The sequence below is a fragment of the Dreissena polymorpha genome, chromosome 7 (genome assembly GCF_020536995.1).
Source record: "Dreissena polymorpha isolate Duluth1 chromosome 7, UMN_Dpol_1.0, whole genome shotgun sequence".
In the NCBI taxonomy this organism is placed as follows: Eukaryota; Metazoa; Mollusca; class Bivalvia; order Myida; family Dreissenidae; genus Dreissena; species Dreissena polymorpha.
Window position 1 is genome coordinate 81784960 of NC_068361.1, and position 72089 is coordinate 81857048.

The 72089-nt window shown below is 35.5% G+C and overlaps 1 protein-coding gene across 1 annotated transcript; it reads right to left on the reverse strand.

The window, feature by feature from the left end:
• Positions 1-14121: 14121 nt before the first annotated feature.
• LOC127836896 (tetratricopeptide repeat protein 28-like) lies at positions 14122-53486 on the reverse strand. Its single transcript, XM_052363540.1, has 24 exons — positions 53436-53486; positions 52935-53157; positions 52471-52680; positions 51540-51717; positions 45488-45789; positions 43763-44838; positions 41506-41629; positions 39774-40156; positions 39061-39422; positions 37682-37898; positions 35584-35753; positions 33755-33976; positions 31643-31790; positions 28349-28521; positions 26540-26643; positions 25903-26028; positions 25546-25645; positions 24855-24940; positions 24384-24541; positions 21898-22009; positions 20456-20524; positions 18686-18762; positions 16976-17054; positions 14122-14597 (listed from the first exon to the last, which is right to left on the reverse strand). The coding sequence occupies exons 2-24, from the start codon at positions 53034-53036 to the stop codon at positions 14352-14354; spliced, it is 4824 nt and encodes a 1607-aa protein (XP_052219500.1). The 5' UTR covers positions 53037-53157; positions 53436-53486; the 3' UTR covers positions 14122-14351.
• Between the last annotated feature and the right edge of the window lie 18603 nt (positions 53487-72089).

Consider the following 72089-nt stretch of genomic DNA (forward strand, 5'->3'; position numbering starts at 1 on the left):
TTGATAATCGCCACGTTACTTACAATATATTTTATTAGTATATTTATTTTATTTTAAATTTATAATATATTGCATTGTGTAACAGAGTCAACTTTTAACCCATTCATTCCTAGCGTCCTGAAAAAAGGACATTGCAAACAGTGTAGACCCAGATGAGACGCCGCATTAAACAAAATTCTGTTAGAAATATTCTAAAAATAGAAATAAATATACCAGATATCCCTAATTTTGGAAATAACTTGATCCAATTTAGAAGGATGGGAGAGTCCACTGGGCATAAATGGGTTAAATGCGAATAATGCGTCAGCGTCCTTCCAGCGTTTCGACGACTATTCTTCTTCAGTGTGCAGGATCACGTTACTGTATGGGGTTCGCAAATGGATGTTAATGGATGTAAACACACCGGTTAGAGGTGCTTGTTTAAAATAAATTTTTAAAACAATTATTCGGAAGAATTTCAATTCGTGCATAAAGGACAGTTTTATACGGCTTATTGCAATGTAAAAACCATCAGAATTACCTAATTTTATAAGCCTGTGCTCTTGGTCAAAATGTTGATGTCTACAAAATTCATTTACATGGTTATACTGCACACAACGCACAATTTTGCATCGATTTTAGACGTATTCTTAAATCTTAAGATATTGGCACAAACTGCAAGAAAAACTGTCTTTTATGCACTTAAAATTTTTCAAACATATTTCAATAACTTGAGATATTTGCAAAAATAAAGTTATACACGGTGTGTTTTCATTCTATCCAGCCCGTGTGTAATCATCTGTGAACCCTGTTGATCCTGCACATTGTTTTTAACCCTTTCATTGCTGGAACCGAATTTTAAAGGCCTTTGCAAACAGTTTGGATCCAAACTGTTTGCTATTCTGATAGTATTCTTTGAAAAAAAAAGAAGTAAATGCTAATCTTAGAAATTCCGCAGACGACATTTTAGCAGACGACAAATTTCCCAGCATGCAAAGGGTTAATGGGACGAGAAGTGCCGAGCGACTTAAATGTCGACCACAGCTGTTGCGTCGAGTGTAATGCTCGCTAAAGCGGAGGCTGTTCTCCGCCATTCTAAATGAAAGCTGTTGTTGCCTATGTTTCGTCGTTTCGTCTATGCTTTCGAAGCTCCTCAACAGGAGTCAATAGCAACGCGTGGTTATGTCCGACAAGGCTGGCGGATCTGCAGTTCCATGTCTCATAAATTGTGTTGGTTCGGTCAATGTCTATCAGCGCCTGAGCTAGAATCGATTGTGTCCGGATGGGATAATGTCCGGGGGTATTGCTCGGGTATGAAATTATATCATACTTTCCTCAATTTACAAAACAAAGATCGGTTTTGATCTGGTTTTATAACCAAAGAAAATTTTCAAACATAAGCGCAGTATCGTACAATATAATTATAATGTAATCACAAAACGTATTGGTGACATGCTTGAATAAAAATACAGACGGATTTTCATAGTATGCAAACAATCACATATTTTTTGAAGCGTGTCTAAAAACAAAATTCTCAATTCCTTAAGTGTATATGTATAAATTAACTTTGGATAGCTAGCTCTTTTATCTTTTGAAAAACATTCTAAATTTATTTGCTTGCATAGTTTCACCCCCTTTAAATGAATGTATTTCGACATAACGCAATTACATTGCGAACATGTTAGCCATGTTTGCTGTATTTTAACGGCGACAGCTCTTGTTTGCTCTCTGAGTGCTCTCAAAATTACCTATAACGACCGCCACAAAACATGTTTTTGACCAAATCATGCTTTGAGACAAACACATTGGCGTTATATGAGAGTTTACCATTACAACTGTGTTTATCCGTCTCCAATGAAAATCCAGGCATACATGAACACACATAGGACCCGTTGGAGTTGGTACAATTGTGTTCACAGCCAGACCTGCCATCGGCGCATTTGTCAATTTCTGAAATATTTAAAAACATGTTTTTCATTTATTTATAACATAATTTTACGTATTATCTCACTGTTATAGGAACAAGTATCTCTTTATTATATCAACAAAAGTCTCGCTATTATAGTAAACGTATCTCTCTATTATAGCAACACGTATCTCACTGTTATAGCAACAAGTATCACACTTTCATATCAACCTCTCTTTTTTAACAACACGTGTTGCACTGTTATAGAAACAAGTATTTTACTAATATAGAAACAAGTACCTCTCTAGTATAGCAATACATTTCTCACTATTATAGCACCATATATCTCTCTTTTATAGCAACAAGTATCTCTCTGTTATAACAACAAGTATCTCTCTTTTATAGCAACAAGTATCTATAGTTGTTGCTATAGTCACAGGTATCTCACTGCTATAGTAACAAGTATCGCTTTGCTAAAGTATCAAATATCTCACTGCAATAATAACAGGTATCTCACTTGTATAGTAACAATTATCTCACTGCTATAGTAGCGAGCATCTGATTGCTTTAGTAACAAGTATCTCACTGCTATAGTAACAAGTATCTCACTGCTATAGTAACAAGTATCTCACTCTATAGTAGCAGGTATATAACTGCTATAGTAACAAGTATCTCACTGCTTTAGTAACAAGTATCTCACTTTATAGTAGCAGGTATATTACTGTTATAGTTACATGTATCTCACTGCTATAGTAGCAAGTATCTCACTGCTATAGTAACACGTACCTCAGTGCTATAGTAACAAGTGTATGACTGCTAAATTAACAAGTATATCACTGATATAGTAACACGTATCTCACTGCCGTAGAAAGTATCTGCCTGCTGTAATAACAAGCATCTCTATGTTATAGAAACAAGTATCTCACTGCTATAGTAACACGTATCTCTCTACTATGGACACAAGTATCTCACTGCTATAGTAACAAGCATCTCACTGCTATAGTAACACGTATATCACTGCTATATGAGAAATTATCTTTATGGTATAGTAACAAGTATTTCACTGCTATAGTAACAAGTATCTTATTTACATAGAAAAACGTATCTCAGTGCTATACTAACACGTAACTCACTGCTTTAGTAACAAGTCTCTTATTGCCATAGTTATAAGCTTCTCTCTAGCATAGCAACAAGTATCTTATTGCTATTGTTACAAGTATCTAACTGCAATAGTAACAGGTATCTATCTGGTATAGTAACAAGTAACTCACTGCTATGGTAACAAATAACTCACTGCTATAGTAACAAGTATCTCATTGCTACAGTAACAAGTATCTCACTGTTATAGTAATAAGTTTCTCACTGTTATTATAACAAGTACCTTACTGCTACAGTAACACGTATATCACTGCTATAGTAACAAGCATCTCTCTATTATAGCAACAAGTATTCCATGTTACAGTAATAAGTATCTCACTGCTATAGTAACAAGTATCTCACTGCTGTTGTAACAAGTATCACACTGCTTTGGTAACAAGAATCTCACTGCTATAGAATCACGTATCTCACTGCTATAGTCACAAGTATTACACTGCTATCGTAACACGTATCCCACTGCTATAGTCACAAGTATTACACTGCTATAGTAACACGTATCCCACTGCTATAGTGACAAATATCTCACTGTTGTAGTATCAACTATCTCACAGTTAAAGTAAAAAGTATTTCACTGCTATAGTAACAAGTGTCTAACTGTTATAGCAAAAAGAATCACTCACTGCTAAAATAACAAGTATATTACTGCTGTAGTTAGATTAATGAAATACCGTTGAAAACCGCGAAAGCCCACCTAAACAAGCAAGTTAACAATTATCTCACTGCTGTAGTAATACACTTCAATGGGCGACACATATAAAAGAGAGGTGAAGAAATTTCATAAAAAGTTACAAACATGCTTATTATCAAATATAAATCTGTATATGTTAAAAAGTATGCAAGTTGAGGTAAAAGTATTTCTACAGAGTGCTCTTGAATTAAGTCTATGCCTTATCATTCATATTTGAACAATAGTTTATTTCAATTGGTATCTATCAAAAACACACATAAAATCAGATACACAAATATTATATTCACTAATTGCACATATTTTACAAAGAACGAAAGTGTTAATTGGACAAATTGTGATTGTTCTGTTATTTTTCTGTTAACTTCTTGGGAAAAAAAAACTGTTTACCTGAACAAGTGTATAAGTTAGAGTCCAGGCGATATCCTTGGTGACACGTGCATTTACCACCAAAACCATCCTCATTGACACAGTTGTGGGCACAGAGTCCGTTGTTTACACTGCATTGTCGATCTGCCAGTATACATAATGACAATATTAAATGTAACATGACCACCCTATGATGATTCACGTATGAGAACGCATACTATTAAACAAACTAGAGCTTTGTCACGTGACGAATACCCCCCACATGCCGCATTGACACAGAATATTTTGCATGTTGTCTTAACAATTAACAGCGGACATCATGCTCAATGTTTAAAACGCACTAAGTGACTCCGTGACCTAGCTGTTGACCCGGCATGGCCCATATTCGAATTTGATCTACACAACATCTAGATACAACTTTTGACCAAGTGTGGTGAAGATCGGATGAAAACTACTTGAATTAGAGAGCGGACACCATGCTCAATGATTTAAACGTACTAGGTGACCCCATGACATAGTTTTTGACCCGGTATGACCCATACTCGAACTTGACCTAGACATCATCTAAATACAACATCTGACCAAGTTTGGTGAAGATCGGATGAACACATCTTGAATTAGAGACCGGACACTTAATACGGACCGACCGACAGACAAGTTCACTCCTATATACCCCCCTAAACTTGGTTTGTGGGATATAAAAAGATCATTTAGTTTGGGTATACGAAAACTGCACAAATATATTTATTAAATAGGCCGAATAAATTTTTAAAGCAAACACTAAAGAAAACCTACATGGACATAATACAGCTGCGTCCTGTGCATGTTGGCAGTTCGTATTTCCCCACCCTCTGTGTCCACAGAGAGCTACATCAGTTTCATTTCCATTACACGTGAGTTCTCCGAGCCATATTTGGTTCGTGCCTTGACCGTATGCGGTATTTGTCCTGTCTACAGCTCCGTTCCTGAAAGTCATAATAATTTGCACCCTTATATGATAATGCTTTTGAATCATTTATTTTTTATTGTTTTATGCATTATAACACATACAATGTATACATGTATATGATCATAAAACAAAGTGATACCATGTAGCAGCAATAATGTTCAAACATGATATACAAGATATGCTAATATATACTTTTTTGACCTTGTGGTTTCCTTTTGATTAAAAAAGGTTAATATGCATTGTTTTCTATGGTTGTTTGTGATAGGTGTATTTTTAAGAAAGAAAAACAACAGAATAAGTATGAGTAAGGATGAGTTGCATAAAGTAAGTAGAAAGCATACTGAACTTGTTTATGAAAGTTTAAAGTGTTTCCACTTTTGTTCAAATATATGAAGTTTATCTTTGTTTAGGGCAATTTCTTTTTCAATTTGAATCTTCAGTTTTAAATAATTTATAAAACAGTTCATGGTTGGTATTTGTTTTCTGTATTTCATGCTGAATATAAAATATAATATAATTATGTAATTCAAAGCGTTATGACAAATAGATTTGTGTTGGATAGGTTGCGCTTAAAAAAGATATTTATTTGAAGCTATTATTCTCTGGATGTATTTTTATTGAACATTTCTCAGTGTGCTATCATACACCATTTACGTGACCACTCTTACCACTTACTTGCTATTCTGTATACATTGTTGCCACCGTGATGTTGCACATTTAATCTAATGTTTGAGTGAATATAAATAACAACAAAACAAGTTTGTTTTGAATTATTTTTATATAAATAAATTATTTTTATTTAGACTAATTTAGTTTAGTTGGGCTTTACTATAAATGTCCTATATACCTGCTAAATCCTAGCATGCCACACATCACAGACGCTTCGTGATTATCGAATCCGCTGTTGCAGATGGTTCCCCATTGGTTGTTGTAGAGTATTTCCACTCGACCTTCGTTACTTGCGTTACTGCCTACCAGTCGAATCGGTGAGCTAACGCTTGCTTAATTAAACAGAACATTTGATATCTGGATACCGTTTAATGTACAAATACATTTTCGATCGGGCATAAACTAGTATTAAAGGATTGTGTACATACTAGTATTGATATTAAAAGTATACTTTTAAATTAGCCTATTAATGCCTAGTGGATTCTGCCATCCTTCTAAATTGGATCAATTTATTTCCAAAATGAGGGATGTCTTGTATATTTATTTCGATATTTAGAATATTTCTTACAGAAATTCATTTAAGCAAGCAGTGCAGACCCTGATGCGGCGTCTCATCTGGGTCTACGCTGTTTGCCAAGGCCTTTTTTCTAGACGCTAGGCATAAATGGGTTATTACAAAGGGCAAATTCTTTTATTAGAAAACATGTTACACTGCCTGTTTTACATGCTTTTCGTTACAATATGAAACAGCAAAAATTACAATATTGAGTAAAAAATATCTAGCCAATTGTTGTGAAAGTCTTATAGGCGCACACAATGCACTCGGTTTGCGAAACGTGTGATCAAACCAACAATTGTTTTCATATCGCTTTCGATATCTTATATTGTGCGTTTGCATCCTGTCTTTGTTATCGGCCAGTGAACACATAGAATTGTGGTATCTATCTTATATGCGTTACGAATGTGTGCAATTCGGACATTAATGATGCTGGGTTCTAAAATTTTGTTAACAAATAATACCGCTGATATTTGTATTTATTACATGTCATCGTGCTGCAGAGAATGTAAATCTAGTGAATAGTAAACAATTAAGTAATACAATTTCTATAAAACGAGTTAATCTTCTTCGTTATTGCTCTTCGGAGAATAAAAAGAAAGTTGATAAGTTAATGTTCATTAACATGTGTGCATTTTCTTATCAGGTTTGGGCTAAGTACGAGGTTTGAAATTCCTCTCAACCGGTTTTAACCCTAAATGTTTTGCATAGACTGTTCCAAGGCGGTGACCCAGACTTAACTCATTTTATGATTAATTGTAGAGTATATATTGTCCTGCATTGAAAAGATAATTTGTCACTTGTCCTAAGAAGTTGACAATAACAATAGATCATAGAAAATCATTAAATAATATTTCTCTTCCGATACTGGTTATCCTTAATAATGATGATTGACCCATGTACCTGATTGGCAAATCACCCCTGCGTCTTCTCCATGCTGACAGTTATGACTGCCCCAGCCTCTACTACCACACTGATCTATGCTGCCCTCGGTACCAGTGCATGCAAGGTCGTCTAAAAGAATCAGACCGTTCCCTTGTCCGAATTTCGCCGAATCCACCGCAATGGCGCCTTGACTGTAAAATAACAAATCGTTAGATACACAACCATACACATTAGGATAATCGTTCATCATTACTCAAATATTATTGAACTTCATCATGGTGAGACGATATTAAACTCTAGAATTAACTAAATAGCCGCCATGTTAAAAGTATATTAAGTTATTTGTCCAATGCAAAGTGGAAACTATATTTTCTAGGCAATTTTCATATAGCCACACACGTTTCAAGGAGCCTTTTCACGTTTGGGTAAATTTACAAAATTAAAAAAAGTTGTTTTAGATTCGCAAATTTTCGTTTTAGTTATGATATTTGTGAGAAAACAGTAATACTGAACATTTACCATGCTCTGAAATAGCCATTATATGCATCTTTGAAAATTACAAAGCGTTGCAACGCGAAACGAATTAATAATTTTGAGAGTTCTGTTGCTGTCGTTATATTTTGTGAAACTACGAGGATTGCTTATATAAAGTATAAAATACAACTGACATTTTATCCGGAAGGATTGCCGAGTGGTCTAAGTGGTAGACTTTTTACTCCAGGACTCCAGGGGTCAGTGGTTCGAGCCTTAATGAGGGTTACCTTTTTTCTATTTTAAATTTTATTCTGGATTTTTTACTGGATCTTTTAATATCCAATGTTTACATTTATCAATATAAAGCATTTAATGACAAACTTCAAAACATGCCAAAATCTGTGAAAAGGCCCCTTTCGTATCTTAGTACAAAAAAGTTTAACTAGCCAAGGCTCGTGGTAAGACGTTTTAAGCCTCGTGAAATAACTGTTCAAAATAACCATTTACAAAGCAAAATAATATACGCTATACTTAAAAACTTACTGTTTAACATTTGTTTTGTTTTTACTATTTATTTTCTGTTTTGTTTGATTCCAGTTCATTGATTTTGAGTACTTTAATATAGCTCTTGATTAAAACCTCCGTTCCATAAACACTCAATATCGCACACAAGATTAAAACTGACGGATTTGTACACATTTACAGTTCGCATATCTTAATGTATGTTTTTACGGTTGTGTGTAATTGAATACATGCATAAGATGCTCTGCTTGCTCACGTGACTACGAAACATAATAAATGCATAATGATAACAAAAAGTAATCATCGCAAAGGTCCCTCAAAAAAACGAATTAAACTTTACTATGGCAACCCAAGCTGTCTGCATACGACCATTGCATCAGCATGATCCCACAAATCGTCACAGACTGTGCCCCACGAGGCGCCATACAGAACTTCCACGCGACCTTGGTTACCAAAGCTACTGCCAACTAGTCGGACCTGGACATACGCCAGAGAGACTGAAATGAACCAAACAAATCAATACTCTATGTACAGCGGTATATTGTATCGCTCCTTTCCAATGTCGCTGTGATATTGTACTCGGAGTTTGTTCTTTTTTTTACAATTTTAGCTCTTAAACACAATATAGTTATTTGACCGACCAACTAGTATATTCACAGCCTGTGCTGTCGCATTTATTACAATTTTCGACACAAAGGTTATAAAGCTGATCGTTTGCTTGGGAAGCCTTAAAATAAAGCTTAGTTATTGTTAAATGACCTCGCGATGCTTATTCCTTTGATAAATTTGCACTGGCATATTCGGCTAGATCTTTCATGGACAAACGCGACGACATAATAACAAATCAGTATCAGAAGGATGGGCGGACAAAGCGGTAACGTTTAGTTTAAACCTATTTATTTTAGCTCGATTGCATCGAAAGCGGAGGGCTTATATAAACTCTCTCGAGTCCGTTTCCTGGGCCTATAACCAGAACTTGGTATCTTTGGGGGGATCTAAAGAACGCTCCCACGGTGGGGATCGAACCCGTGACCTCCCGGTCGCTAGGCGGACACCATATCCATCACACCACGGCGACCTAAATTGGTGTTTAAATTAGCCAAACATGTTCTGTACTGCTGCAGAATACTTCTGAAGGCCGTGCTAGTGAAGTATTTTCGACGTAACATATAAAATCGATTTGTATATTTTAATTGATAATAGTGTGCAGTTACAATAAAAAGAAACAAGTAAGTTTTCAATTTACTTAAGTTTGTAAAAAAAATTCAATTTGGTGTGTTCACTGCATCATCTTTCATTGTTTCGTCTTTCAAGTTTTGTATACAGCTTAACAATGTATAGATATTTTTACTTTCTGTGAATAACATATATGTCCAACAGACAATCGGAATATATGTTTAATTGAAAGAAATGTTTTTAAAAAGTTTAAGCATTAGGAAGAGCAGTATGTCGAGTCCCATGGTGAACACAGTAATGCGCTAAAACGAAATAACATCGACTTACCCAATGTATTGGCAAATACAATATTAGTTATTAACATACATCTCATCATGGTCATCATTATATTGTTCTCAGAGCTGTTCGCCACAAATTTAATAGAAAAATGAACTTGGGCGAAAAAGATATGACCTGATGTACACATTTAAAGTCCGCCATGTTAAGGTCACGGTGTATCGTTTAAGCTTTATCATTTGAAAAGCTGTTTGCTTATGGTACATTCCGACTTACTACAGCAATGCTTTATATCGTTTGGAATGTCAATAAAAACACTATATGTTTGAGTAAAAAGGTGAATGGCATTTTGTATCATGACGGTCTAACTTGTAAGGAACGCTTAAACTATGTTATATATTTTAATGACCAGCAATTTGTCGGTATTTGAACTTCTTTGAGTGTAATCTTGCACTTTATCTCTTACTATGTGTAACATGACTTTTAAAAACGATAAAGGATCTGCTTGTGGTCACCCTTTACCATTACTCATTTGCAAATACCGTTTTATATTTAATAATAAAAGAATAACATTAATAATGTAGATTTAAATAAAATTTAATTTTCAATTTAAAATAATACAACTCATATTGCTCATAACTTTCTCATGAAACTGTGGACTTGCGACATTTCATTCGGACAACTGACACGGTGTGTCATACTTATTGTAAAATATCAGACATATTTTATTTCATTAGTATTTTCGAATTTGAATAAAAACAACAATTTGTATCCTTTATATCAGTAAACATTCGCTCCGATGTAGGTGTAACATTGTTTGAAGCGTTGCTTTCAAAACATGCACGTATGTGTTAATGAAAAATCTTTGCAAGGTGTAACTTCTCGAGTTCCATGATAACATCATTATGTTTTACATGCATGTCGATGGTTCCTTATCGGACCTGTTTCCATAACACATCTCACGAACCAGATTGTCTGACGCGTATTCGGCCTGTTTAATAACATCTGATAATGGCTGAGAGCTACCTAACAGATTGTGACTGTATCTGTGCTAGTCAACTTAACTTGAAGACGTTTTTGTTCATTAAAATTCTTGCGAGTTAACTGTTGCTTGCTTTATGTTACCCAGTAGAGGCTATATCCATAAATGAAGATATGTGTACATGTGTATGTTTTATATATGTTAAGACATGCACTGAAGTTTGCTAAATCTATGGACACATTAAAAGTATGTATGTTTTGCATAAACTGGAAAGGTGGAGGCGGCATTCCTATACAGAGGATGGCAATGTTTAAGTTATGCAAATTGTTAACGTATTGACAAACTAGCGTCCTTTTCAGGTTTATCGCTAGAAAAGGGCTTACAATTTCACCCGGTAAGCCACTTTATATTTATATGTGTCTGAAATTCGCCACTTTTGCTCTAGGGTTTGTGGGTTTCCCTCGTTTTTTTTTTGTTTCAAGACCGTAGACTTCGGAAAAAATGATTAAAGGAAAAGCATCTGTTCATATAAAAAAAATCTATTAAGCACTATTTTAGCACGTCTATAGTAAAATATAATCATAGTCGAGATATTTTATTTTCCTGAGGATAATGTACCTATAATAAATAGTTTATTCCTGCAAACGTTGTTAAGTCATAGTGCAATAACCAAGGTCTTAGTAAGTCATGCCGAGAACGTAGTGTAGACACTGTGAGGCAGTCACCGCCTGGACGCAGAGGGATCGCAGGATAAACGCATTAAAAAAGGGGACGCGGACGGAATGTACGCAGCGATGATAGCAGGACCCCGGCGTGATGGTTGAATGTTTTGAAGTTTTTAAGTTCTTAATACGTTTTATGGCGTTCTCTAAATACTTGTAGGTTCATTGTCGTGGACCCCAATCCTGTTTTATGGAGCTGTTACAACTAACCGCACTTAAACACAGTTTATCCCTGTAAACGCACCCTTGATAAATAAAATAAATATTTTTTATTTCAAATTTTTTTTCCTTAGGACTGCTGATTTTCATTTAAGATACGACTGTTGTTATGTGCATGGCAGTTGCACTGTGGGCGAGTATTGTGTTTTGTGGTTAATCATAATCGACACTAAAGTGCTCCATGCATTTCAATTTGTGCTAGTTTTGATGTTGTAGTTGTAAATCTATAAACGAATAACTGGAACATAATAGTGGATTATATCACGTATGTGGTCTTTTCTTCAACATTGTTTGTATATTGATAGAAACTAAAGCAACCTACACTCTTGACTTTCTGAAATTAAATAATAACGATAGGTCTGGTTACGCCAAATTGGACTAAGTAATGCTGGACTATATGTAAATAAAGCATACTTATCGTCGGATTTAAATAGTATCAATTTGAATACTTACTCTGTATATATTTCGGCGAAAACAAGAAGACGCCATAATGGTCTAATTGTCGTTCTATGATATGTCACTTTCCATTGGTCTAATTGTCGTTCTATGATATGTCACTTTCCATTTGTATGATTTTTTCGCTTCAAGAAAGTCTCTTCGTAACAAAAATCTAGTTTAGGCGGAAAGTGCCGTCCCTAATTAACCTGTGCGGACTGCACAGGCTTATCTGGGACGACATTTTAAGCTCATGCATTACACCCCCTTTTCACAGACTGCGGCTCATAGACGTGTAAGCATTGGAAACGCAGAATAAAATGAAGGAGTCTGTGTCAACATGTGTTAAGTGTTTTTCGCGTTCACAGAAGTGTTACATGGATCAGATTGTCACGGATACGGCCACGACCATTTACAAAGGAGGTTGCCGTGCAATTCAGGTGATCAGACAATAAAAAAAACATTATCCAATATATGTGTGTCCTTTAAAATAGTTAATAAAATGTCTGTTCTAAAATGAGTGAAACATTGGTTGTCGATTTTTTCGAGTAGAATGGGATGCAAGTCCTAAATAGAAGACCTACCTCTAAACTGTGTTCACTGTTTTGGATTATGTTTTTGCCGAAATATAGCTCAGAGAGCTTATTTTCCATATATGAAGTTTTTAAGCCTCCTTAATTCATCTCTGAACTAAGGCGAAGAATCGCACATTTTTTCCCTTTGCGAGGCCAGTGTTTTGAAGGCAATGCTCAATAACGTGTGTTTATATTTCGAAGTTTATTTTAAGATTCTTGCGCGCCTTATGCTGCATTTTGTAGGAAACTGGTGTTTATCCCAACTCTCCTACCTAATTAACTTGCTTGACTCACGAACATTGCAATATGCTGAAATGTGACAGCGCGGTACACATTTCACATGGATATACTACACAAAATGTGTTTGACGTGCACAGTCACGTTGTAGTCAATAGTATGCGTTGTGAACGCGTGTACATGTGCATTTCTAGTTGTGCAAGACGCTGGTTAAGTTAGCCTTTCGAGAACTTGATTTCTGCTTCAACCGGACGAATTATAACGAGTGCGCGAACGAACGAAGTGAATGTACGATATGTTGTGGTGATGACGGTTACAACCATGGAGACTTCTGTGCAATCAAAGGTAACAACGGTTCGTACTTTCAACACCCACATGTTTTATCTAATATTAACAAATTCACTTATCAATTCATAAGACTTTAACTCAAGGTGATATTATGGCATCATTTAACTTGGTTATCCTAAGGTAAATATGTTATATACATCTGTACTTAATAAAGTCGACTAAACAGACAGCTAAATTTGTCTAAGCTTGTGTAGTTGTTTTTCTCTCAATATAAATTTAAGCCCGGCTTAAATATAGTTCATTCTGTAAAGGATCATACCATGCTCATTACCACCAAATTAAAGTTTAATTTAAAAATGAAATAGGTACACCAAGCCGTTTTAGAGTTGTTTAAATAAATTGTTGATGCCGGGTAGTGAATGATAACAATTTGTGCAAGGATTTGAGTGAAATGTCATATGAATGCTCTCCAATAAGCGCACATAATTTATGTTATATATGTAGCGACTGAAGATTCTTTGGAACCTTGAAAAATAATTGCTTTACAAGTCATCATGGCCCTTGTTACCACACAACCTGAACAAAGCCATCAACACAAACCTTATTATCGGATCACGTTTTAACTTATTAAAACGCCCGATGAACGACGTTACTTTTTTTCAAAGAAATTACCGAATTTATATCAATGCGCACGTCGTCATCCGGTTGTTTGATTTTTATTGTCTGTATTCCTACTTGAATATTTGTTTTGCTCTGCTTGTATCGCATTGTGTCTGCTCTGCTTGTATCGTATTGTGTCTAGGCACTGAGCAGGGACTTCTGGTACAGAACAAGACTGACGACAGAACCTTGACACCCTCTTCATAGTTGTCTGAACACGATGTTCTTTAAAACAACGAAAAATGAAAACGAACTTAGTCTATTGTGATACTAAACTGTATATTGCTAAATAAAATGCTTAAGATACGACAGTATATCACAGTTTTAAATTGGTCAAAAATGCAAGAGTTAATGCGGTAACGTGTCTCTAATTCCATAAAAAAAAAGTTTAGACAACTGTTTTCTTAAGTATCCGATCTGTATTAAAAACACTCAAATCGAAAAAATACATAAACAAAGTCATGTAAGTATTTGTGCAAATTCAACAATATATAATAGAATTAAACAGTAAATAGTTAACATCACATTCTAACACACATATGATTATCAAAATCTCCAAAAAAAAACAGTCAAAAATAATCAGCAATATTCCATGCAAAATCACAGGCTAAGCTGATGTCTTTCTAAGACTAAACGCTGTTGACGTACGGCAGGTAGAGCTTCATCACTTCGTTTTTATGCCGTTTTTCGATGTTCTGTACTCGTTCCTTGTATATATAGTGCGCGTAGTCGCGCCGCTGGTCCACTTCCGGATTCTTCAAGGTAACTTTTAGGTCAACGGGGATACGTTCGGTGGATGCCGTTGATCCTGGTAACACCTTCACCTTCGGAGGCGACGTCTGCGGACGTCCGTAAGCGTTCAATGACTCATTCGCCTAAAAAATTCAAGTAATCAGCTCTTTAAATATTTATCAAGACACATTGAGATCCTTACGTAAAGCTAAAGGAAATTTCCAATATTCACAAAATGAAGTATCCGGCGTGTTAAAGATAAAGGTATTTTTACATAAATATGTTTTCAACAAGTAAATATGCATTCAATGATTTACATTAGACCCTTTTTAAGCGGAAAACATTATATATCTTATGAACAATTTATTAGTAAATTACATTTAAAACCAACTTAAAGTCTCCCGAAGGAGCTTCGAAAATATCAGCAATGGCTTTCAATGGAAAACTATTGATGTTTCATTGCGTTTATACTAATAAACAGACAAACTGAGTACATGAGGCGCTTTATGAAAAACTGTCCATTGGTGATTTAAGTGATGACATAAAGAACAATCCAACTTCAACGTCACGTTTGATAAGCATACCTATCGTTTGAAAGGTTACATCGCATACAAAATTAATAGTTCAATTCGGAATTAAAAGCACAGTAATACCATGTATAAATACTATAAATACTTAAATGTTTTTACTGTCATCAACACAAGTTTTTTTATGGAACAGCAAAGTGTATATAATTCAATTGAAATATGACAAAACCGTTCAGTTGAATATTTGGTGAATTAAATATTCATTAAGAAATAGTTAACTCCACTGAGGTCCCTATGCCATTATAGTGACCAGCCAGGCAGCCACAAACTGTATATGGACCGAAGCCGTAGGCTGAGGTACATATACAGTTTGTGGCTGCCTGGCTGGTCACTATAATGCCATTGGGACCGAAGTGGAGTTTACTATGTCTAATATTACACCGAAGAGTTTCCCCTTTACCATTGTACAGTGTTGTACGATTGTTTATGGTTTAAAAGAGATAAACTGAAGAATTTCGCAGGAATAATGGCGTCATTTCGTTAAAAAAATGACGTCATTTTACAGTAAAACAGTGCAAATTTAGTGGTGTGTAACCCCGAACGGTCCATACACAAAAAAATAGTTACCGGTCCATTTCCTAATAGGTTCCTCTATCGCATTTTACAGACTGAAACCGGTCATATAGATATAGAAGGACCAATATCGCTGAGGTGTAATATTATAGTATAGTATAATATTGTGGAAGAACATATATAATAATAATTATTATTATTATTAGCTAACAAATACAAAAAATATATAAATTTTAATATTAGCATGAATGTTTTAATTGATTTATTTGTATAATAAAAAAAAATTATTTCCGATTGCGATTTGCGATTAAAAATGTGTGAACAGATTTCAAATGATTACTTTCAACCAATATTTCAGTGCTCCAGCTAGGATTTGAAAAGGGCAGGGGGGGGGGGGGCTTTTTTTGTTTCTTTTTTCGACGCGCAGTATTTTGTCAAAAGGGCATTTTCGAACGCGCGGTCATTTAAGGAATGCTTCCTGTTGCATGTTAATTTAATACTTGTTAGAATATATTGTTCCCATTATTGTTAAACCATTATTAAACAATTCAAATATAATGTATACAATAAAGAGAATAAATTAAATACAATGTAATAAGAGATTTATTAATTATCATAGGTAAAAAAAAATTTTTTTTTAAGGGCAGTGGGGGCCCTAGGAAGGGCAGGGCGGAGGTTCGGAAGGGCAGGGCGGGGCGCTCTTCAATTTAGGCCTAGCTGGAGCACTGATTTATTTCATTGTGTCACAGAAAAAGAAAAGGCTTTCCGCATAGTGCAAACTATAGGACAACACCGGACAGTGAATGCGCAAATCAACACGTGATGGAACTTCCAAGATTGCACTCGAACACTTCAATGCAGTTCAGACTCAACTTACCTTTCGAGAGTCGTGTGTCTATTGAAGCAAAAACGTACAATTTAACATCATCAATGTATCACTTGAAACTTACTGGAAAGAGTTAAAATGATGTATAAAACAAATGGGTCGTGCTCTGTGAAAAGGGGTGTTTATGCATTTGCGTAAAGTGGCGTCCTAGATTAGCTTGTGCAGTCTGCACAGGCTGACCAGGGACACCACTTACCGCCAAAGCTGCATTTTAGCAAAGAAGAGACTTTCTTCAAACAAAAAAATATTACAAATCGGAAATTGTCGTCTCTGATTAGGCTGTTCGGACTGCACAAACTAATCTGGGACGACACTTTACGCACATACATTAACCCTTTTTCACAGGGGACGGCCCAAACGTGACTTATACCCCGCATCGCTTTATCTGCTATTTCAAGGGCAGATAACTCAGGAACGCACTAAGTTTGTAACGGTCTTTTACAGTACTTCTACAATCCACGGTGATGACAAATAATTATGATGTTTCAATAAAGTTTTGTTTATAATATGCTTTAATGTATTCTTTGTAACATACCTGAGCGGTAATGGTGATCTGGTGCCACGTTTTGGCGCGTTCCAAGGATTCCTTGAAATTCTCATCCAGGTCGGACCGTCTGCAATTTAATTACATCCTACGAATATACTTATGCACAGCCATGTAGTATTCAATGACAGACATTACCTGATGTTTCTACACACATATATTGCTATGCACATCTATGATGTATGCAATGACAGACATTACCTGATGTTTCTTCACACATATATTCGTATGTACAGCTACAAGGCATGCAATGACAAACATTACCTGATGTTTCTACACCAATATATTCCTATGTACTGCTATGATGTATGCAATGACAGAGATTACCTGATGTTTCTATATACATATTTTGCTATGTACCGCTATGTAGTATTCAATGACAGACATGACCTGATGTTTCTACACACATATATTGCTATGCACATCTATGATGTATGCAATGATGGACATTACCTGATGTTTCTACACACATATATTCCTATGCACAGCTATGATGTATGCAATGACAGACATAACCTTATGTTTCTACACACAAAAATTCCTATGCACAGCTATGATGTATGCAATGACAGAGATTACCTGATGTTTCTACACACATATATTCCTATGCACATCTATGATGTATACAATGACAGACAATACCTGATGTTTCTACACACATATATTGCACATCTATGATGTATACAATGACAGACAATACCTGATGTTTCTACACACATATATTGCTATGTACATCTATGATGTATACAATGACAGACATTACCTTATGTTTCTACACACATATATTCCTATGCACATCTATGATGTATGCAATGACAGACATTACCTGATGTTTCTACACACATATAATCATATGCACATCTATGATGTATACAATAACAGGCATTACTTGATGTTTTTCTACACACATATATTCCTATGCACATCTATGATGTATGCAATTAGAGACATTACTTGATGTTTCTACACATATATATTCCTATGCACATCTATGATGTATGCAATGACAGACATTACCTTATGTTTCTACACACATATATTCCTATGCACATCTATGATGTATGCAATGACAGACATAACCTTATGTTTCTACACACATATATTGCTATGCACATCTATGATGTATGCAATGACAGACATAACCTTATGTTTCTACACACATATATTCCTATGCACATCTATGATGTATGCAATGACAGACATTACCTTATGTTTCTACACACATATATTCCTATGCACATCTATGATGTATACAATAACAGACATTTCTTTATGTCTCTACACACATATATTCCTGTGAACATCTATGATGTATACAAAAAAGTGAGTTCTGGGTATTTTGTTAATTATAAATTTGTGATATAAACAAAGGGAAGTCACAATAATTGTACAAACACGGTTCATTCCTGCCGTACATCATTATGCTTAGATACCTTGATCATAGCATCAAACATATAAAAAGCCTAGTAATATAATCATACGCTATCGGTCATTTTTTTTAAATAATCCAATACAATATCCTCAAAAATGCCATATCAATTGTATCAAAACACTGAGTAATTATGAGAGAATATTACATTCATTAAATTATACTCAGTATTCACTATCAGGACGTTATTACAAACAAACTTAGTATGACCAGAAAAAACATTCGACACCCTACAATAATCATATAGTAGACAATAAAGAACTTTAACTTACGTTCTTGCCAGTTTCACTTTTTCTTCCATTTCTATCAGAGATTCAGACTTGCTCAGCCAAGGTGTGCTCATGTGCAACTGGAAAGAAGGTGATTGCATTTATCTCGATTTGTACACATTTATTATCTCTATATCTAATTTCTACACATTGTTATGTCGATTTGTACACATTTGATATCTTGATTTCTAGACATTAGTTATCTTGATTTCTACACATTGGTTATCTCGTTTTGCATACATTTATTATCTTGATTTCTACACATTTATTTTGGATTGTACAAATTGTTTTTGCCAAAGATCATTACACTTTACATGACATTTGTTAATTTCGAAAAAAAAGACAATGATACACAAATAAATAAGGATTATAGGATTTAACACTATCTAAATGAATGATTTATACATCTGCAAAACATATAAAGCTTGAAGATTTGTGATATTGATTTGCTTCATAGTACTTATCTGGATGTTTGGTGCTGTATTCATAATTGATAAGTCATAAATGTCATATATATTTAAAAAGAGCACTGTCTAGCGTACGCAGATCGCTCATCTGTTTTTCTATTTAAAGGTAAAGGGACTTCAATACTTCAATCGAAAAGGGGGAGGGGTGGGTGTGAAAAAAATAAGAAAAAAATAGAGATTTTTGTTTGGGGGGGGGGGGGGGGAATTCTGGGGTTGGGTGTGGGGGATGGTTTGGGTGGAGTCTATTGTGATATGTCAGGTAAGTGTTGTTTTGTCAAAGTATGACTCAAATCAGATCATAAATAAAGAAGTTATGGCAATTTTAGCAATATTTAATACTTTGACCTTGAGAGTCAAGGTCATTCAAAGGTCATGGTCAAATTCAACTTGCCAGGTACAGCACCCTCATGATAGTAAGAAAATATTTGAAGTTTGAAAGCAATAGCCTTGATACTTTAGAAGTAAAGTGGGTCTAAACACAAAAGTTAACCAAATATTCCAAGTTACTAAGTAAAAAAGGACCATAATTCTATAAAAATGCCTGTCAGAGTTACATATCTTTGCCTGCAAAGTCCCCTTATGATAGTTAGTAAGTGTTGCAAGTATGAAAGCAATAGGTTTGATACTTTAGGAATAAAGTGGACCTAAACACAAAACTTAACCAAATATTCAATTTTCTAAGTATAAAAAGGGCACATCATTCTGTCAAAATGCAAGCCAGAGTTATCTAACTCTGCCTCCCCAGTCCCCTCTTGATAGTTAGTAAGTGTGCCATGTTTGAATGCAATAGCTTTGATACTTTATGAGAAAAGTGGACCTAAAGGCAAAACTTAACCGGACACCGACGCTCAGGTGATTACAATAGCTCATTTTTTTTTCAAAAATAGATGACTTAATAAGAAACATGAGATGTGTTTGTCAGAAACACAATGCACCGTAATGCGCCGCTTTAATTTTTTTTACCTTTGACCTTACAGGATGACGTTGACCTTGACCTTTCACCACTAAAAATGTGCAGATCAATGAGATACACATGCATGCCAAATACCAAGTTGCTATCTTCAATATTACAAAAATTGTTGCAATAGTTTAACCAAGGTTAAAGTTTGTGACAGACAGACAGACAGACAGGCAGGCAGGCAGGCAGGCAGGCAGGCAGGCAGGCAGGCAGGCAGGCAGACAGACAGACAGACAGACAGACACATACAATGACAGACAGACAGGCTAAAAACAATATACTCCCGATCATTCGATCTGGGGGGCATAAAAACAACAGATATGATTAAGACACTAAATAGATATGTACCTGGTTCCGAGGCAAAATCAAAGGAGCAAGTGACGGAAGCTTTGTTAACTCTGGGAAGTCAGATGTCGACTGAAATGTAGCAAAACAAAGTAAACGCATGTGTGTGTTCAAGTGTTGTATCCCAAAGAGGTACAGACATGTTTCTGTATTTAGAAACATTTGTTAATGCTCATAGAGGACTGTTACCGAAATATGTTACCAATAGCTTTGATACTTTAGGAAAAAAGTGGACCTAAACACAAAACTTAACCAAATTTACAATTTTCTAAGTATAAAAAGGGCACATAATTCTGTCAAAATGCCAGTCAGAGTTACATAACTTTGCCTTCACAGTCCCCCTATGATAGTTAGTAAGTGTTGCAAGTATGAAAGCACTAATTTTGATACTTAAGGAATAAAATGGACCTAAACACAAAACTTAACCAATATTTTCAATTTTCTAAGTATAAACAGGGCACATAATTCTGTCAAAATGCAAGCCAGAGTTATCTTACTTTGCCTGCCCAGTCCCCTCATGATAGTAAGTATGTGTACCAAGTTTGAATGTAATAGCATTGATACTTTATGAGAAAGGTGGACCTAAACGCAAAACTTAACCAGACGCCGATGCCGACGCCAAGGTGGTGACAATAGCTCATAATTTTTTTTTCAAAAAATAGATGAGCTAATAACACATGACACTTAATTATTGAGTAAAAATAACTTTTTGGGAAAAGATAAAATTACAATTTTATTGCATCCATAGCAATAAATAGTGAATGAGGCCCATTTTTTATTAAAGTGCGCTATATATTGCCATTTTTTGCATGGCATATAATACATTTATTGTTTAGTTTCTTTGAAATATTATTTAATTGCATAAGTATGGTATACACAGAGGCTTAAAACAGGCGTGTAACACTGCATCAACTCATGTCATTCTAGATGTATTCTGGTATTTCGGTATGTCGAGTTAAAAAAAACGCTCTTATATTTTTGAATTAAAATATAAGATGGAAACAGAAGTTTGCCTCACGACATAAAATATGTATGCCAAGACAATGTGGTAGAGATTTTATAGATGACACATTTACCGGGAGTAAATCGGCCAATACATTATAATACATAATGATTTGGTATTCAAAGTCAAGAGATCGACTACTCTTAAGAAATGTGTATAAAGCAACCAAAATCTGAGTTTGATATTTAAAATCCAGTGCTTGAATACCATTGAGAAATGTGTATAAAGCAATCTTAAAATCTGAGTTTGATTTTCACAAAGTTAAGCGCTTGACTACCGTTAAGAAATGCGTATAAAGCGACCTTTAAATCTGAGTTTGGTATATACAAAGCCAAGCGCTTTACTACCGTTATGAAATGTGTATAAAGTTACCTTTAAATCTGAGCTTGGTATTCACAAAGCCAAGCGCTTTACTACCGTTAAGAAATGTGTACAAAGAAACCTTTAAATCTGAGTTTGTCCCCAGCAGATTCACGTCCAATCGATACAGGAGCACCTGACTCTTGGACTGGCTCACAGATAATAGCAACTGGAACAGGGCCATCATCAGCTGCCTGGAAACCAGTCAAGGAAAAAATAGATATGGGAGACGTTCTAGGAAAAGTGGGCTTTATGAATGTGTGTTAAGTTTTGTCCCTCATTAACCTGTGCAATCCGCACAGGCTAGTCATGGACGACACTAGCCATGTTAACTGGATTTTTCCAAAGAAGAGAATTCCTTAAAACCAAAAATATCATAAACGATGAAAGTGTCATCCCAGATTAGTGGACTGCACAGGCTCATCTGGAATACACTTTACACACAGGCATTGAACCGTTTTTCAAGAGCAAGGCTCATATATAATCAAAAGGTGACGTTTTTGGAATAAGTTAATTTGTTAAAAAAAAACAATATTATAACATTCAGCTCCAAATTGCAAATCAATTTCTGTTATTTTATGATAATAAAATATTATTATGATAATAAACAGTCCCATTAAAAAAGGCACGGTCTCTTTTTATAACAGCACATGTTTACAATGGTATAACAAATGCCAAGCAGTTCAATTATTCAAACAATTTAAGGTTCAAATATCATACAATTCAACCTTTCAACACAAAATATTTTGAACAATTAATGCATTTATTTAGTGAAACATTATGTACCTTTTCCAAGGGTGCATAAAGAAATCATCCTTTTACTACAATCTTAATTTGATGACCACAGAAAACGCAAAACATTTGCCCAAATAAAATAAGCTTTTGAGATACAAATATTTTCCCATCAATTTAACCCTTTGCATGCTGGGAAATTTTTGTCTGCTAAAATGTCGTCTGCTGAAATTCTAAAATTAGCATTTTCTTCGATTTTTTTCCAAAGAATACTATAAGAACAGGAAACAGTTTCAATCCAGATGAGACACCACGTTCTGTGGCGTCTCATCTGGATCCAAACTGTTTGCAAAGGCCTTCAAAATTCGGTTCCAGCACTGAAAGGGTTAAATAAAAATAATCAAAACCTGTTTTCCAGGGTCCTATTTAATGTCAACATCCCAAAGGAAAGCAAATATATTTCAATCTCATTAATAATAAGAAATATCTTTAAAAAGATATACGGCGTTGATGTTGTAATTTTTGCGACCAGTGAAAGGAGATTGAATGTATTTTAATGAAGGTAGTGAGTGATAATAAGATAATATATTTTAATGTATTAACAAATGAAAATGAAGAACAAGAAGAGGTGAAATTGTATGTTTTATTGTCATTAAGTATTGTAATGACTAGGTTTTCATAATTGAACGAGTGATACATTAGTTTCAATAGGAAAAGAAAACATATTCGCCACTGAAAAACTATTAACATAATGTTGGAATGAAATAAAAGATAATGTGTTATAATGTGTACAGATGTTGGTAGAATGTTTACATAAAAGACTCAAGCATCATAGTGATATGAAATTTTTGCCGAAAAACTGAACTTTATATAAACAAGAGATGTGTTTGTCAGAAACACAATGCCCCCTAATGCGCCGCTATATTTTTTTTTTTACCTTTGGTCTTGAAGGATGACCTTGATTTTGACCTTTCACCACTCAAAATGTGCAGCTCCATGAGATACACATGCATGCCAAATATCAAGTTGCTATGTTCAATATTTAAAAAGTTACTGCAAAACTTTAATATATTAAAGTTTTAAAATTTTGACCTTTTACCTTGAAGGATGACCTTGACCTTGACCTTTCACCACTCAAAATGTGCAGCTCCATGAGATACACATGCATGCCAAATATCAAGTTGCTATGTTCAATATTTCAAAAGTTATTGCAAAACTTTACTGTAGGGTTAAAGTTTTGGGACAGAATGACAGACAGAAAGATAGACAGACAAACCAAAAACAATATACCCCTGATCATTCGATCCGGGGGCATAAAAATGAACGAAACAAAGTACAAAGAAACATATTTACACTAATAAACGCAAATATGGATTATAAATAAATCAAAACAGATATATTTCCAACACCTATATATTTCCTTAGTATCGCGGGCTTCCGCCCCAAACCCCCCGCTTTGTCGATAGTGGTAAACAACTGCGTACCGGTAAAGTGCAATCTAGCCTGTTTTTGTAGTGTTTAGTGTGGCCGCTACCACATATAAACAATAGAATCTTGGAGAAACGTTTCGTTGTAATGTTTAGAGGATGTTATGTATCATGACAGTTTTTAATTTATTGAATTTAACATGTAATTTACAATATATTTATATTTCATTTTCAGTTCAAATGATATGCATCCAATGTTTTAGTCTGGGAACCAGACTACCAATGTTCACGGTGATTTTTGTATTATTAGCTTATAAACAATTCGGGTTTATTCATTTCGGATCTATCATGATGAAGGTCATCTAAGGTCAAAAGTGACGTTAAACAGCTACGCCGAAAAAATCCAAACCTGTTTTCTGGAGTCCTATTGAAGTTCAACAGCATGCCAATCTGGTGAAATCCCACGGCTAGCAGAAGGTTTTTCAGGGACAGATTTGTCCACAGAGGTCGCACAGACAGGTCAGAAACCTTCAGCTGGATTTCAGGGGCATGCTTCGTAACACTGAGCTGAAAACATTAGATCATCTTCTTAGATTTACTAAGGATAAGATTGCCTAATGGGCTTGTTAGTTACCCCCACTCCCAACCAAATTAAATAAATAAACTAAATTAGCCTCACGTTTTGGGAAAACTGGGCTTAATGCATATGCTAAAAGTGTTGTTCACAGATTAGCTTGTGCAATCTGCAACACTTTCCACTTGTATGGTATTCTTTTTAAATGAAGTTGCTTCTTAGCAAAAAATCTGCAAAATTAGCAAAAAATTCAATTATAGACATGTTAAAAATTAAGCCATTTTCTATATAAAACCTTTCATTTACCAGGTCAATGATGAGCGAGATGCTGTCTTGACTGATTGGCAACACACTGCACACTGCCAGAACCAGCTCAGGGTTCTTCCCTATTTCTGATAAATAGAAGATATAACACACAATGGTTAATTTATAGGAAGTTGTTAGTGTTTTTTACTGAAGCAAGCACACATACACATGTATCAAATTTTTAATAAATATAAGTTATACATGTATATGTCCCATTTGTCTCATATTAAAAAAAAAACATTTTGAAGTCTGAAAAATAAATTTTGACCAAAATATTTCAAGATATTTATAAATGATATAAAATCTTAGACTACTAAGACCTTTGCATCAACCAAAAGATTTTGCATGGATTTTAAGTTATCTATAAGTGGAAAAATCTGTCAAAAAAGATTGCGATTAAGAAGAGGGCTTATTTAGCCTTAGTCTGGCAAATATGGGGTTACTGCAAATACATGCATAAAGTGTCATACCAGATAAGTTTGTGCTTTCTGCACAGGCTAATCAAGGACGACACTTTCCTCCTCAACTGGAGTATTGTTTACAAGAGGCTTCCTTCAAACCAGTTAATTGAAGTGGAAAGTGTAACCCCTGGTTAGTTTGTGAGGTCTGCACAGGCTAATCTGGGACGCCACTTTATGGACATGCAATGCCCAGTTTTCGCAGAACGAGGCTCACACACTTGTTCACATACCAACTAACGATCTCAACGCATCGTACGTGGGAATGAGCAACTCGTCCTTGTTCCAGTGCGGATAAATCACATAAGGATTGTCTAGAGTGGTCCCCCTTGCCTGGAATTTTTTAAATATATAAATTATATCATAATAAGCTTGTGCAACAGCTGTTAACTTATCCATCTTTGTAATAAATAAATTATGTATCATAAATTTTTTCTGCCAAACACGTTTCATTTGTATATGATGCTGACGTGTATGGTTATATTGATACTAATGATGAAGGCCGAAACATGATATTGTAAACAAAGTACTTGAGAAATTAAAATAAACAAAAGTCATATGTTTGTACAGCACATCTTTTTAATTCTTGCCTGGAAGTGAAATCCAAGAAACTTGAGGAGGTCGACAGCCCCTGGCCCCGACAACAGGTCGTCATGGAGACGGCTCGTCTGCCTGTTGTTCTCCTCCGTGTGGAGACGCTTCAAGGAACTGTCCAACTACAATGACATATTTATACCCATATAAAAATTGGCCATGTGCACTTTTTATGAAATCATAGGCTTAAATAAAAGATACTGCTAACGCATTTATATTATAGTTGGCATGAAATTGTGTGTTTTTTCTAAAAAATTGCATTTCTGGACAAAACTGTCCAACTACAACAAAAATCATTTATTTTATTATGAGACAATGATTTTCTTTTAATTTATAGGTTGAATGATCCACATCTTTAACACTAATACATCAGTACTGTAAATGACCAACATATGTTGTTTTTTCCAAAATTAAAAATCCACAAATATACATGTTAAAACTTCAAGGCAATGTCTAACTACAACAAAATACTGTACAATCATTTGATCTGCGCTCTGGCAAAACGGGGTTTAATGCATGTGTATAAAGTTTTGTACCATATTAGCCTTGACATGCATTAAGCCCTGTTTTCCCAGAGCGTGACCCGTAATATATTATATTATAATAATTGGAGACCATAATGTAGCATATTACCAGGTCAATCAGTTCTGGAAGACATTTAGGATGCCCAGCGTTGTTCCTAAGCAACGTTCCCAGATGCGTCTGGAGGAGTCGGAGATTTTCTGGCTTCTTCTTAACTGAAAACAGTAACAAAAGACATTAAAATGAGCCGTGCTCTAAGAAAATGGGGCTTAATGCATGTGCATAAAGTGTTGTCTCAGATTTGACTGTGCTGCCCGCACGGGCTTATCAGGGATGACACTTTCGGGTTATAATGTGTTTTCTGTAAAGAGAAATGTTTCTTCTATTCACAATTCTAGTTTAGGGGGAAAGTGTCATCCCTGGTTAGACTGAATAAAACTGATGATGCATTATGCCCCTTGCAATTTAACCCTTTCAGTGCGGGAACCGAATTTTGAAGGCCTTTGCAAACAGTTTGGATCCAGATGAGACACCACAAAACGTGGCGTCTCATCAGGATCCAAACTGTTTGCTATTCTGATAGTATTCTTTGAAAAAAATGAAGAAAATGCTAATTTTAGAAATTCAGCAGACGATATTTTAGCAGACGACAAATTTCCTAGCATGCAAAGGGTTAAGTCAACAATGTTAAATACATACTGTATAAGTTTATTAACATAAATGAAATACTGAATAACATTATTTTCTTAAAATCACTAAACATTGCAAGACAACAGTCTATTATTTGTGATTAGTACATTTTAATAGAATGTACCAGGATTCTTCAATTATGCCATACCCTCCTGAAGACTTGCGGGTTGGGATAGGGGAACAAGTGCGAGGTACTTGAGATCAGTCTTTAAGAATCCATTAATAAGCAAGTAAACTCATCTTAAAGTCTCATGTGGAAGATGAGTAAGCTGGTATGGGATGAGAAGAAGCAGGGTGGGGAGTTTCATCTAACATGCAACCCCTGAATACTGGCCCCAGTGTAATACTACTTGGCTACTGATCTGATTGTCCATGTTTTCAAGGAGGTTGCCTTTGAGCCCATATTAATTTTTACTGTGTTCATTATTTCATGTGGCCATAACACTGGTTTGAGGTTGCCTTATTTTCAAGCTTGAGTATAAGCCAATATGACACTGTGTTCATTTTATCATACAACAACATTGATATCTGTCTGATAAAAGGGTGCATGAGATAACAAAAAGCATAACAAAGAGGTTTCAATAAGAATCAACTATACATTAAACATTTTTGTTAAAATAGAATCAGATTCAACATAATAATCAATTTAATTCCAAGATGTAATTTATTTCAGACACAAAGAGTTTCATAAATGGGGACATAGAGGTTTGATAAAAATTAAAAACAGGATTCTGACTTCCGTTTTGTAATATATCAGGCACTAATACAGTAACAACTCAACAAGCAACTCAGTTCTTTAATTCTAAGCCTCACCAGATACATGTATTACACAATGATATGGAAGTTACTATTAGTCTCATAAAACAAGAGCACCACATAACGGGTGCCACGCTCGGGTGCGGGTACAGTTTTGAATAAATGAAAGCTTGTCAGATTTTTTTTTTTTTAAGAAGTCACAGTGACCTTGACCTTTGACCTAGTGACCCAAAATGGGTGTGGCATGTATAACTCATCAAGGTGCAGCTACATATTAAGTTGTTTCAAAGTTTTAGGTTGAAGCACTCTGATTTTAGAGCCAATGTTCAAAACCTTAACAAAATGTTAAGGTTTTAGCACGATGCGGACGGCGGACATCGGATGACACTACGAGCTGGCTATGAAAATACCTCGGGTTTTCTCCGAAAACAGCCAAGCTAATTATTTAGTTCTAGCATTGGTTCATTATCTTACGTGGGGCTAGCACTGGTTTAGGGTTGAGGTACTCGTGTCCTGACGTTTGCTCCACTTCGCTTTCAGCAGTGTCTAGTGTCTGGTCCAGCATGGCATGTCTTATCTCCTTCACATTAATGTACACATCCTTTCCGATGAGCAGGAAACCACTCCAGAAATAAGGGGAACCAAATCTGTAGTGTTGAAACATTTTATTTGAACTTTACCATGCAACTGAAGCTGTACATGGAACTACTTTTAGTATTACATCAATTGAATGAATATACAAGTAGGAGGAGAAGACTCTGAAAGAATAAAATATGGTTCATGTTACAACTCTAGAAATAGAGGGTGCAAAATCTGTGGCGGAGAAGGGGTGAGTTGGTAATGAAATGCTTCATTACAGCTTTACCACGCACTGGAAGCGTAATACAATAAAAACAACAAGAGCACCACATAACGGGTGCCACGCTCGGCTGCCAAAGCTTGTCAGATTTTTTTTTAGTGACCCAACAAGAGATGTGTTTGTCAGAAACACAATGCCCCCCCTACTGCGCCGCATTAAAATAAAATTTCTATTTATCATTTGGCAGGTATAGAAATCATCTCCCTTTAAAGGTTATTACTTCCCTTGAATTTTGTCCAATCCAACCGGGGGGAGGGGGGGGGGTGGGGAGGGTCTCACAGTCAATTATGACCATGTCAGACATCACTGACAACCAAGGCCTGTGGTTTAAAAGAGATCATAGCCAGATTTGATCATGTAACTATGGACATAAGTCCACAGGTATGTATTTAACATCAAAGAAATTATAATTATATCATTTAAAAAAAAACTTTGATAAATCAATCCTTTGGGTTATAAATAATCAAAATAATAAATCTGTACAGTAACTGTGAAAAGAATTTCAATTCTTGGTAAGGAAATATATAATATGAGATTTAACAAGGGAGAAAATTATTCAATATTGAACATAGCCACTTTATATATTTGCCATGCATGTGTATCTCATGGAGCTGCACATTTTGAGTGGTGAATCTACAGTCACGGTAGTGGCTTTTAATTATTTGCTACTAAAAGTAGAGATTTGTTACAGACAATTATTTTCAAGGGAAGTAATTTAAAGCTTATTACTTCCCTTAAATCTGTATTTTTTTAACGTAGACCGTACAGGATGACCTTGACTTTTTACCACAATGTGTTTGTCATAAACACGATGCCGCATACTGCGCCGCTTTGATTTATTTAACAAAAATATATACGTGGGCAGGTCAGATAACTATGTTCATTTAAAGCTTATTACTTCCCTTTACTTTGTTTTTTGCACCCTAGACCTTGAAGGATGATGTTCACCTTGAAATTTTACCACTCAAAAGGTGCAGCTCCATGAGTATCACATGCATTCCAAATATCAAGGTGCTATCTTCAATATTTAAAAAGTTATGGCCAATGTTAAGGTTTTAGCACGACGCCTACAGCGGACAGTGGACGACGAGATGGCTATGACAATAGCTCAGGTTTTCTCCGAAAACGGCCTCGCTAATAAAATTACTGTTGGCCTTGTAGTAGGAATTAAGCAGGTCACACCATATTTGTGGCATAGAAAGGATGAGTTGGTGTTGAAACAATTAAACTGCGCTTTTGGAACATTTGGCCTAATGTGTAAAGTGCTGTCCCAGATGAGCATTTGCAGTCCACAAAGGCTACGACACTTTCAGCTTTGTTTATTTTTTGGTTAAAAGTGTTTGTTTTAAAAGAAAATCCAGCTTAGGCGGAAAGTGTGAGGTGTTACCCACTTGCATTACAGCCAGTTTTCTCACAACGTGGCTAATTTTAATAGAACTTGACCATGCACTGAAAGCTACACATCAAAATTAAAGGTGGCGTTTTAGGTGAGAGCGAATGAAATAGGTTGCAATAAATCTCTGTCTGAGAACGGGTAATTAAGTGTTAAAACTTTTGAGCTGCGTTCAGGAAAAACTTGGCTAAATGCATGCCCATAAAGTGTTGTCCCAGATAAAACCATACAGTCCACACATTCTGCTTTAGTGAAATTTTTCATTCAAAGGATATCTCTGTTAAAAGAAGATAGACAATTATATTTTTAGTAAATGTAAAAACAATGTCATTGAGGATTTAATTATCATGAACAATAGCCAATGCACTATACACCATCATTTTGGCTTTGTACATTCAGATGATAACCATGCAAAAGCTTATAGAAAGACTGGCAAAGCTATACCTGTGTTGTATGCACAATTAGCAAATGAATGTCGGTGCATACAACAGAGGCAATATATGACATCTGTGCTCTTTTATCAGAAAACAGAATTACAACCTGGATACAACCAAAGGGACAATTTCTGGGAAGTATAATCTAAACATGAATAAAACATTCACAATTTGTTTATATTTAATTGTAAACAGATCATAAGATTATCATACAGATAACAATTTGAATATTTGGTCCTGGGATAAAATATTCAAATATGCTTATGCACAGCAACTTAAAATATGAGCTTCTTCTCAGACAACTGGGCTTAATGCATGCGCATAAAGTGTGTTTACAGTTTCTGCCTTAACCCTTTCCCACTTAAAAGAAAAGTGAAAATGGCTATGTGCTATGTGCAAACAGCATAAAACCAGAACAGCCCATGAGTAACTCGCAGTCTGTTCAAGTTTTATGTTGTTTGCTTCTCATCAGTATCTAAGGGTTGGAGATGAAGCCTTATAAACTTGAATCTAGCAAGAAAGGTGTTAGATTAAATTAAGTTTTCTAAGGGACTACAAAAACGTGAAAAGATGTATCCTTGTGGTAAAGGGTTAATTAACAGGATTTTTACTAGAAAGAGACTTTCTTTAAACGAACAAGAGCTGTGTTTATAAAACACAATGCCCTCTAATGCGCCACTTTGAAGACATATATTTGACCTTTGACCTTGAAGGATGACCTTGACCTTTCATCACTCTAAATGTGCAGCTCCATGAGATATCTTCAATTTGGCAAAAGTTATGACCAAGGTTTAAGTTTTGGGACAGACACACAGACACACACATACAATGACAGACAGGCCAAAAACAATATACCCCGATCATTTGATCCGGGGGCAGAAAAATACAATACAGGATGAAAATGTTATCCCCAAATAGCCTGTGTAGACTGCACAGGCTAATCTTGGATACTTAAGAAATATGCATTAAGCCCACATTTTTTTAGAACAAGGCTCATGTTTGAAGTTGCTATGCACAAGCATATTTTAGTATACATTGTATATCATAGGAACCATATGCATTTAAACAACACTACATCCAACCTCTCATCTCTCTTCAAGGCAGTCATTCCAGCCACAAATGCAGCGGTCGCCAGGCTGCCGTGCTGCAAGGCCAGGTAGAAGGCATGGAAGAACTTCTCAACACAGACGTCAGGTAGGGGCCACATGGTAGTCATCACACACTGCGAACCTGTACACAAGAAAGGTGAGCCTCACTCTACGAAAAACAGGCTTAATGCATTGGTAACCCTTTACCACTTAAATACGTATTTAACCCTGTACTACTCAGATACGTATTTAACCTTTTACCACTTAAATACGTATTTTGACGCATTTGTGGTCCCAAAAAAAGTTAAATTCAATTAAAGACCTTTATTACTATATTCAAATTTTAAAGGCTTCAATTCTAACCCTGAGACATTTATAAGCAGCAAACAGCATACAACCTGAACAGACTGCAAGTAACCTGCAGGCTGTTCTGGTTTTATGCTGTTTTGACATAGCCATTTTCACTTTGTTTCTGAGTGGGAAAGGGTTGATTTGTATCCCAATTACATAGTGCAAGTGTTAAAATAGTAAGAAAAATATAGCTACTGCATAACACATTTCACTGACCATAATGAAGTGCAAAAAATGTGTCTAGCATGTTTGACTGGAACATACTGACCAACTAATTGTGCTGCTAGTGTTATCCTTAAACAAAAGAAATGATTCAGTATCTAAATAAAATACATTATGTGAGTAGTGGATGAAGAGAGTGTTTCTGATTAACAATTACTATGCAGATAATATTGTTTAACACTCAGCCAACTTATATTTAGGAATAAAATGTATACAAAGGAGCCGGCTTCTGTGAAAACTGGGCAAAATTCATATGTTTCGTGTTCTGTGAAAGCTGGTCATAATGCATGTGCCTAAAGTAATGTCCCAGATTAGCCTGTGCAGTCCGCACAGGCTAATCAGGGACGACACTTTCCGCTTAAATGGTATTTTTAGTTTCAAGGAAGTCCCTCCTTACAGAAAATCAAGTTTAGGCGTAAAGTGTCGTCCCTGATTAGCCTGTGCGGACTGGGACGACACTTTACACACATGCATTATGACCAGCTTTCACAGAACAAGACACATATGCATGAAGTGTCGTCCCAGATTAGCATGTTCAGTCCCTTATTTTATTTTATGTTTAAAAGAAGTCTCCTCTTTAGGAAATCATGTTGAAGTGGAATGTGCAGACTGCACAGCCTAATCTGGGATGACTCTTGACCCACATGCATTTAGCTCATTTTCCCAGAACAAGTTGCAAATGAAATGCAATCAATTTCTACAATTTCTACCTGATGCAAAAAATACCAGAGATTGTCACATTACCTGCTGCAATAAATGCAATTAATTGCCGCATTAGCTGCTGCAATAAATGTCATCAGGTGCTGCATTACCTGGTGCCATAAATGAAATCAAGGGCTGCATTACCTACTTCAATAATTGCAATAAGATTACCACAATGCCTGCTGCAATAAATGCAAGAGATTGCCACATTTTCTGCTGCAATTAATACAAGAGAATGCCACATTTCCTGCTGCAATTAATGCAATTAATGGTCGCATAACCTGCTGCTATAAATGCAATAATTGCCACACTACCTGCTGCAATAAATGCAATCAATTTTAGCATAACATACTGCAATAAATGCGCTGGGTAGCAGCTACCTAGCCTGCAGACTGTCCACCCAATACGGAATGTGACCAAGGCTAAGAAAACTGGCTTTATGCATGTACCTTAATTATCATCCTGGATAAGCCTGTGCAGTCCACACAGGCTAATCAGTGACAAGACTGTCCGCTATGACTGGATTTTCATTTGGAAGAGACTTCCTTTAAACAAATCAATAAAAGTGGAAAGTGTCGCCGCTGATTAGCCTGCACAGACTGCACAGACTATCTGAGATAACACTTTACGCACATACATTAAGCCCGGTTGTACCAGAGCATGATTTAAGTCTTATACCTTAATATATGTTGGCTGACGGTGAAACACTTGTATCAACATAGCAATTGTTTATCAGAAACACTAGCATCAGTATTGCGAGTAAATAGCAAGGCATGATTAAATATGCATACAGAATGGGTATGAATAATATGCAAGAGATTCACTCATTACCTGCTGCAATAAACGCACTGGGCAGCAGGTACCCGGCCTGCAGATTGTCTGCCCGGTATGGACTATGACCGAGGCTGAGTACCACTAACTGGGCCGTGAGTTTGAGACCCAGAACGTCGTTGACGGTGATCACGTACGACTCCTGGGGTGGAGTCCCCTCCCCTCCGTCTACCCGCGATGGAGACATGACCATCAGGCCTTCCTGCCAACACCCATATGTAGCTGAAAGATTCAGAGAATGATGTAATTTCATTTGGGATATACGGCTTAGTAGATATATAGAGTGGATAGAGGCTTGTCCTAGGGCTGAGAACAAAATATATTATCATCAGAAAGAGAGACGTGTTGCTTATTGATAACACTATAACAATGAACACCAATTATTAGTAGTTATTTATGTATTAATTAAATTAATCTTTAAATGTGATACGAATTTAATTAATATTTCATTTATGTGATTGATTTTTACATTATTTTATTGGTTGTACATGGGTTGAGTATTGGTTGTATATTGGCATTTATTTGCTGATTTTGCCAATAAACTCAAACTGAAACTGCCAATACACGTAGGTTGCTGAAACGTAAGACAAAATAATTGCTTCCTTGTGAATATGCGGCCGTTTGGTTTATAAAATATGATTATCATTTTGTTTTGTTATGTAAACCCTTCAGATCCTCTCGACAAACAGAAATAAGTATCAGATGATCAAGTTGATTCCAATATTTTGCTGAAATAAATTGCCCCTGATTGTCAAATAAGAGAATTGTTTGTAAAAAAATGTATGTGTGGCTGTGAGGTTAATTAAAGGTCAATTAATCTTACAATCTAGAAATATATTTTTTTATTTGGGCAGTTATTATTAACCCCTTAAAGGGATCTTTTCACGGTTTGGTAAATTGACAAAATTGAAAAAAGTTGTTTCTGATTCGCAAATTTTCGTTTTAGTTATGATATTTGTGAGGAAACAGTATTACTGAACATTAACCATAGTCCAATATAGCCATTATATGTATCTTTTGACGATTTAAAACCCTAAAAATTATAAAGCATTGCAACGCGAAACGATTGAATCATTTGGAGAGTTCTGTTGTTGTCGTTTAAATTTACGAAACTACGAAGATTGCTTATATAAAGTATAACATACCTGCTCTGTGTGTACTCGGCGGAATAGCCGAGAGGGCTAATACATTTTTACTTCAGACTAACTCCAGGACTCCGGGGGTCACTGGTTCGAGTCCTGGTACCGGCTACTTTTTTTCCTTTTTTATATTTTATTCTTGATTTTTTACTGGAGCTTTTAAGATCCAATGTTTACATATATCAATATAAAGCATTTAATGACAAACTTCAAAATATGCCAAAATCTGTGAAAAGGCCCCTTTAAATGTCATCCAGAACTGATACGATCAATTAAGTTGAACAGTAGTTAACAATAGGTTGATCACTGACAACCACTAATTAAGAAATAATTATAAAATGGAAAATTAATTTAAATTAAACAATTTACTTATTTATTTACTCACCTCGCATAATGTAGCATGCAATACACTGAATGACCGTAAGCCTTAATAGAACAACATGGACACCCATATTTGGGCAGCATTCTTAGAAAACTTGGCTTAATACATGTGCATTCTTCATAGGCTAATAACTTTTCGCCCTAAACTTCATTTTTGCTATGACAAGACTTCCTTTTATCGAAAAATACAATTTAAGCGGTAAGTGTCATACCTGATAAGCCTGTGTCTACTGCAAAGGTTAATCTGGGACGACACTTTATGCGTATGCATGTAGCCCAGTTTTCACAAAACGAGGCTTATTTTCTCACCAAGATGTACAACAGCAGCCTGTTCAATGTCCTGCAGGAACCTCTGTTTGATAGCCATCTCACAAAGCACGGGCTCAACATCGAGTAACTCTGCAACGCTAGTTGCCTCCCTTTTTGCCGCCTTTAAGTCCTCAAGGCCTGGTCGCCATGGTTTTCCATGAAGCATCAAACTGTGGCAGACATTGTTACAGGGACTATCACATATTTTGGCATGTGTTGAAGTTTGTGATTAAATGCTTTAAGTAAGTAAATGTAAGCAGCCAAATTAAAGAGCTCCAATATAAAAGAAGAATAACATTAAAAATATATATAACAAGACTATTGTCAAGCAATATGGTCCCCTACCGGTGAAACTCCACCATTTTCAGCAATATTTCTAGTCTATTTGTTGCCATAGCAACCAGAATTCTTGACGTAGGAAGAAAATGAAATGAGGACATCATGTGCATAATCTAAATATTGCCATCTATCCAGTTGTCAAGTTTCATGAATAAAAAAAGAAGAATTTTAAGGTTATCGCAGGATTCACCATTTTCAGCAATATTTCTAGTCTATTTGTTGGCATAGCAACCAGAATTCCTGACGTAGGAACAAAATGAAATGACCTGCATAATCTCCACATTGCCATCTGTCAAGATTTCAAGTTTCATGAAAATATATTAAGAACTTTTAAAGTTATCGCATGATCCAGAAAAGTGTGACAGACTGACTGACAGACTCATGGACATACAGAGCGCAAACCATAAGTCCCCTCCGGTTTCATCGGAAGGGGAAAAAAAAATAATAGTGGACCACACCAGTGCTCGAACCTTTATATTAAAGGCTGAAGTCTCAACAACTCCTCCATCTATGCTGCTACGGAGCTTTAATTTATAATTGTTATCAGCAAATGAGTTTTGTTCTGGGAAAAACAGGCTAAATGTACAGGCACTTTTCCCTTTTTGTGGTATCCTACCGTAACCCAAATTCGACGACACCTTAATTCGACGATGTTCTATTTGTATTGATTAAATGGATGATTATTGTCTTGGAATCATTTCAAAGTAATACACCCGAGCTTGCTAAATATTGCTTCATGTAACGGTAACCGTTACATCGTCGAACTTGGGTCACACTGAGATATATTTCGTTTAAAGGAAGTGTCTATTTAGCAAACATCCAGTTTAGATAGATAGATGTCTTGTTCTGAGAAAACTGGGCTTAATTCATATGCGTAAAAAGTCGTCCCAGATAAGCCTGTGCAGTCCGCACAGGCTAATCAGGGACGACACTTTCCGCCTAAACTTGATTTTTGGTAAGGAGGGACTTCCTTCAAACTAAAAATACCATAAAAGCGGAAAGTGTTGTCCCTGATTAGCCTGTGCGGACTGCACAGGCTAATCTGGGACGGCACTTTACGCACAAGCATTAAGCCCAGTTTTCTCAGAACAAGACACATAGTGTCACCCTAGAGAAGCTTGCACTGACTAGACAGGCTCATCTGGGGCAAGACTCTAAGAACATGCATTACACCTTTATAACTTTCCAAAAACAAGCTCAAATTTACTATGTTTGAAGTTGTGAGGCATAAGAATTTACAGCCTCGCGTTAGAAACACAAATTGTTGTTGAAAGCTTGATAAAGACAATCAAGAGTAGAGTATGACCAATTAATATGAGCCTCACTCTGCGAAAAAGGGGTTTAATGCATGTGTAATGCATAAAGTGTTGTCCCTGATTAGCCTGTGCCGACCGCACTTTCCGGACTCCTCTTGACAAAAATCCATTTAAGGCGGAAAGTTTTGTCACCGATTAGCTTGCGCGGACTGCTAATCTGATAACAACACTTTACTACCATTCATTAATACCCCCCTTTTGTCAGAGCGCGACTCAAACATAGGATACAACTGTTTCCCTCTTAAGCCTTGAAATATTATTCTCTAGGCATGAATACTTCTGTTTGCATTGTTTATTTAATACTTTAACAACGATTGTGTTATGTCTAAACATACATCTCTATCACATTAGATTTGTTTTTCTAAGGGACTACAAAGGTGTCAAAAGTGGCATCTGAGTGGGATAAGGTGAAAAGCCCTGCGAGTTTGGTCCAGGTAGCATACCTCTCAGGCAGTTTCGGATTCCCAAAGACGAGACAGCGATCCTGGCAGCTGACCTGCTTAAACTGGGTCACGGTCTGACTGGAGGTCGTGATGTCCGTTCCAGTAGAGGTCACAGAGGTCAGCATGGTGAACGTGCTGAAACTGAATGCCCGGTCCAGGTTGGCAGGTCCACTGATAGCCGATGACTGGGGAGTGTTCAGTGTACTTCGATACGACCCTGGAAATGCATTAATGCATAAGCGTGAAGTGTCATCCCAGATAAGCCAGTGCAGTCTGAAAAGGCTAATGATGGACGACAGTTTCCGAATATACTTGATTTTTGCTTAGAAGAGACTTCTTTTAACAAAAAATCCCATAAAAGTGAAAAGTTAGAAACCCAGTTTTCAAACAAGAAGTCTTATATTAACCCTGTGTTATGGTACCAGAATTTCCGATTGTATGAAATAACAATTAAAATTACTGGTATAAACGCTGCTTGTAATATAGAAACCGAACAGTATGGGTATAGAAACAGAACAGCATGGGTAGAGAAACAGAACAGTATGGGTATAGAAACAGAACAGAATGGGAAAAGAAACAGAACAGTATGGGTAGAGAAACGTTACAGTATGTGTAGAGAAAAAGAGCAGTATGGGTAGAGAAACAGAACAGTATGGGTATAGAAACAGAACAGTATGGGTAGAGAAACAGAACAGTATGGGTAGAGAAACAGAACGGTATGGGTAGAGCTACAGAACAGTATGGGTAGAGAAACAGAACAGTATGGGTAGAGAAACAGAACAGTATGGGTAGAGAAACAGAACAGTATGGGTAGAGAAACAGAACAGTATGGGTAGAGAAACGGAACAGTATGGGTAGAGAAACAGAACAGTATGGGTAGAGAAACAGAACAGTATGGGTAGAGAAACAGAACAGTATGGGTAGTAAAAACTAATCCTAATCATGGTAATTTAAAAACCATAGGAAAACATCAGAAAACCTTAAAAAAAGGGTCTTGCTATAGGATATGGGGGTTTAATGCAAGTCATGTCATGTCACATAAAAGACTGTGCAGTCCACACAGGCAAATCAGGGATGACACTTTCCACCTTGACTGGATGTTCATATAGTAAAGACCTCCTTTTAATGAAAAACACAATAAAAGTGTAAAGTAAGGTTCCTTATTGACACATGCAGTCTGCACAGGCTAATCTGGGACTACAATTATTTAACATAAATTAAGCCCAGTTTTCCCAAAACTAGGCTCAAAATCACACTGTTCCACTGAAAAACGTATCCTTAATGACAAAAATCTTTATAGCATTGAAGAACAAAATCACAACAATAATTAAAAGAGAAAAAGATCTTAGATTGCATATACATGTATTTTAACACCATACCTCGAAGAGTTCTAGGTGATCTCCACTGGGAATGCTTATGGAAGTCCTCCTCATACATTGTAGCTTGCTTTGGCAGAACGCCAGGTGTAGGGGGAGCCATTGGAGCCATGCGACTTTGCGGGGGCCTCGTCAACAATCTCGGGTTCGCGACCCTGCGAGGATTTATACCCATCAACAGCGACTCCGAACTCGGGGATGACATTCCACTGCTTGAAGTGAATTTATTCACCGAGTTCAGGATTCCGCCCTTTTTGTTCAGCTGCCGTTCAAACTCCAGGTCGTCTTGCATTCTCAGGTGGTTCAACTCATTAGCCACCACTTTGTCAAGCAACAGCAGGCTGGGCAGGTAGGTGATGGAGAATCTGAAGTGTTGTTTTTTTCTTCAAATTTGGGTCCAGTACTTGTTCCCATAACCAATGGAAAAAATTATATATTTTTCTCATATGGGACCTAAATATTCTCAAATTAAGGTTTCCCACCATTTTTTTTTAAATAAGGATCTATTTTTATTAGTACATTTAATTCATCTTAAATCAAGCTCTAAAAATCTAACCTTAGTTAATATATAATATTGAAATCACTACTATTCTTAATTTGAATGTGTTTCTTAACAAAAAATTAGTAACACCAATTCCCCAATTTAAAACCGTAGCAAGTTCTCTAAATGCAAAGGGACCCAGCCCTATCCCAAAATGGTGTAAAAAAACACTGACCTGGTGTAAAGGTACCTGTCCAGGAAATCTTGCAGCAGGTTAAAGGGGCAGAAATGCAGGGATTTGTCAGGTACAATCATCAAGTGACTGTCCTTGGGAAGTTTCAATAAAATGTCCTCAATGGGTGACACAAGTAAATCGTACATTCGTCTCTGGACGGATTTTTGTTCCTCGGATTCTTCTCCGTTCTCACTGCTTTTTTCTGTCAGGGGTTCCACTGATTCTTCTTTGCTTTTGTTCAGAGCTTGACGTCCTAGTTGCAGATTTCTCTTTCTCGCAAGTTCAAGGTCACCCTTTTTCAAGGGTACAGCCCTGTTTTCACACACGTTAGGAAGTGTTTTTCTATCACAACCTTGGCGTATCTCCTCCAACATTGCATCGATCTGCAAACAATTTTGTGATAAGGAATACTTATAAAACAACGATAAACCGTATTGGTAATAAAATATCACTTTGAATGGCTAAGACAATTTTCATATTAGAAAACGTCTCATCTCAACACAAATATTTGAGGTGTTCCAAACAAACAATATTACATTTTCTCTTATCAGATCTACAATAACTTCATTTTATGGAACCCAATTTTTACACTGGTGCTGGTTCTGGTATACCGGTATGAAACAAAAACATTTCAATAAAAAAAACATAACTATAAAATGTGTATGTTGTCAACAGGTACATTCATAGTTTATGTTGAGACATAATATTTAAGTGAACACCAACTTCAATACATGTATATACAAATACGTAATGTAATGTGAAAAGCAGACCAAGCATTGTATATTGTGCTGCCGTGTTTTTTAACCCTTTGCATGCTGGGAAATGTGTCGTCTGCAAAAATGTTGTCTGCTGAATTTCTAAAATTAGCATTTTCTTTGATTTTTTTCAAAGAATACTATCAGAATAGCAAACAGTTTAAATCCTGATGAGACGCCACGTTCTGTGGTCTATCATCTGGATCCAAACTGTTTGCAAAGGCCTTCAAAATTCGGTTCCAGCACTGAAAGAGTTAAGTCCTGATAAAGCAAATTTGCATCCGTCAAGATTTAATTGCAATTCATCGCAAATTTAATGGGGCAATATTGAATGTTGCATAAATTTTGCAGTCGCCAAATGCATATATACCAAAGATGTTCAAATCATCATTTGAGTCCAGTTCTGGAAAATCTGTACTTCATGCATCTGCACAAAGTGTTATCCCAGATCAGGCAGTACAGTCCACTCATGCTTATCAAGACGACAATTTCCACTTTTATATAATTTTCAGTCTAAAGGAAGATTCTCTAATCAACAAAAATCTAGGCGTAAATTTAGTATAAAGAGTTGTCCCTGATTACCTTTTGAGAAAGACACATGCAATAACCCATTCCCACTCAGAAGCAAAGTGAAAATGGCTATGTGCAAACAGCATAAAACCAGAACAGCCTGCGAGTAACTTTATAATGTTCATCAGTATCTAAGGGTAAAAAAAAGGAAGCCTTTAAAATTTGAATCTAGTAAGAAAGGTCCTTAACTATATTTAACTTTCTGTGGGACTACAAATGTCTCAAAATACATATCTAAGTGGTAAAGGGTTAAGCCTTGATTTCACAGATTGAGCCTCATGAAGTGGGCGTTTGATAATCAAAGGTTTGTACATGTATGTTTGTACATGTATGTGATCAATTAACACTGCAACACTTATGCAGCCCAGATTGTCCAGAACGAGGCCCATTTATTGCTGGTGTCTTACCGTCTCAATCATGTTCTGGTGCTCTCCCTTGGCCCTGCGGGCGTAGAACCTCACCAGCCCTGCCCCCGGCTGCAACACCCACAACAGCAGCTGGTCTGTCAACAACGAGTAGTACAGCACGGTGCTGGAAATATCAATATCATACTTTCTGAGCCGTGCTCTTCGAAAACGAGACTTAATGACTGTGGGTAAAGAAAATCAGGGCTCAATGCATGGGAGTTATTGACCGGGCATTTAAAGCAGGAAGTGTCATCCCTGATGATTAGTGCATGCAGACTGCAAAGGCTAATCTGGAAAGACACTTCACAAACATGCAATACAACCTGTTTTCCAAGAGTGTGATGAATTTAACAAATAGACAAGGGACAAAATTGTCACAAAACCAGGTTTTCATTGTGAAAAAAAATCTGATAAAGGGAGACAACTCAAACTGAATTTTGAAATGAACAAACAAAATTGACCCCCTTTGTAAGTTTGTTTTAAAATAAATATATTTTTAGTCGTGGCGACCTTGACATTGGAGATATTGACGTGATTCTTTCGTGCCACACACTGTCCCATGATGGTGAACAAATGTGCCAAATGATTTTAAAATCTCATAATGAATGACATAGTTATAGCCCAGACAAGCTCATTTATGGCTATTTTTTACCTTTGAACTCAAAGTGTGACCTTGACCTTGGAGATATTGACGTAATTTTTTCGCGCGACACAGCGTCTAATGATGGTTAACAAATGTGCCAAATGATTTTAAAATCTCACAATGAACGACAAAGTTATGGCCCGGAAAAGCTTGTTCCGCCCGCCCGCCAGCCAGCCCGCCCGCATTCGCCAATCTAATAACCAGTTTTTTCCTTCGGAAAACCTGGTTAAAAACCCCAATTACGGATCTATGAAATTATAGTGATTAACCAAGCAGCCCAAAATTGCATAATTCAAGATATATTTAAAGCACACACCTTGACAAAAATTGTGTAACTCTCAAGTGAGTTCTAATCCAAATGAGATGTTCGTTTCTTTCAATTGATGGTTAATAACAATTGAAGTTACTCAGAAAATTTTATTTAAAGCGTTTGTGATTTATATTTTACATGCGCTGTTTACATAAAATATAGGTTTCAGTTTGTATAATCTTGATAGTCACTAAACTGACATAGAATGTTTGTATAATAAAGAAGGACACACTTTGTCTGAGGTACAATATAAAAATGTATCACATGTAAATTTAACATTGCTAACTGCCTCGCAGTACATATCAGTACCAGGGTGTAGGATCAATGGGGTTCACATGGGGTTTACACATGGGCTGGACAGAATGTAAACACTTTATTTTTGCATGTATCTCAAGTTATTGAGATACATTTGCAAAACTCTTTAGTGCATAAACGACAGTTTTTCTTGCAGTTTGTGCCAATATCTGAAGATAAACGGTAAGTATGAATCCTTGAATACATCTAAAATCGGTTCCAAAAATTCACGCTGCATGCAGCATAACCATTAACATACATGCTCACAGTACACATAGAATTTTTGCCAAGAACACAGGCTTAATAAATTAAGTGATTCTGATGTATTTCACTTTGCCATAAGAAGCATAAACAAATGTCTTTTAAATAGTCTTTTATGCACTAGTTGAAATTCTTAAGAAGAAATTGTTTTAAAAAGATGTTTGCAAAAAAAAGCCCCACTTACCGGTGTGTTAACATCCATTAACTTTTAATTGTGAACCCCACAAAGTCACATGACCCTGCACCTTGAGTATGTTACTTTGTATACACAACTAGAAATGTGTCACAGAGACTGATGCCCCTACCACTGTTTAGACAAAGACAAATACACTTTATATTCTACAGCAGACTGCACAGGCTAATCTGCAGGAACACTTTACGCACAAGCATTAAGCCTTGAGCACAGCTCAAATGTCCATTACCTGTTCGTGTGACTGACCCATTCTCTGGATGGTCTGTGAGGCTCTTTGAGGTCAATACCTGGTTGTTTATTAATTGAGCCTCAATCTGGGAAAAATGGGCTTAACTCATGGGCCTAGCGCATGTACATGTCATCCAAGATATGCCTGCGCAGACTGCACAGGCTTATCAGGGGTGACACTTTCAGCCCAAACCATACTTAGATGGGACTTCCTTTAAACAAAAAAGTCTGTGAATGCAGAAAATCTTTGACAGCAATATGCACAATCATTAAGCCCAGTTTTCTCAGAACAATGCTAATTTGAAAGAAAAGTATATTTGTCACATACCTGTTCTGCTGACTGACTACTCGCCCCATCCTCTCGACTGTCCACATATCCCAGGGTGCAGTGTGGCTCTGAGAGGTGAGGGCCGAGGCCTGGTAATTGTGTGTCTGAGTCAGTGATCGCTTCCTGTAGGCCTCAGCAAACTGCAGGGCCTCCTCCTTGTTACCCAGCTTTGCATGTACGGTTTGGATCCCATCGTAGCATTCCTGAAGCTGCATGTAGTATTCAGTGGGGCAGTGACTGCTCTCAGCAGTATGCTGGCGAATCTTGGACTCATAGTACGGGATGAGATTCTGGAAATATTTCAGGGCTTTCTCGAGTTCGAGCATCTGAGTGGACTGCTGTTGGATACAAGCAATGTTATAGTGACTTAAAGTCTCGATTTCCGGGTATTCGAAATCTTCCGCTAGCTCTGCCGCCTGTTCATAGAAGTACAAGCTGTACTGATGCTTCTTAAGCGCCCTATACACGTGGCCTAGTTTACACATGGCCGTCGCTCTGGTGCGGTAATCTGTCCGGACACAGCTGTTTATCATTTCCTCGTACGCTATCAACGCTTGATCATAATCTCCTTTAAGCATCAGCGTATCCGCTAGCATCTCATTGGCTATAATTTTCATTCTTCTATCCTCGAATCTTGCCGCCATGGCGACATACTGTTCATGATAGGTAACTGACAACTTCCAGTTTCTCAACGCAGCATAAACACTCCCCAGACACCCATAAGCCTGTGCCATGCCTTTCTTGTCACCGTTCCCTTTACATTCATTCAGATACTTGTTATAATTGTTAATTGCATCATTATATTTTCCTAGTACTTCATTCAGCATGCCGGTATTGTGATACGACTCTGCCTTTATTTTCCCCTCGAAGCCATACTTTTCAATGAAGTGAACATATTTGTGCGCGTGCTTGATCGCCGCATACATGTCTCCGATAGCCTTGTAAGCAATACTGAGATTCAAATGAAGGCCGCATTGAAGCTCTTTAGTCCAGAAGTCTGGAAGAATATCCTCACTTCCTGTTTCCTGCACCAATTCAGCCTCCAGTTGTAAGAGCTTCTCATAATAAATTATTGCCTGTAATTGTAAAAAGCGCAAAAATAAATCCACTCTTAAAGCAGGAAAATTGTTACTGTGCTTAAATTACCATGTACTAAATGAAATTAGCTATTTTAATGATTTACGTAAAAGAATAGAATAGAAACTATTGTGACCTCTTTTTCAGTAGATGTGATTGGGGAATTCAATTATTTCTTTAACAAATATTGTTTATATTGTAATGTAAAAGCTTTTGATAGTGAAATATATCAAAGGTGTACAAAATGTTCATATATTGAACATTTTGTAAACTCTGGACAGTGTGCATAAGATGAAAATATATTGAATTGAAAATCATAAAAAAAACAATAACCGAATAAAATAATATTTAACAAAAGCACCCCATAACGGGTGCCATGCTCGGCTGCGAAAGCTTATCAGAATTTTTTTTAGAGGTCACAGTGACCTTGATCTTTAACCTAGTGACCCAAAAATGGGTGTTGCGTTTAGAACTCATCAAGGTGCATCTACAAATGAAGTTTCAAAGTTGTAGGTGGAAGCACTTTGATGTTTGAGGAAAATGTCAAGGATTTAGCACGGCGGACGCCGGACGACAAGCTGGCTATGACCACACCTCGGGTTTTCTCCGAAAACAGCCGAGCTAAAAATTGACAATTAAAGTAATTGCCTGATGGGTGTCCTGGTTCTCCAGATACAAGGTGGCTATATTCACAAGAGCCTTTGTCTGGTAGATCTGATCGTGGGTGGCTATCGCAGTCTGCAGACACTCCTGATACAGCGAGATGGCCTTGTCCATGTGTTTCAACGCTGAGTGTGCGTTTGCCAATGTCAGGAGCACCCTCATAGTGATCCCTTTCTGATTGGTCTGATACCTCTGTGCTGCCTCGAGAATCTTTATGCAGATCTTGTACTTCTTAGCTTGGAAAAGGCAAACTCCCACTTCACTCAATTTCTTGTACGAGTCCATCTCTGAAAAACGTGTACATAATTTGATAAAATGTTTTTTTTGAAGAAATTCATGTTTAAAAAAAAGTGCAAATGTTGTCTAGCATGAGTTTAATAAAATATATTGTCTGTTGTAAATTGTGAATATATCAAAACTTAGATCTAGAAGTCTGAAGCCTTTTGTATTAAATGTTGTACGACAAAACTATCGAAAAATAAACAAGTGATTTGTATCAATATTTGTGATGACTTTAGTTCAGTACATAATTCAATTTCTTGGCATCTTTAAGATGTTTTGGAATAAATTGATCATAAACATTTTGTCAAGCTTCAAAATTAAATAGCTTCTAAAACTTGCTGTAAGATTTATGATGGGGCAATGATTGGTTTGTTTCTAAATTATTTGCTTTGAGGTAAACTGATCAAATATGCTTTCAAATTTCCTTACAAAGGCATTAAAGATAACGAGGGAACAGCCAACTTGACTTTTCTTGTTATTATCAGAGTTTCTCACACTTTTTCAACCAAATCAATTATGCAGTAGGTAAGTTAATGAAGCTATTAAGTATTTTAGTATTTTTCTAATTTGCAAAATATCTTTCAAGACACACATACCTTGACTAGGATTGTAAACCATGCTTTTTTAATTGACAAACAACTGTGAACTGAAATGTTAACCAATACCCAATGTGCCCCATATGCATAAATAAACAATGAATGTTGTACCATATGCATAAATAAACTATGAATGTTGTCCCATATGCATAAAAACAATGAATGCTGTCCCATATGCATAAATAAACAATGATTGTTGTCACATATGCATGAATAAATAATAAATGTTGTCCTAAATGCATAAATAAACAATACATGTTGTCCCATGTGCATAAATAAACAATACAATGTTGTCCCAAATGCATAAATACACAACGAATGTTGTCCCATATATGCATAAATAAACAATAATTGTTGTCCCATATATGCATAAATAAACAATGAATGTTGTCCCATATGCATAAATAAACAATGAATGTTGTCACATATGCATAAATAAAAAATGAATGTTGTCCCATATGCATAAATAAACAACGAATGTTGTCCCAAAGGCATAAATAAACAATGAATGTTGTCCCATATGCATAAATAAACAATCAAATGTTGTCCCATATGCATAAATAGACAATGAATGTTGTCCCATATGCATAAACACACAATGAATGTTGTCACATATGCATAAATAAAAAATGAATGTTGTCCCATATGCATAAATAAACAATAAATGTTGTCCCATATGCATAAATAAACAATGAATGTTGTACAATGAATATTTGTGCTTCAATCACAATAGCTCGATTTGTTCCCAATATATTCATTCAAATTGCTCAATCTGTTTTCAAGTTATCAAGAGCAAATAATTGTTCGATATCAACTTACAGTGACCTTGACCCCACACACCCTATATGTAATCCCATGCTAGATCTGGATGTAAAAAACAGAAATAGCAGATCTAGGCCTGATATTTTAACCAGCATTTTGGAACTTCATCAACAGTGCCTAGATCAATCTTTAAAGGTCACATAAGTTTGGTGTCCAGCACATGTCAACATCAGTGGGAATGAACAGGCTTACAGGGGGGCTAAGGAGGGCCTCTTGAGGGGGGCCATAGATGCTGGGGAATCCCTGGCGCCTACTGAGATCTACTCCCTGGCAAAGAAATTTGTCGTGGATCAGTGGAATCTCCGGACTGACAATTTGGCTTCCCGTCGACATACTTTTACCAGACCCGTGAAAACCCTCAGACGGCCTGACAAATACTCAGCAAGCATTGAGCTTGACAGAGCCATCACGCGCCTGAGGATGGGAACCACACTATTACCCGGTGGCGCGGGAAAGTATGTCCTCGGTGTAGATCCTGCATGTCCTAGGTGCCAGGAACCCCTCACTGTGCCCCACATGCTGCTGCACTGCCAAAACCATAAGGTGCAGAGGGACCACCTCGAAGCTGCATTGCACTCCCATGGACTAGTTTTCAACCTTTCCAACGTGCTAGACCCCAAGGGAGCAGCTGGGGGCCCGATCTTCTCTGCCCTCGCCAAATACCTTCTAGACTGTCAGATAACTGACAAGATCTAGGTCATTGGGGGAGGGAGAGCAGCCAACACCCACCCAATTATACAGTCATGTGGCTGTTTTTCTTTTAAAACAGTGTAATTTTTACACAAACCTGACATATCTTATTGTAATTATGTAATTATGTTTGGTTTGTGTCACTAGGACACAACTTTGTTTTAGTTCTTAAAAGAATTATTGTTCCACCTTGCCCTTTCTAAATCAGGCCAATGGCATTGACCTGATATTCATTATTCTAAAACTTTTTTTAAATGAGTACGACGTTAGTCCACCCTTTACATTTCTCAGTTTCTTAATACAATCATATTTTATAGCTGTTTTTATTAAAAGAAAAGACGAGGCCGTCCAGTAACCCGGGTTTGTTGGCTGCATTGCAACCCTACCCTTCCCCTCTGACACCCCCTTTCCCCTTCAAACTCGAAGAGCCATGTTGGACTGGAGTGCACGGTGCAGGGCCTTATACCTTGAAAAATCCTTTTATAGCTCTAGTTTTGTGGTTAATACCAACTCTTTGGTATTATTGTAGGTCTTTCTTAATATTGCTATCATGCTCATAATAGCAGATAGTGTACTTTTGTATTTTCCTTAATTTTTGCCAATAATTGCTATTGTGTATAGCAAATAAACTACTATTGTATTACTTTCACTTTTATTATCCCCTATATATAAGTTATATTGAAGGGATAAGAGCTTTTTGTGGGGTTTTCCTGCATTAAAATGTAATTTGGTCTTTTACCAATTCCATATTTTACTGAAATATCCCAGTACCTCAAAGATCATATTGTTTTATTTTTCTAACCATTTGTACTCTTAATAGTATCCATTTACCGTGCACTCCCTAGGGTCCAGGGGACAAAACCATCCTAAAAATAGTACACCCAAATTATCCCCCTTACCCTTAGTCCAACCCAGTGGTATTACCCCTGCTGGAAACCCCCCACACACACCAGCCTACATTTCCAAAACTTCCCCTTTTAGCCCCCCAGGGTGGCAACTTGTTTTTTACCTGTAAATAAATGCATATAGTACTGTACAAAATGTAAATAATCTACCTTTTATGTATAAAATAGTTGTTTTGTTTAATTTTTAACTGTAAAGTACATTGTTTTACTCTCAAATTTTTATGTGGCCCTATAAAGGTGACCGTTAATCGACAAGTAAGTCATAACCTTTATTATTTAAATATTATTATTGACTTTCTTTTTAAATATTGTCCTAACGCCACTCTGGGGGGACGTCTCTTCTTCATAGCCCAATATACTACAAGTTCCATACAGACAGGGTCTTATGTTGGAGCATCACGGCTATATTCCCTGTCTGCAAGTGTTCAACATTGAGCCACACTTTTAAATAAAAAATAATTACAATACAAAATACAATTTAACAAGGACTGTTTGTAAAACATGCATGCCCCCCATATGGGCTGTCAGTTTTACTGGCAGCCATTGTGTGAATAAGTTTTTTGTCACTGACCTTGACCTTTGACCTAGTGACTTGATAATCAATAGGTGTCATCTGCCAGTCGTGATCAATGTACCTATGAAGTTTCATGATCCTAGGCCTTATTATTCTTGAGATATCATCAGGAAACCATTTTACTGTTTCGAGTCACTGTGACTTTGACCTTTGACCGAGTGACCTGAAAATTAATAGCGGTCTTCTGCCAGTGATGATCAATGTATCTATGAAGTTTCATGATCCTAGGCGTAAGCATTCTTGAGTTATCATCCGGAAACCATTTTACTGTTTCGAGTCATTATGACCTTGACCTTTGACCTAGTGACCGGAAAATCATTAGGGGTCATCTGCCTGTCATGATCAATGTTCCTATAAAGTTTCATGATCCTAGGCGTAAGCATTCTTGTCAGTTATCATCCTGGAACCATTTTACTGTTTAGAGTCACTGTGACCTTGACCTAGTGACCTGAAAATCAATAGGGGTCATCTGCCAGTTATGATAAATGTACCTATGCAGTTTTATGATTCTAGGCGTAAGCATTCTTGAGTTATCATCCGGAAACCATTTTACTGTTTAGAGTCACTGTGACCTTGACCTTTGACCTGAAAATCAATAGGGGTCATCTGCTAGTCATGATCAATGTACCTATGAAGTTTCATGATCCTAGGCCTAAGCATTCTTGAGTTATCATCCGGAAACCATTTTACTATTTCGAGTCACTGTGACCTTGACCTTTGACCTAGTGACCTGAAAATCAATAGGGGTCATCCGCCAGTCATGATCAATCTATGTATGAAGTTTCATGATCCTAGGCCTAAGCGTTCTTGAGTTATCATCCGGAAACCATCTGGTGGACGGACCGACCGACCGACATGAGCAAAACAATATACCCCCTCTTCTTTGAAGAGGGGTGGGCACAAAAATAAATTACAATATATTGTGTGATATACATCTATATTAATGCATGTTTACATGCAAAACCCCTTTCATAGAGGAGAGCTATTCAATCAGGCTCTACCTTTCCTAATAGTTAAGGTTCATAAATCTTATATTACTCCATTGCTTCTGTTTCCTAATATATCATATAACTCTAACATTAGATTACATCTATCTTTGGATTTTATCATGTATGTAGACAAATAGTTGCAATGTTGAACCACTTTGTGATCTGGAGAATCCTTAAAATATTAATATTATTGTTTATTTCAAACATATAACATATCCGTGTACTTTTGTTTATTTCAAACATATTACACACCTGTGTAACTTATTTCTTTTCAAATAATATATATAATTTAAAAGTAATCCCATCTGATATTATGAACATCTAAAATCACAGATCACAAAGTTAAAAGACTCAAACAAACTCCATTGCAGCATATGCTGAACAACTTTTTAACACAAAAACATCAATACAATATTAAATAATAATACTAATAAAGATAATAATAATATAACAGCTTCATAGCAGTTAAACAATATAAAATAATCATTTAAATGCAAATATATTTAAGTACTAATGGATGTAATTATCCTTTTTTGATGTAAAAACTGCTTTGATTCTTAAGTATCTTGTTTATAGTCATCGTTTTAAATTGTTAAAAGTAAAGCTATTTTTAAATTATTATATTATTATTAAATCACCGCAACAACACTGCAAAGTACCCTATTATGCTTATAGTTCAGCCCAGTACAATCGGCCTGACCATATGGCTGTTTTCGACCGTATTAATAAACAGTATATGTGTAAAGCAGTGTGCTCTGGCAATGGTTTTAAACCGAAGTCCCAAGGGTAAACAACCCCATTAGTCTGGATGTGAGGCATTTATGTTTGTAGTTTATATACAAAAGGTCACCATTTGAGCTGAGCTGACTGTATAAAGGGCGTTGAATGCATGTGCATAAAGTGATTTTATTGAGTTATTGATCAGAAAACTCACACCAAAGATCAGACACCTCTGCCTTTGCCAGTAGAATAGCTTGCCTTTGCTTTGAATACCCCCGGTAGTTGAGGTAAAAGAAGTATGATAAAGAAAACTAGAGATTAAAAGACCTTAGTTTGCCCACCAAAACTGGCATCCATAGATCACATTATCCAGAACAAAGCTTAAGAACAGAGAAATATTAATGCAAAGGGAGGGATAACTTTTTCTATATAATTATTTTGAAACTTTTTATACTTTACCTCTGAGAGAGTCTCTCATTTGTTCTGAGATATTACAAAACTGTCCAGCAACATCAGCAATAAGATCTGTAAGGTGGTCTGAGTTATCTGGGTCAAGGTCAAGGGCAGTGAGGAATGAGGTCAAGGCCTCTTTGTATTGGTGCAGGTACTGCAAAGTGACCCCATGAAGTCTGTGTGCCTGAAAAGAACATGAACACAGAGAATCACAAGTGAGCCTTGTTATGGGAGAAAGGGGTTTAATGAATGCGCATTAAGTGACATCCCAGAGAAGCCTGTGCAGTCCTCACAGGCTAATCAGAGAGGACACTTTCTGCCAAAACTGGATATTTGCCAAGAAGAGACTCTTTCTTTAAACAAATATACAATAAAAGTGGAAAGTGTAGGCCCTGATTAGCCTGTGCAGATGCATTAAGCAGTTCTCCAGAGCTTGCTGCCGCATTTTTTTCCCCAAAGTCTTGTCCTTGAATCAGCACGAATATCCCAGTGGTCTGAAAGCAAGACTTTCACTCAAAGGGTAACTGGTTAGAGCCCAGGCCTGGATAACCTTTTTTCTTTAACCCATTTATGCCTAGTGGACTCTCCCATCCTTCTAAATAGAATCAATTTATTACTAAAATTAGGGATGTCTAGTATATTTATTTCTATATTTAGAATATTTCTTATAAAAATTCCTTGAAGCAAACAGTGCAGACCCTGATGAGATTCCACATCATGCAGCGTCTCATCTGGGTCTAAGCTGTTTTCCAAGGCTTTTTTTGTAGACGCTAGGCATAAATGGGTTAATTTTAATCTTGTTTTTAACTGCAGCTTCTTACTTCAGATGTTTACATTTATCAATTAAAAGCATTAAATGACAGATTTCAAAACAGGCTTAAATCTGTGAACATGCAAGTCTTCTTAAGAAACATATTAAACTTATCTCATAAAATACCTCGTGATTCTCAGGATCTTGTCCAATAAGGAACTCTGTGTCCCTCTGGGCACTGATGTAATCATGCATCTCAATGCAGGCTGCAGCTCGAGCCAGCAACACCTCTGGATTATGTTCGTTAATCTCCAGAGCCTCATTGTAATACTTTATGGCGGCTTTAAAGTCCTGCAACTGAAGAGCTTTGTCCCCGCTTTCCCGCAAGGATCGCATCTGAAGACAATGAAGCTTGGGTTTTCAAAATTCATCAAGAATTTAATTAAAACAAGCAATTTTTTTAAAAAGAAGATCTACAAGAATAAGACACATACAAAAATAATATATAGTATATTGTGAGAAGCATTCTGAGTTTGAATAAAGACTGGGGAATTATGAGATTAAACATTTCAAATTTCTCTAATTGTTTATTAGACAGACTTGAGATATTAAAAAAAAATTATATTTCAGATATAATGTTTTAACTGTACCTCGACAAACTCATCTGCCTCGCTGATTGGTTCACTGCCCCCAAGGCTTGGCAAGCTGAAGCTTTGGGCCAATGAGGTGCCATAGCCCCCACTGCGTTCCATTATTGTTCAGAATGAGTTTGATAGTTCAATGCACTAATTCATTTATAATAGTGCATAACTTACATCAGCCATCCGTCTATTGCTTTGTTCTTTATATTATCATGCATGTTTCTTGAAGTTCCTGTAATACATCCGAGTGTTGAATCAGTTTTCTTTAGTTCAGTATTTTTTTAATTAATTTATCAACACGCATGCTTGGTACGTAACTGTCTTAGTGCGATACATTTATGCAAAGACCTTTCAGTAAACATAAATTTGTTTGTGTTAATGATATAAATAATTTCACTGTAATAACCGTTATTCGTGCATTTCAACAAACACGCAATAAAACACAAACAGCTGATTTAAACGTAAAGACAATTAAGCGTAACCAATAAAAACAATACAAAGCGTACTTACTCGTCCATTTGCAACCTGTTTAATATCCGGATACTATTTAGCCATGCCCTCCCGTGAAACGTAAAACACTGACCGTTGCTAATAATAATTATGTTAATGAGATTTATGCATGGAATTATGAAATAGTAATTAAAATTTATATTGTTGTACGTTATGAAAAAAATATTCAACACACATACATCAGAATATAATGAAATGTATTTTTTAAAATCTTTTATAATTATTTTAATGCGCCGATATCTTCTGTTTTGTATTCTGTAACTATTGTTCACCATCTTTTTTTTATGAAATCCAATAATAAGTTTTAATCTGTACTTTTTAATCGTTATTGTTCGAATGACTTATAGGTTAAGTTTGCATTTATATAGAGTTTATAATAGAAGTCACGTCGAATGTTGGTACCCCTCCTGTTTTATGTGGCTTTCGTTGAAAAAAAATGTTTGTGAAACAATTAAAGATCAATCTATTTCGCACGGATATTCACAGCATACCATATCAGAACATGTTTTATTTATTTTTTTAAGTTTTACTTTCTTTGCAAAAAGAATAGTGCATTTTAAACCAATTCATGATTTTTTTTCATTATTGCATATATCACTATTTAATTCCTTACATGTTTCCTAAATATTCTCAGCTCATTTAAATCAACAAATACAATTAACTAAATATACAAAAGGTGAATCAAATTAAGAATTTTTATTTCCGTACACCAGCTTAATGTAAAATCAAAGTACTGACAGTACTGGTGTGACGATGCTTTTGAAGAGGATTGATATAAAACATCAATTTAAGTTTATCTATATCACCACAATTGTGTATGTTGAAAAGAACATTTTGGGTACGATGAAAAATTTGAGTACGAAAATTTTGGGTACGAAACAAACTTTTGGGTACGAAGCATGCCTGGTACAAAATTTGTTTAGGGGTACGGGGAAGTAGTACCCGTGGGAAACTTGACCCATTGAGCGAAACTGGGAGGCGGGTCACATTCTCGATCAAATCTAACAAGAAATATCTTTAAACAGATAATCGGCGTGTATTTTTCTGTACCACTTTTCGTAAAAACTTTCTATTATAATAAACTATTGTGGGTTATTAAAATTATATTTCAGCAGATATATACAAAACACGACATGATCGTTAATAATAAAAACACATGTACATCATACCCTACTTTTATTTCGTTGTTTACGTTCTTAATTTAATAATGTTATATGTACGGACGTGATTTCACATGCCCATGGACATGGATATATGACTTTTTTCCTGTTGAATATTGTTTGTTAATTTAAGTTCAATACGCATAGGCATGTTTGTTCATTAAGTATGGCAATACTTTTATGATGATTCTCGAAAGTATGTATGAGCACATAGCCGGACCAGGTGAGCTCAATCGTAAGAGCACTTGACTATTCGAGTTCGCCCAGGAACATATGGATAAGTTAACTAACCAAAGCGATATGACCTTATACATGTATATGCTAAAATCTAACAATCGAACGAATTATCAAACATGGTATGTGCACTTAGGTGGTTGTGTAATTTCTGTTAGAATATCGTATTAAATATGTAAATTTAAAATGATTGTGCCCGCACTTGATTTGTTGCCTTGGTTTAGTCTATACGCGCCTAGGCTGCACCCAGTGTGTGTATTTGTGTTTTTCCAAGGTTGTGAGTTACCTCCGCGCCTGAGGCTGCATAATGTTGGTACCCGGAGTGGGTCCAGCACTCCTACCTAATAAGCTTAGATTGACGACAGTTGGGACGAATTTTGAATCATAGCTGCAATTTCCAGCTATTTATTTGTTTTTACTGAAATACTTTTCAATTTTTTATATGGTCTTGTGCTGCGGGGAGGGGGGGGGGGGAGGATTATCCGGAAAAAACCACCTGTCCGAAATGGTGACCACAAAACAAACAAAAAATAACATTGCGCCGGGAGCGGGAATCGAACCGGTGTCGTACAGGTGAAAAAGGGAAAGTGCTTACCACTGCGCTAGCGGGACGGACAACTACGCAAAGAAATGTTGTTTTATCTATATTTATATCATAGCAGTGCAGCGTTTACAATTTGCAGGTTCGAAATTGTTCGCATTAGATTTGTGATCGCGTAGAAAGTTAATTTTACATGTTTTCATTCGCAATTTATGTACAAAATCGAGAACAAATATCAAACAAAATAGAGAAAATATATAGTTGTTTCATTAGTCCATAAAAATAAAATGGATGTAAAATTACTAATTTAAAATAAACGTTTTGATACACTTATTGAATCTGTTTCCTCAGAATATGCTGTTCTATTAATATTTACCTTTATCAATGATAATCAGCGAGGTATGCCGATTAGAAAAATCGAGCTATCTCAATCGGACTGGCTCGGTGTTTTACATAGGTCGCCATTGTGAAGAATTTTTTTCATGGTATGATAACTTAGACGATGTTTCGCAGCATCGTCGAAAACCATATCGATGGTATTTTCTTGCATAAATAATCATGCAAGAATTATATGCTGGTGAAATCGTTCAGACTTATATTTACTAGCCCCAAACTACTGGTCGATACACGCCTTTAAAGAGGGTTGAACCCACGCAAATAAAAATGCGCACTATTTAAAAAGCTAATAATAAAACTGTGCACATTAAGGTCGGATTGGCCATCGTGCACTGGGCTACTAACTCATTGGGTAGCCGGGGTAAATTTAACCTACTTTGGCGAGGACCCACATTGGATAAAATCGTGTAAATAGCAATAATAGTCTATTTTATCTGCTACTTGTGCTCGAATGGCCATTGGTCATTGACGGCTCGGGTACTACTGAAATGTTCCTCGGATACTCTTAAATATACTTAAATGTAGCCCGGGTAAGGAAAATATACTAAAACGTACCCGGGAATTCTAACGCGAAATTGGTCCTTGTCGGCTTTTTCTTTTGAAATGTGTTGATATGTATGCCAATATTTTATAATATTGACATAATATTACCGAAATTCATACTCAAAAAGAATGCTGAGACAAGTTTTGTTCAAAAAGGATATAACATTGTTTCGTATCCCGTAGCGCGTTTAAGCACATCGTAGTTTAGGCGGGAATAAAACTCGGATACATTCTTAATTGACCGGGAAGGTTTAAGAATTGTTCGTACCCGGGATATTTTTAAGTATACTTAAGAGTACCCGGGGTACATTTAAGAAGTACCCGACTTGACAATTACCAATCGAGCTTTACTTACAGTTCCAGAATCTCAATTTTTTTATATATATTTTTCTGAAATACAGGTTTTCGTCCATAATTAATGTCTCTTAGTTTTCTGACAGTATATTTTACCGCGCTATTTTACAGACTTTGGCCCTGTTTTCGCTTAACTCGTGACACTTCGATAATGAATTTTTACAACCGGATTTATGTCATAAAACCTGTAAGATGCATGCTTGAGGACAATGTACCATAACATTCGCGTAATTGGGTAAATAACCATGTATACCGGTAGAAAATAATGAATTCACCCAACAGCATTTGAAACAATGTTTTCTGTTTTTACTTTTTTGTGTTTTATATCATTTTAGGCAAGAGTTAGCAAAGCTGAGAAGTTGTATTTACTTTTTTTAAGCAGAACAAGAAGAGATAATCTCACGATTTACATTTGTACATTTGATTAATTGCTGTAACGTAACAGCCCCGTAATGATATATTTAATCATATAACATACTAGTAAATATAATGTTATATAATGTTAAATAAAATGTTCAAAATTTAGTCACATCAGTATATTATATTGTTTTGAATACACATGCACTCTTGGGGTACGTCAGGGGGAGTGCTTATCTCCCGTTTTATTTTCGATATTTATCATTGATTTAGAAGATATGTTTATTCATAACAATGCAGATAGTATAGATGTTAATATGTTTAAGATATTTATGTTACTGTATGCCGACGACATTGTCATTTTTGCAAATTCGGCTGAATCATTACAGCGTAGTATTGATATATTATATGATTATTATTTAACATTAAATGTTGCTAAAACAAAAGTTATGATATTTAAAAAAGGCGGTTCTATTCCAAATGACATTGCGTTTTATTATAATGGCGAACCAATTGAAATAGTTTACAAATTCTGTTATTAAGGTGTGGTTTTTACTACAGGGGGGTTCGCTTAGTACCGCACCAAGTACTTTGGCCGGACAGGCACAGAAAGCCATTTTTACTATGAATAAATACTTGTATAAATTTACATATATACCGCCAAAACACAAGTTGGAACTTTTCGATAAGCTTGTATCGCCAATTTTGAATTATTGTTGTGAAATATGTTGTTTTGCGAATGACTTATCAATTGAGACATTACATTTTGCAAAAAACTGCTTGGTGTGAAGAAAACTACTCAGAACGATTTTATATACGGCGAATTAGGCAGAGTATCTTTTAAAACTATACATATGTATAAGGCTATTAAATATTGGTTACGAATTTTTCAAACGAAAGAAAATAAGTATATTCTTCTTGTGTATAATTTATTAAAGAATGATTTAGAATATTATCCCAATAAAACAAATTGGTGCTCCTTATTGAAGAACTTATTATGTTCGCTTGGTTTTGTTGATGCATGGACTTTTCAAGGTGTAGGTAATGATGACATGTTTCTATATATTGTTAAGCAGAGATTAAATGACCATTTTATACAGAACTGGTACGCCAGATTAACTCAGTCTAGTAGAGCTTTATTCTACAACACAATTTCATCTTTTAGATTTCAACCATATCTCGAATGTTTTAATATTAGTAAGTTTTGTCAATCGTTTTCTCGTTTTCGAGTCTCATCGCATAGATTACATATTGAGGCTGGTCGATGGACCAGACCTTTGAGTACCCCAATAAGTGATAGAAAATGTGCAAGATGCAATACAATTGTGGATGAATATCATTTTGTTATGGAATGTGTAATGTATACTGACATTAGGAAAAAATATATTGGCAGAAAAAGTTGGTTTAGACCTAGCATGGCTAAATTTGTAGATCTTATAAAGTCAGAAAATGAGAATATACTTAGAAACTTAGGAACCTATATTCATAAAGCATTTATTATTAGAAATGAGGTAATGTATAGAAATTGACATGGTAAAATTGATGCACAATGTGTTTCGTGTGATACTGTAACTACATGCTTTCTATGTGTTTCTTTGTACTTGAATTGTATATATTTCATGTTTTCTATGTGTTTCTGCTGAAACTGTTAATATGTCTGATGTACTATGTATGTTCCTTGGTATATTACAGAAACCATACGCAAACTATGTTTACATGATTGTTGGTTACTGTTACATACATTTTGTAATACGGATAATAAATATGATATGAGGCTTTTATGCCGTTTTAATCGTTTAAATTGTTAAGTATACCAGACTACGATAGCGTTGCTATTTACAACTTTAATGTATTGTAGTGAAGTACGATAACATTATAACATTTACATGCATTTTTCTATTACGATTAATAGATAAGACATGTTGCCTTAATACCCTTTGTATTATTATATTTACCAGGCTAAATAGCGTTGCTCTGTACAATTTTATAGTATTGTAGTGAACTAATCTGAAATTGTTAAAGCAAAATTAATTTCTGCTGTTTATGTTAATATCACACCATATAAGCGTTCTATCGTATGAATAGATATGACAAAACATCTTAATATCTATTTTACTCGTTAAATCATAATGTAGTTCACGATCTTAAAATTAATGTATTATGACGTGTCATTATAAGTCTAGTTTCCACAATATTTGTCTTACATGTTTCTTTCGGTAAGACAAATATATGAAAAGTGGATATAAATTGTTAAGTACAGATGTTAGTGATAGCAGTTGCCTATGATTTCAGTCTTACATTTTCGTTTCGGTAAGACATATATATCTATGCCACTCTTAATGTTAAGTCCATAGATGTTAAAAATTCCATCTGTGATAGATATATAACTCATACATGTTAACTAATTAAACTAGATTATATTTTTTGTATTTAAAGGTTTCTTTGCGATTGGTTATTTTACTTGTTTTTCTTAATAGTAAAATTGAACTGAATTTATAAACATGTCCGAAGAGGCCGATGTAGAGAAACCATTTAATGCAGGATAAAGTGGTGTAATATGGCATACTTATGTAAATGTGTATGTTATGTCGTTGTTTGTTAAATCGATGCATATGATTAGAATACAGCCCGAAAATACTTCCTTTAAACAACATTATATCATGCTTATATGATGATATTTGATAGTACGTAACAAATTAGGATAAATGTATACATTTTAAAAGCCAATTTTTATGTTTCTACATTGTTGATAGAATATGATCCAGTAATCGGTACAAGGACAAATAAAAATATATAGGCAGCTATACTTCCCAAAGTAGTTGATTGAAGAAACCTCTAAGATAAGAACATATTGTATTATAGTTTAAAATAGATTGGTTAAATGCTTACAAAACGTTCCAGAATTATCTTGCATGTATGCTTTTTGAAATATTGTTCTCAAAGCGATCTTCTCCAGATGTTGGAAACGTACAACTACAACTTTTGTTAAAATTTTGTATTCTAGTCTACACTGTTCGTCGACACTTGTATTGTATATATGTCCTCGTGGGCTTAAATGCCTTATTGGATTGAAATAAACTGTCTGTCTTCTGTCTGTCTGTCTGTCTGTCTGTCTGTCTGTCTGTCTGGGTCCTGTCTGTCTGTCTGTCTGTCTGTCTGTCTGTCTGTCTGCTGTCTGTCTGTCTGTCTGTCTGTCTGTCTGTCTGTCTGTCTGTCTGTCTGTCTGTCTGTCTGTCTGTCTGTCTGTCTGTCTGTCTGTCTGTCCTGTCTGTCTTCTGTCTGTCTGTCTGTCTGTCTGTCTGTCTGTCTGTCTGTCTGTCCTGTCTGTCTGTCTGTCTGTCTGTCTGTCTGTCTGTCTGTCTGTCTGTCTGTCTGTCTGTCTGTCTGTCTGTCTGTCTGTCTGTCTGTCTGTCTGTCTGTCTGTCTGTCTGTCTGTCTGTCTGTCTGTCTGTCTGTCTGTCTGTCTGTCTGTCTGTCTGTCTGTCTGTCTGTCTGTCTGTCTGTCTGTCTGTCTGTCTGTCTGTCTGTCTGTCTGTCTGTCTGTCTGTCTGTCTGTCTGTCTGTCTGTCTGTCTGTCTGTCTGTCTGTCTGTCTGTCTGTCTGTCTGTCTGTCTGTCTGTCTGTCTGTCTGTCTGTCTGTCTGTCTGTCTGTCTGTCTGTCTGTCTGTCTGTCTGTCTGTCTGTCTGTCTGTCTGTCTGTCTGTCTGTCTGTCTGTCTGTCTGTCTGTCTGTCTGTCTGTCTGTCTGTCCATATAACATTAATATAATGTTATATAATATAACAATATGATAGAAATTTAGTTACAAATAATATTAATAATGTGATAGAAATTTATAAGTCAAATTTAATTATCATAATTGTAGTTCAGAAATTATCAAGAGATGTGTTAATTATATAACAAAATCATATGTTCATTTCAGAAATTAAATAGATATGTTAATAAAGTAATAAAATGTTAAAAGTCTATTTACAGCAATATGTCTAAATAAAATAGCTTAAAAAAAAATTAATTATTGATACATCTTATATCGTAATAATAATGGTTCTATATTAAAGAAAATATTTGAATGTTGGAAACTATAATAACATAAGTGAAGTTTGGAAATTTAATAATAGATCTCGTGATGTATTGACCATGACTATAGAATTTAATTTTTTTTTATTATTTGTTAATTATAAATAATATAAGAGTATACATAAAGTATAACTTAAATAAAGATTTCTCGCAAGCATAAACCAGACGTACCTTTACATTCGTTGTTAAAGTAGACTAGATCAACAATTTGAAAGGTCAAAGATGAGATACTCTGGATGAATGAATATGTATTCAACGATGTAAATTTAAGAAGATGTCCAAGTTGATAAAACGGTCAAAAGTGCTGCCGCGGGAATTCTAATCTTATTAAAATATATAGTACCTCCGTTGAACTGTGCGACTGACTGACTAATGGGGTTGTTTACCCTCGGGACTTCGGTAAAAAAACATTGCCCGAGCCCACTGCTTAACATAAAACTCTGCTTTAAAAAGGTCGAAAACGACCATAATATGGACGGCCCGATTTTACTGTGCTGTACCATTTATAAAATAGAAAACTTTGCAGTGTTGATGCGGTGCTTTAATAAAAATCTAGTTATTTAAAAACATCTTTACTTATAATTTATTAAAGGCGTTATAAACGCAATACTCAATATAAACAACAACTGTGCGAGAACAATGATTACAATAATATATTATTATCACCGGAAGTGCAATATGGGTTAGCAATCAAAAACATCCACGGAAATGGTCACGCGAGTCTAATCAGATGTCTACGATGAATATCCGGTAAATGGGCAAACGCGTGAATAATTAGGCCACACCATTTCCGGAGGTTGTCATTTGGAACAATACTTTAGCGGTCAGCAAATCAGCAATTAACAAGTAGTAAGGACATTCTTTGACCATGCCAATCAGAAATTAACAAATATTCAGTAAAAAGGCTTGACCAATCAAATATGATATAAGAAATATTATTATTTTATGTTAATGTGTATTTCGATATAAAACGAGATGTTTTGTGTAGAAAAGGCACTCTGCGGTTAGATTGGAATGAAACATTGAGATTTATTACTATAATTTTAGAATTGGAGTTAAAAAGTATTTTAATAGAAAAATAAAAGAAATACTTAGAAATTATTCAGAGACTTGTCTTGTTTATTCGAAAATGATTAAGTGCGTTTGACATTCAATTACGCGACATTGCTTTTATTTCAATATAATTATAATTTTCGGACACCTGTAATTTTTAAATACTTTTTGTATCTAAATTTTTGGACACAAACAAAATATTTGTAAATGTCCAAATATTTAGAGTTATTACGGGTGTAAAAAATACCTGGTATTTACTGACTTTATATTGGTTTGAAACGAGTAAGAAAGAACAGAATAAATAATAAACATAGCAAATGTTGCTACAAGTGATTTGTATCATATTCATCAATCAAATCTCAACATTTTAAGATGTCAATATTAATGAACAGTCATAAACCATCACGCGATGTTCCCCACGACTCAATGTTAGCTTTCAATTACAGAATAATATCTAATGTGGAAAAAAAACGCTCAGTGCATTTAATTAAGGGACATGTGAACATCCATTACAACTCAAGTTTAAAGGGATCTTTTCACGCTTTGGTTAATTGACAAAATTGAAAAAAGTTGTTTCAGATTCGCACATTTTCGTTTTAGTTATGATATTTGTGAGGAAACAGTAATACTGAACATTTACCATGGTCTAATAGAGCCATTATATGCATCTTTTGACGATTTTAAAACCTAAAAATTATAAAGCGTTGCAACGCGAAACGATTGAATAATTTGGAGAGTTCTGTTTTTGTCGTTAAATTTTGTGAAACTACGAAGATTGCTTATATAAGGTACAAAATACGTCATGTATGTGTACTCGGCGGAATAGCTCAGTAGGCTAAAGCGTTTTTACTTCAGGACTCTGGCAGGACTCCAGGGGTCACTGGTTCGAAACCTGCTCCGGGCAATGTTCTTTTCCTTTTTTTAATTTTATTCTTGATTTTTAATGCAGCTTTTACGATGCAATGTTTACATTTATCAATATAAAGCATTTAATGAATAAGTAAAAAAATGCCAAAATCTGTGAAAAGGCCCCTTTAATATACGGCACGTAAGTTGCACGGTTATGTTGCATATAAGGCTCCGCCCATCATGTTAAATTCAACAATGCAAAATATGTTATGCAATTAACTTATTGCACGTATCCGGAAGATTTACTGCGTAAGAATTTATCAATTACTTTGATATCGCTTCTTTGCGGAGCAATATGCGACAATAAGTAAAGCGAGTGTATATTCAAATTGTAACTAAGTTTGCAATACTAGTGCACGATATACACACATCTATAAATGATTGCAAACCAAATTTAAATTTCTTACAATTATTCTTTATTGCTGCGCATTTAGCATGCCGGTAATACTAATGCAACTTCCCGTAGTTACTATAAGGTATCGGACACCCTATTTAATCCACACAATTAAATGTTATAACTCTATATTTCGAACATCCAGATTTTTCCATAAATAATAAATGACTATAAATTTTCGGACAGTTGCATTTTGTCAAAATTCTTCATATTTTCGTTGTTCCGTTGACATATTCCATAAGTGATTTTACAACCGGATGACGGACAAAAGGTCTGGCAAATGATTACTAAAAGTCAGTTGATCGTTACATTTGCTTTATTTGGTTACAAAGACATGTATGCTGATATACGCTAGATAATTAATGCAGCTTCAGGCGCGGAAGAACTTCGTGAACTTCGAAATACCCGGTACACAAAGATACGGATGATAATGTTTTAGCTGCAATCATTCAACCTACTTAATTTATGCACAGTTTTTGCTTTGTATCACCTCGGGAACGACTGTCATTTTAGATTATACTGAGAGCTGTTCTAGGGTCCTCCTACAGAATATTAAATTGTGAACATATGAAAGGGTTTCAGATTCATTGCATAAAATTATCACCCTTTCTGTGGTATAAACAAGAACTGAAATCATTTATTTATTAAGCTTCATTAATAATTAGCTATATTGATATGTTTCGTGAACAAAATGTTTCAATATATTCCGTAAAAAAATATTATAATAATGGCAAAGGAAATTTAATGGCCGGTATCTAAACAAAAGCATAATCGCCAAGACCGTAGAATTAGTTCGGTGCGGTATGATATATTATAATAGTTACGCCAATAACTAAACGTACATGTAGTACTTATGGTATGACATTTTTTCCGATTTATCAATCGACACAAGACATACTTTCACCCTGGAGCCTCTTTGTGGGTTAGCATGGCGGGTCTGATATTTTCGTTGCTTTTTAAAATAAATAATTTTATTGTTTACTAGAAAAACGAGCATGTTGATATAATCAACTTTAATAGCAGTCTTTCTGAATATCGGGTTTACGTCTCTCATAGCCGTCTTTAGTTGTTCGCTTGCAAACAACTATGGTTAAGAGGAAGTTTGCAAGTCGGTCCGCTCTAAACTACGCAAAAAACGATAACCACCGCATCTGCCTGTGCACACTGATTAGACTGTTTATACTTCACCACTGGTACACTGCAGACAGTGAGTGTGTGTATGTAATCAATAGTGTTTAACAGCTTGTGCGACAACATTGACCAGTTTGTCATTGAAATATGTACATATTGGCTGCGTTCAGCGAAAACGGGGCTGAATGCTTGTCAAATAAGTGGTGTACTGTGCACACTGATTAGCCTGTGCAGTGCGCACAAGCTGACCAAGGACGACACTCTCTGATTTTATGGTGTTTTTCGTTTAAAGAGAGTCTCTGGTACTGGGATGATAACTTATACATATGCATTAAAGGGATCTTTTCACGCTTTGGTAAATTGACAAAATTGAAAAAAGTTGTTTCAGATTCGTAAGTTTTCGTTTTAGTTATGATATTTGTGAGGAAACAGTAATACTGAACATTAACCATGCTCTAATATAGCCATTATATGCATCTTTTGACGATTTTAAAACCTAAAAATTATAAAGCGTTGCAACGCGAAACGATTGAATAATTTGGAAAGTTCTGTTTTTGTCGTTAAATTTTGTGAAACTACGAAGATTGCTTATATAAGGTATAAAATACGTCAAGAATGTGTACTCGGCGGAATAGCTCAGTAGGCTAAAGCGTTTTTACTTCAGGACTCCAGGGGTCACTGGTTCGAAACCTGCTCCGGGCAATGTTCTTTTCCTTTTTTTATTTTTTTTCTTGATTTTTTACTAGAGCTTTTATGATCCAATGTTTACATTTATCAATATAAAGCATTTAATGAATAAGTTAAAGAAATGCCAAAATCTGTGAAAAGGCCCCTTTAAGCCCTGTTTTCCCAAAATAATATTTTCTATTAATGATTTGAAAACAGCAATAAAAGTGATAATAACTTCAAAGTAACCTCGCTGACAAGGCAAATATACAAAATCACTTTTAAATCAAAACAAAAAAGTCACCCTCAACTGGGCTCGAACCACTGACCCCTGGAATAAAAGTCTATCGTTTAGACCACTCGGTCATCCGTGCACATACAGTGAGAGGTGTTTTTTATACTTTATTTAAGCAATCCTCGTAATATGAAAAAAATAACGACAACAACAGAGCTCTCCAAATTATTAAATCGTTAAATTTTGTCAATTGAAAAGATCTCTTTAATGTCTTCAGACTTGCAAGTTGAATGAGTTCATTACACTGTCAGATCTTACATCATGCATAACTTACAGGTTAAGTGGTTGCCTGTTAGCCTGGAGCCAGTAGATTTAAGCCCAGGAAACTCAATTTCAAAAGTTGGTTACAGTTGGGCTAAAAAGCAGGGCAACTAGATTTTTCAAAGCTTGAAACAACTCAATTCAATTAAACATAGAATACAAATTGGCGACTGTGGATCAATTAAGCTTAGGAAATGATTAAATTCCAGCTCACAACAAGACATGATCCATTAAAAGTCTGTCATGTCGGCAAATTTGTAGCTCAATAATTTAAAGCAAATAAATAAAGTATTAGATACACATAATACAACATGTACATGATTCTAGGCTTGTTATTCTCTAACAAGGTAACCAAAATTCTAAAGATGGTTGCCAGTGCAGCAACCAATTGCGAAAAAAAGACACATATTGTTGTTATTTTGTGTAAGTTATCTCAATAACATAAATACGAGGATAAACAGTGAGCACACATCTCTACCTGTGCTTTAAGACACACTCTTTATAAATTTGAATGGATTGTGTTCATTTCAAACTTGCAATATAAAATGCTATAACATAATTTTGAAACTGAGTTGCGTCTAAGATTATGCAATAGCGAACAACTTCAGTGCCTTCAGCGCTTTGATTAAAACTGAACTCCAAATATAAACGCTACAAATCGGTATAAAAAACAAACATGTCAACCGTAAATCTAGATTTTTTAACTCCAAAACGGTATGATATTTGCAAAAGTTAAATTTATACCTCGCCGGGCTGCCCAAATTAGATGAAAAATATAATATATATTTTTTTTATCTGAAAACTACGTAACGTAGGCTTTCTAATGATATATAATTTGTCAAAATCGGCCGAGAAATGAAAGTATACTTAAAAAAAGAGACTTGAGTGGGTACATCAAAATGTATAACCGCGGCGCTTCGATGTACGCTAATCATAAAAGATCGGTTTCGACTAGATATTTGCCGATACGGTCCCGTTTCTTATCCGCGTCATCTAGAGTCCGTGCGGTCACATAGAAAACATCTAAAATAAACGGAAAAGCTGGTGTGGTGATAACAGCTTTATGAGCATGTCACACACGTTTCGATTATATTTAAAGATTGGGATGAAATAGTGAAAGGTGGAGCATTATTTAAATCTGTATCGTTATTTGCAATAATGATGCATTAACAAGCTGAAGTGGTGTTTAACGTTTGATTATATGTATATATATATATTTATGTATACACGAATAAACGGAAAAACAAAGCAATGAGGTACGGACTTCATCTAACACTTTTGAACGTCTGCGTTCATCTCGTTGCGTCATCACCGGGTGCGTTAAACGTGACGGAGATAGCCATTATGGCGTTCGTGCAATCAAAATTGTGCGATATTTACAAAACATGCGAAAAAAAGATCAGCGAAACAAACAGTGAGGCTGTTAATACATTTGTTAACGGCTTGCAGTTCCATTTGCCGAAAAGGTCACCCTGGCTTTGCTGCAGAGAATGTTCTTGTGACGTCACTTCCTGTGTCAAGAAGGGAGCGTGTTGCCCGAATATTTTAGACCAAGTCAATTTGGAAGGTAAATTCTAAATGCTGTAGTTTATTTTGGAGAACAAAATGAATCAGTTATTTAACTGTCACTCTATAAAAAATCAAAAGATGGACGGAAGGGGAAAAGGGCGGAATTCTATTTTGCTCAATTATTATTGATATATGTTCTACATGTCATTTCTAAAAATAAACAATGGACGTCCAACTGATAAAACGTCGTATCGAAGCGGAACGATATTTTGGGGGAAACTACGAGGATTTCTTATATAGCTAAAAAATACATAGGCTGTAAACATGAGCGTGGATAATCGAGTGGTCGGGGCGGGAGACGTTTTACTCTAGAACTCCAGGAATCAAGGGGTCAGTGGTTCGAGCCCTGTTAAGAGTTACTTTTTTTCCTTTTTTTAAATTCTTGTTTTTTTTTTACTGGAGATTTTTAGTTCAAATGTTTAAATTTATCAGTTTCAGTTTCAGTTTATTGGCAATCAGCAATTTATTTATCAATATAAAGCATTTAAAGCATTTAATAACCAGCTTCAATACATGACAAAATCTGTTGGACGGCCCCTTTAAAATGATTAATAAATTCACACCAACCTCTGCTTATAGATTACTCTTGTTCTGAACATACACACTCGTGAATAAAGCAAAGATAGCAAATAATATTATTTCGATACTATGTTTAACTTACGTTTGTTCATTTTAGTTATCTTTAAGTTTTTAATCAACATGTTGAAAAAAATGGGTTGCTAGTTGCTTTGGGGTTGCTTTATGCATTTTATTTTGAGCCTCATATAGCGACCAATTAGATTAGATTTTGTTTTCCTGCCATTAGAATAATAGATTGTGATAAAAATATTTATCCTGTCACATGCCTTTAAATCAGCCCGATAACCAGGTAACCAGATATTAGGCTAGATGACCACGTGACCTCGAATATCCGTCAGTTGCTTTCTGCGCATGCGCATGCATTTACTATTTTCTATATATAAAATATACTTTTTCTATTAATAAAATACCAAATACATGTAAAAAACATTAATATGATTATAGGTGCTATCTAATTTACGGGCAAAAGCTTTTTAAGTTTTTTTGATAACCATGTATTTTTTATAAATATATGGACATGATTGTGTTCAAAATATTATAATTGTTGCAATAATTAAGTAATGCATCCAAAAAAATCAATCTTGAAACGAGTTACATGTTCCTAGCTTAAAGGGGCCTTTTCACAGATTTTGGCATGTTTTGAAGTTTGTCATTAAATGCTTTATATTGATAAATGTAAACATTAAATTTTAAAAGCTCCAGTAAAAAATCAAAAAATAAAATTTAAAAAAGGAAAAAAAAGTTGCCCGCAGCAGGGCTCGAACCAGTGACCCCCGGAATCCTAAAGTCAAAACGCATTAGCCAACTGAGCTATCCTGCCAAGAATACTTATGATGCGTATTTTATACCTTGTATAAGCAATCTTTGTAGTTTCACAAAATTTAAACGACAAGAACAGAACTCTCCAAATTATTCAATCGTTTCGCATTGCAACGCTTTATAATTTTTAGGTTTTGAAATCGTCAAAAGATGCATATAATGGCTATATTAGACCATTGCAAATGTTCAGTAATACTGTTTTCTCACAAATATCATAACTAAACCGAAAATTTGCGAATCTGAAACAACTTTTTTCAATTTTGTCAATTTACCGAACCGTGAAAAGATCCCTTTAAAGATCTAGCATCTTTTTTTTTCTAGCCACAGGAATTTAAAGCTGGTTCGGTTAGCTGTGGTATAGTTGATGGGGTGTCTGCTAACTGGCTTAGTCACTGGGAGGTCTCTTTATTGATCCCTTAAGTGGGAGCATTCTTTAGATAACCCTAAAGACATACTATGGCGTACCATTTGGGTTAAAAGTCAAGAAGACCTACAAGGTAAAAAGAGAAATGTACGTCGAAGTACAATAATTGTACGTCTACATACAAATATAAAATACACTTCGAAGTATATATTTGTACGTCAAATTACAATTTGTACTTCGACATTCATGTTTGTACTTCGACATACACATTTTCTGAACAGCCAATCAAAATACTTGTCTCTTGAGCCGCTTTTCCTTCAGATTTATTCATAATAAATGTTTAAAATCTCTTTTTTAATTGAGGAAAAAATGAATAAAAATATCAGAATGGCAAAAAAAAAAACACAGAGAAGTTTCAAGTATTTAATGCATTGAAATAGATTACCGGTATATACAAATTTAAAGAAATTCAATTGTTACCTTTTTTTAATTAAAATTATTCAGCATATTGTGAGTATTTATTGATCATGCGGGGCGGAGTATCACAACCGTCCAGCGCATTAGTTTACTCTGTAGGAAATTCCCAACGGTAACCAAACAGTAACCAAACATTAACAGGATAATGTATAATAACCTCCCCGTTGGTCGTATTTTGTGATAACCATAACTTGCATAAGTCAGAGGTTAATTTCGCCATGCCAGGTCAATAAAGACAATAAATACGCACAATATCTATGAGTTAGCGGTCGATAGTCGCATAATTTGGTATAAATTATATTAATAATAATGTTTAATATATACGCACAATATCTATGATTAAGCGGTCGATAGTCGCATAATTTGGTATAAATAATAATAATAATGTTCGATGTCAAATATCTCTAAAAGCAACAGATGTAAGGTGTCTTCTAATTGGCCAACACTCAAGGGTCGGTGAAAATTGTACGTCAAAGTATATTTCTCGTTCTACCTAGTAGGTCTTGTAAACTTTCGACGTCATGGTACGTCATATAGACACTAAGTACTGGTCCTACCCAGGAAACAGTTTGTTTCAACAAATGTCTCAATTCAACTTGACAGCTTGCTAAAGCAGTTGAATTTAGCACACAGTACACTGATTTAACATAATCAAAATCATGTGATGTGTCAAATCAATTTTGATTGACAAATTTGTCAGGATTTTTTTCAATCCAATAAGTTTTAGACTGTCAAATAACACACACTACGTATTGAAAGCCATACCTGGAGCTTTCGTCTGTATACCACTGACTTCATCAGAAGAATGATTTCTACTGTTGGGAAACGTTAACACCGCATTGTCTTCATATTTATTATCAATGTATAATTACGTGTAACAGCATAACAACATACTTGTTTCGCAATTAAAATATTTAATAAATACAGGTATCTTGCAGGTTTCTAATTTTCTATCGCAAACTATTGTTGAATAGTTTAAATTTTGTCGCCACTAAAAACTAGCCATTTTATAGCATTTCTAAAATCACAGTCTAAACTGCATACACTTAGCTCTATAGTTACAATTTGAATGCAAATATTAGAATGCATCATGTTATATCATCCATATTTTTTTTATTTAAACATTCAAATAACACATAACACAGTACATATAAAAAGGTATGTGGTATTGTGTGGAGATACAAAACACTTCACATCATTTATTTGCACATAAAATAATAGTTACAAAATAAGTAATACTAAAACACTGTCATCAACCTACAGTACAAGAATATTTACGTATATGAAATTACAAAGTGGTGTTATTTTATTACCTTTTACAAAATTAACAATGCTGGTTTTGTACTAGCCATAAAACATTTATCATGGATTAACAAGTAACAATTTATTAATTACACAATAGAAAGGAAATCATATTAATTGCATTTTGCATTTACTAAACAAGCTATTTGCTACTGTTTAGAATTACACTATCTTACTAAAAATGATCACAACAAGTACTTAGTGCTTTTACATACTTGGGGTAAGTTTTGGGATTTACTAGTTTGACATTTATTGGCAGACACTTGTCGATATACAGACTAAATTTGCATGGGAACTTTCATATTTTTTTCAGCATAATTGCCTTCAAATTGTTAATTTAACAACCCTTTGACATTGTTTGCACATCTGATCTTATTGTACCATAGCTTATTTTTGTTTATAGATAGACAGATATAGACTTTTCAAAGTTCTATAAAAGTTCACTCATGTTCCATCCAACAGAACCAATAAAGTTCACCACAGATAATAACTGAGTGTGTAGCTTGGAAATTTTGATAGTTCAGGAATCCCTCCTTTGTTGATTTCTGTAAACCAAAACTGTCGGTTTTGCTGGATAGAATGGCTTGTGTGATGCCCAGCTCTTGCCTTGGCAGAACAGCTTCTAAAAACGGAAAACCAACAAATTTCTTAAAATTTGATCAACAATGCAGACAATTTATAAATGTCTTTTTTTGTTGCTCTCGAATCTGGAAGATTTTTTACGTAAGATTGTGGAACGAAAATCCAACGGTATCGGATTTTGTGGTTTTAGGCCTAAACTTATTATTGTGATATGTAACCTTTCGGGATATCGGTAAACAATCGTGATACATCGGCTATCTCGGATTCCTCCGTAAGATAGGCCTCGTGGCTAACGGTCGCCATATTGCCTTGTATTACTACTTTACTACCCAAAAGGTTGTCAGTCTATTGTTATGAGGCTGTATACGATGCGCGTTGAACTAGCGCCAAACTTTTTACCGAAACTTTGATATTAAGAGCACTATCAACGTTCATTTGTGTTGCATTTTGACCTATTATCCAAGTGATTTACTTTTCCAGTATTATTACATCACCCTAACATCCAATTTTTAAGATGAAATTACGGTGTTTACAAAACCAACCAAACCGAAAGTGAAACTGGATGCATTACGTTTCGCGATGTAAACATTAA

What these genes read in the sequence shown, in the direction of transcription:
- LOC127836896 (XM_052363540.1), bottom strand. Translation starts at nt 53,036, where the DNA reads ATGGAACGCAGTGGGGGCTATGGCACCTCATTGGCCCAAAGCTTCAGC. An exon ending in TGCGTTGAGATCGTTAGTTG is followed by an intron (nt 24,941 to 25,545) that starts GTATGTGAACAA and finishes TCTATTTATCAG; the next exon opens with AAATAGGGAAGAACCCTGAG. An exon ending in AGATCACCATTACCGCTCAG is followed by an intron (nt 14,598 to 16,975) that starts GTATGTTACAAA and finishes TGAATTTTTTAG; the next exon opens with GCGAATGAGTCATTGAACGC.